At 37.6% G+C, this 72,089-nt stretch overlaps 1 protein-coding gene across 2 annotated transcripts; it reads left to right on the top strand.

The window, feature by feature from the left end:
- Window positions 1–31,729: 31,729 nt before the first annotated feature.
- Window positions 31,730–59,633, top strand: RGS13 (regulator of G protein signaling 13). 2 transcript variants are annotated; one of them, XM_029933177.1, is made up of 7 exons: window positions 31,730–31,865; window positions 33,144–33,214; window positions 38,607–38,675; window positions 42,064–42,125; window positions 55,244–55,410; window positions 56,571–56,785; window positions 59,472–59,633. In XM_029933177.1, the coding sequence occupies exons 3-6, from the start codon at window positions 38,611–38,613 to the stop codon at window positions 56,754–56,756; spliced, it is 480 nt and encodes a 159-aa protein (XP_029789037.1). In that variant the 5' UTR covers window positions 31,730–31,865; window positions 33,144–33,214; window positions 38,607–38,610; the 3' UTR covers window positions 56,757–56,785; window positions 59,472–59,633. The 2 variants fall into 2 exon arrangements, with proteins under 2 accessions (XP_029789037.1, XP_029789036.1); XM_029933176.1 differs by lacking the exon at window positions 59,472–59,633 and having other exon boundaries at window positions 56,571–56,799.
- Window positions 59,634–72,089: the final 12,456 nt, after the last annotated feature.

Below are 72,089 nucleotides of genomic sequence, written 5' to 3'. Positions count from 1 at the left end.
AAATAAAAAAAATTTTTTAATTAAAAAAAATAAAAATTTCCTCCCAATTCTAAAACTAACAAACAAACAAAAAAGAGGCATAAGCTTTCAGTAGATATACAAATGCCAATGGCAAATATTAGGTATTTAACAGATCTCTTCTCCAAAACTAACAACCCCAAATCCTGTGGCAACTTCTGGCCTCATAGGTCCATTGGAGGCATTGTCTCCAGAATGTGCCTCAGTTAGTCAAAATCTCCTAAAAAGTGTTACAAAAGTTGAAAGTAGAGGACGCCAGCAGTTTACAATGAATCTATGATCTCCCTTGAGCCCACCTCGCCTCCGTCAATGCTGTGTTTGTATCCCTTTCTTAATTAATCACATAACTTTTTTTGGACTATATTGCATTAAAATCCTATTTATTTTCACATGAATTTATTTGAAGAAAGCTCTCTATATTGTTTGAAACTAAATACAAGATTTGAGTGTATTCCTAACTTTTTCAGCTCGGAGTCTTTTTATTAAGAATATTGTTTGTCCTTGATTATCTCATTCAGTTTTGAGACACCCCTACCATACTCCCAACTACCCATAATGTTGGTATCGTACCCACCCTGAAAAGGACTAGAATTACAGAAGTGATCGTGCTGATGATATGGAAGTCGAATTTTTTAGATTTATGGTAATTTTGGAAAAAACGGCCCTAACTATGTCCAACATGGATGTGAGCACACTCCCATGGATAAGACCCCCCCCCGCCCCCGCCCAGGTAATACGGATAGACATCAAGTGCCATTCTTTACCCCTGCAAAAGCTCATCCTTCCACTCAGAATGCTCCTCCCTGCTCTAAATAAATAAACTCATAAATGAATAATACAAAGATACCATTTGATTGTCAAAAATTTGAAGATTTTTACATGTAAGAGCCAATTAGAGATTTTTCAAATCTAAGCTAATTATTTTTTCTATAAATCTCCATTACTCTTTAATACCTACTTTTATTCCAGGTATCCCCATTAGAATTCTAAATTAAAGTCAACACTTATCTTTGACCAGTTCCTATCCTCATTGCCTTTATGAAAGAGAGAGAGAGAGAGAGAGAGAGAGAGGGAGAGAGAGAGAATGAGCGCGTGCACACAAGTGGGGTAGGGGCAGAGAAAGAGGGAAACACAGAATCTGAAGCAGGCTCCAAGCTCTGAGCTGTCAGCAACCCAACGCAGGGCTCATATCCACTTTTCAGATAACCTTGATTCCATATTCTAGACTCATGAGCTTAGACTTGAGCCCATGAACTCTAACCAGAAGTTTCTCAGTCTGGCTCATCCCATAAATTGACAAGCTAAGCCTTTTCACTGTAGTGTCCACTATAGTATTTATTCCACACTCATTTTTTCCCCAGAATTTATTGAGGTATAGTTGAAAAATAAAAATTGCATGCATTTAAGTGTACAATGTGATGCTTTGATATATGTATTGTGCAATCATTATCACAATCAAGCTAATTAATGTAACTATCATCACATTATATTTGTTGTTATTGGTTTTGATGAGAACAATTATAATCCACTCTCTTGGCAAATTTCAAGTATATCATATAATATTATTAACTATAGTCACCATGTTGTACATTAGCTCTCTAGATCTTATTCATTCTGTGTAACTGGAACTTTGAAGCCTTTCACCAACATCTCCCCCTTCTCCCCACCTCCGAGCCCCAGGTAGCCACCATTCTACTCTCTGCTTTCATGAGTCCTGTATAATTTTTTTTGATGTTCTTTATTTTTATAATGCTATATCTCTCTTCTGCAAAGCCAAATCTATCATTCAAAGCCCACTTCAAGTCCTACTTCAACAAGAAATTTGAGTATAACATCTCGGAATGTTATTATAGTTATAATCTGTATTATAAATAATATCTTACCTTTCTCTACAAAGTATACAACATAATTGTTGCTAATAACTTTGCAGTTAGAGGTCATGTTGTATTTCAGCACAAAATTGTATTTCAGTAGTCAGAATATTTTTAAATAGGAATTTTTATAAAATAAATTACAAAGTGTTGAACTGTAAGTTTAACCCATATATAAATGGAAAGATAGGTCATTTACACAATATCAAAGCTGTAGGAGAATTTTAGCCTCAAGTTTTCAGTCATCTTCCAACATAAATTATATTCTGCTGTTGGTGTTTATCTAGAAAATGTTTATTAAATAGACTAAAGACAAACCAAGAAGAGTAGAATATAAACCCTATAATGTAAGCAGATTATGGATGAGCTGCTTTAGGCTATATTCTCTCTTAACAGATTATGATGATTGTTCCAATATATGGTATTATGATTTTCTTGTACATTAAAAAAAAAGTATTTAGTATCATATGGGCAAACTTGCTACATACTATGTTTATGCATTTTTTTACATCTGTGAATAGTTAAAATTTGGTTTTGATAGATTGACAGGAAGGAATTATCATTACAACACAATAAAATGAGATGGCCAACTTGGGTCTCTTGGACCCAAGCTTTACAATTGTAGGATTTTATGGAATATTAAATCATCTGCTACCAACAACTTCTTGAGATAAATTTTACCTCAGTAATATTGCAGACCATAAGCACAGAAATGGACCTGGATAATGTTTTCTGATGGTTTTTAATTTTATTCCATGACTACAGTCTTTGAAGATTCAATTGAGTCTGGGCTTCACCATTAAATAGTTATGTGTTCTAGGACAAGTTATGTCACTTCTCTGACTTCATTCCCTCACTTATAACATAGGAATAATATAAATAATCACCCTTTCTTTTTTAGGATAATAATATAAAAACATATGACATAACATATATTAAGGTGCTATGCAAATAACAAAGTTTTATATAAAATTTGATTATTATATTATAAATAACAACTACTTAAATGCATCAAGATTATATTCATTCAACTTGAAATAGCCAGCATTTTGCATTAGTATCAGACCACTTCTTCTTGCCTTGGTTACTGGTGAATGGCCAAGACTGTTGTTGTAAATGAATGGGCACTAGGCTCTTTCTAAAAAACACATGTGGCTCAAGATCAGACTTCTTCCGCTTTGTGGTCTCACATGTCTGACCACAACAACTATTTTTAATCATAGTCTATGCTTTTTAGTGACCTCTAACTCCATACGTCAGAGTCATCATCCTGAGCAAGATGTAAAGATGTATGACGTGTTTGATGTGCTTCTTTTTTGTTTTGTTTCTTTCCTTACCATTTTAACATGTGTTTCTACTTTGATAATTTTAAGAACATTTAGATCACCTCATGACACTGAGGCAGGCATTGACCACTAGTTCCTCATGTCTATAAAGTTCTGATATAAAAATGTGCTAACCAACTGTTCTTGACCAAACTTAACTAATAAAAATGTTATTAAAGAAAGTTTATAAAATGACAAAGAATTGCCATTATTTTTAACTCCAGCTGAATTTTTTTTAATATTAAATGCTGAACAATATTATTTTAATAAGTACTTGGAATTCCAACTTAGGCTATATCTCTCTATGCTAATGCATAATGTAGCATGCTTTTGGCCATTTTACCTTAGTGTTGATAGAGAAAAAGGGAAAGATTCATGAATTTGTGGTTCAGTTGGATTAGCTGAAACATCATTAACATTATATAGTGTCATCTGTCTCTCTCTCCCTCCCAGAACACAGTAAGGCTATGAGAAGAGAAGTTAGCATCCTAAAATAAGTATACTCCACAAACATTGAGAGGAAGGATGAGACAAGGAGCTATGGAGGTTAGCTGCCCATCCTCCAGTATAAGATTCAGCCTCCAAGGCCATTTCAACCTCAAAGATGGAACAGGTTGGGGTTGGGGAGAGGGGTTTATCAGCAGAAAAAGTCTGCCATGGATTCTATTTCTTCAATACCACACTCCCAACCACTCTGACTTATTAATACAATTCTTTCAAAGAAATATGGTACAGCTCAAAAGAATTGCAGTAAATAAAAGTATTTTTTTACCATAAGTTTGTTCACTCTAAAGAGAATGAATGCATCTCCTTTGAAGATTAAATAAAACATTTAAAAAGTTTATTACAAAGAAAATCCTCAATAAATTCCAAAAGAGGAAGTTACACAGACCACAATTCAATAAATATTTGATATTAAAAATACACATTTAAACAAAAACAGTTTATGATTATAATATTCTAAAGAGAACCTCTTAAGTCAAAAAAATAAAAGGACAATTTGTAAAATAAAACATCTGACTCTTTCAACAACAAACAAAAATACTATATATAAAATTGGAAGCTCATTGCCTACTTTAAAAAAGGAAAATAAGTGTATTAAATATTTACATCACAAAAAGAATAAAGAAACAACCACAAGAGAAAGCAGTGTTTCAACAAACAATAAAATTATTGAATGAAGAAAATATTAGATAAAAAAATTGAAATTAATAAAGTATACATTGATGAACCTTGTAAGAAGATAAATAGGAAAACCTCTATTAATTCTAATGAAATATTAAAAAGTAATTATATCAGGGCACCTGGGTGGCTTAGTTGGTTAATCATCCAACTTCAGGTCAGGTAATGATCTTGCAGTTTATGAGTTCAAGCCCCACATTGGGCTCTCTGCTATCAGCACAGAGCCCGCCTCAGATCCTCTGTCCTCCTCTCTCTCTGCCCTTCCCCTGCTCTCTCTCTCAAAAAGAAATTTAAAAAATTTAAAAGTAATTATATCTTAAAGAAAATATATTAACAAGAAGATGATTCATTATCCATTCTTTCATTTGTTTGTTCAAAAAGTCTGTGAAGCATGAAGTGTTAAATTCTATGTACTAGGGATATAGTAGAGAGTGATCAGGAAAAGTTTGAACTTTAATGAGTTAATATTCTTTTGGGAAGAGACAAATTAATAATAATAATAATAATAATAATAATAATAATAAGAGAGAGAGAGAAATAGGGAGGGAAGAAAGAAAAGACAGAAAGTAGAAAAAAGAGAAGTCAATTGACAGTAAGTGTGAAATTAAAAAGTAATGGGATTAAAGTCATAGAGAATATGGGGATGGAAAAGTTTACATGATGTGTTTAGGGAAAGTGCTTGGATAAGACAATACTGGAACTGAAGGACATGAACAGATGAGCTTTGTATATTTATAGGAAGAACATTTTAGAGATAATGAACAGCAAGTACAAAGTACCCAACCAACCAAATGAAGTTAATGGAAAGGGAGAAATATTACAAAATCTCCATCTGGTTCCTGGGAATCCAGGTGCTGAGGGAATGGGCCAGGTAGAGTCTGAGAAAGAAACGTGTCTGACAGAGTTCCCCAAACCCAGCATGATGCAAGAGCAGTAGAGGAAAAATAGCTGTTTGGGGTCCCTACGCAGGTGGGTTCAGGAAACTTTAGAATGCCCCTCTCCTTGCGTCATGGAGGAACATAGAAATAGCTGGAGAGTTGGACTCAAAAGGGTTTCTAGCCAGAGATGAGAAGAATTTAGCAGTTACTCTGAACTAACCACTAAGGACTAAGCGGGACCAGGGATGACTGCACCATCAGTGTGGTTTGACCACCAAGAACCAGAGGGAAGTGTGGAAGAACACCAAGATGGACAGAGGATGACAACTTATGACCCGATGGGCTTTTCTGTTAGAAATAAGACAGAGGCACCTGGATGGCTCAACTGGTTTCTCAGGGTTGAGGGATGGAGCCCCATGTCAGCCTCTGTGCTGAGCATGGAGCTTGCTTAGGATTCTCTCTCTCTCTCTCTCTCTCTCTCTCTCTCTCTCTCTCTCTCTCCCTCCCTCCCTCTCTCCCTCCCTCTCTCTCTCTCTCTCCTTCTGCCCCTCTCCCCTGCTCATATTCTCTCTCTCTCTCTTTCTCTCTCAGAAAGAAAGAAAAAGAAAGACAGACAGACAGACAGAAAGAAAGAATGAAAGAAAGAAAGAAAAAGAAAAAGAAAAATGAAGGGAGGGAGGAAGGAAGGAAGGAAGGAAGGAAGGAAGGAAGGAAGGAAGGAAGGAAGGAAGGAAGGAAGAAGGCAATAAACTGAAAATAGAATCACGTAGGCTAAGCCCTGTCACCAAATCAAGACACAGTTTCAGGGGTGCCTGGGTGGCTCAGTCGGTTGAGCATCCGGCTTCGGCTCAGGTCATAATATCACGGTTCGTGGGTTTGAGCCCCGCGGCAGGCTCTGTGTTGACAGCTCAGAGCCTGGAGCCTGCTTTGGATTCTGTGTCTCCTTCTCTCTCTGACCCTCCCCTGTTCAAGCTATCTCTCTCTGTCTCTCAAAAATAAAATAAAATGTTAAAAAAAATTTTTTTAAAGACACAGTTTCAGACCGCCCCCCCAGAAATGGAATCTTAAACCAGTCAATCAGGAATCACCTGATCAACATTAGTCAGACAATCTGGCTGATGGACCCGTTCCATCCCTGAAAGGAAAGTAATCTTGCAACAACTAACCCAATTTTTGCCTCTCGTTCCCACTCTTTTCTGCCTATAGAAGTCTTTCATTTTGTACAGCTCCTTCGAGCGCCTATGTGTTAGATTAGGCACTGCCTGATTCAAATCAAATTTTACTCAAATAAACTCTTAAAAATTTTAATATGTCTCAGTTTATCTTTTAACACTCCCTACTCTGATACGATTTTATGGAAACTCCAGAACTAACAGAAATTTTGAAATGAAGTGAGAGGAGAAATTTTAATTTCTTGAATAAATGAGTCCATAGATTAAAGTACATATTCACTCCCCTGTTGAGACCAATAAGAATGCAAATATGTATATTCCAACATAAATATAAAATATACATTTGGCATGAAGCATAGACCAAGACATGTTTTTTTGTTTGTTTGGTACTATATCTTTGGGATTAAGGTTATCTAAACTCTGGATATGTCATCCATCTAGTACAGACCAGATCCTGGACATGCTAGGTAAATCTACTGTAACTAAGAAAATAAACTCCAGCTACAAAACCGTTATGAAGAAGGACAGACTGCTGTGGGGGGCAAGCAGGGAAGTTGGAGCGAGGCCCGAAGATCCGGTAAAGCTCCTCTAAGCAAGCAGCGTTTTTACCCAGTTACCCGCATGTGGGAGCCTCACCCCAAGTCTGTCCACCCAGTGGGTTTTCTCACACCTGTTTTATAGGTGAGGGAAAGTGTAATGATGTTTGCCTGGGGGACAGGACAGGCACTGAGACACTGGAGAGATGTCAAAGAATTTTATTGAGCCTTATTCTTTAAAAAAAAAAAACCCACTTATTTATTTTGAGGTGGGGAAGGGGATGGACAGAGAGAGAGAGGGGGAGAGAGAGAAGCCCAAGCAGGCTCCTTGCTGTCAGTGCAGAGCCCAACATGGGCCTGGATCCCATGAACCATGAGATCATGACCTGAGCTGAAATCAAGAGTCAGATACTCAAACAACAAAACCACCCAGGTGCCCTTATTTCTAACTGTTTACCTTCCATAAAAAGAATAATTTTGTGTACTACTTACAATTAAAATCCATTGTGCATAAGTAACCCATGCTGGAGATCACCTAACAAATAATTGCCAATGCTAAGATTTCAACTCAGGTCTCTCAGACCCCAATGCTCATAACCAGTATGTTCTGGAAAACACCTAAGCTTCCCATAAGGCAATGGATATGTAAATCATAGCAAAGTAGCTAATTTGGAGTATAAGGTTCAGGTTACTTTTGATAAATAGAATAGGTCTACCACAGATCTACTAGCTTTTGGGACTTGTATCCTGCTCCAAGGGCAGTATACGATGCCTTTCCTCCTCCATATTTATTCTCTCCACTTTTCTGCATAAAAACTGTAGCATCCACCTGGCTACAGGTACCATAACTTACATGTGATGTCCTGAAAGATGAAGAAAAGATACAGAACTTAAACAAACAAATACCAAGGGCAGGGCCTGGATCATTAGCCCCTAAAGGAGGCAATCTCTCCCTGTTGCCTCACACACACACACACACACACACACACACACACACACACACACCCCTCTACATACACCACTACTGCCACCACCATTTTATCCCCCTCATTGTTGGCAGCAGAGAGGACATCTATGATAATCGGGTAAGGAAAAGTGTTAAAGTCTTATTTTATCACAACACAGGCATCAATGTTTTTTGCCTTGGAAACTGGAAGTACGTAAGTCAGAATTCTTTGTTGTAAGCAAAAATCGTTCAAAACAAAAACCTAATTAATCATAAAAGGAATTTATATATTAGAAGACTATTGGCTGGCTCATAAAATAGCTAGCAGGCCCAGAGGTTGGAAACTGCATCCCAAATCCTGGTGCAAAACTGTCTCACAGACTGGGCCTCACTGCCCCTCCACCCCTGGGCACCAGCATGGTACTTGCGGTGCCCACACTCCACCAAGTCTGCCATGGACACCACAGCACTTCTGTCTCTGGGAGCAGACCGTGGCTGCCATGCTCACCATTCTCACTGAAAGGATCCTGCCATTCCCCCTGCCATGGGACTCACTTCTGATTCATAAATGGCACAGCACATCTGTTTGGCAGGTGCTGCGACACGCCCCCATGTCCTAGCTACAAGGGAGTCTGGAACATTTTTAGTTTTCCTCCACAAAGTGGGAGATGGGCTCTATCTTATAAGGCAAGGGATTCTTTAAGGGGTTCAGACGCTGAGAACTCCACAGAACGACAAATATCAACCACAGAGCGCGATGGGAGAGATGAAGAGAACCCAAAATGTCTTTCTCTATTTTTCTGAAATAAGGGACTTAAAAAAGCAAAGAAGACAATGGTGGATGTGACAGACCTATTCTGAAAATGCCTTAACATCTTCATTTTCAGCCATGAGTAAATGAATATTTTACCTGAAGCAAACAAATATCCACACAAGTTCAAGTGCAGTATTGCAAGTGGTGCAGGAGAAACCAGAGGCCAGGCTGACCTCCAGTCATCCAGGCCCAATAATACACCCTTCAGGCACCAGTCACATGTCCTTCAGAGCCATCCAGGTGACCTTCCTCCTCCTCCTGCTCCCCTTCTGCCCCTGCTCCCTCCACCCTGCACAGACGGCCAGGGCAGATCTTGGGTCTTCCCCCAATTCCTCTCTCCTCAATGGCACGGAGTGAAACCCCAGGACGTGATGAATGTTGTCATTATTTACTATTGATAAAACGCATGGTTTTGGTCCCTAAATCCTCAGTCTTACAATTATTCCTAGTTCATGGACTATGAAAATGACTATGTGAGGTCTATTCCTAATTAATCTTTCCACCTAGAGTTTAGATATAGAATCCCAGAGTGCAAATCAATAGAGCTAAGTGTCAAACTCTCTAAATTGCCACTTTATGCTTAAGCAAAAATGTTATTGACTTTTCCTATAAAATGATCATACTGGCTTTTAATTATAGTGGGTTATGGTGACACCTAGTGGCCAATGGGCATATTTTGAAATACCCAATTTGATTAGCTTAATCAATTTTCTTTCTTTTTTCTTAAACACAGTCATAATGTCCATTTATGGATTCTGGAACATTTAAAGAAGAAAGAAAATATATAAAATTTTCCTTTCCCACAAAAAGATAAAAATTCTCAGATGAACAATCTATAATTTAAAAAGTTCACCTTTTAAAAAGTCTACTTAAATAAATTTTTTAAAGACAGAAAATAAAATAATGTACGGTCAGAATTAATGCATGCTTTGTAATCAGTTAACCTCCTAAAAGTTTGGTAATGTGAGGCATAATTGCTTAAACTAAAATTACTGGGATAGAAGTCACAGTTTCACAGTCCTGATTGTGCTGCTAATTAGCTATTGTGAACTTGAACAAACTGTGTACCTTCGCTGCCCCACAATTCCATAACTGGTAACATGAGATTAGAGTTTAGATGGATTCTCAGGGACTCCCGGCAAGAGACTCTACGAATTGCCCGTCTCATGTCTCATCACCTAGCCCTCTGGTCTAACACCACAGCATATCTAAGCGCTCAGCGCGCATTCAGGATGAAGAGTTTACTATATATTAGCATTTCTGGCACATGAATTTTATTTTAGGTCCTAAATTCATAATATGTCCCTAACATTTAATTCATTTATAGTCTCAACCTTGAATAGATGTTTCACAATTTCAGTAGCTGTTGAGTCAAGTGGTACTAGTTTTGAATGCTTCCTCAACGTGCTTCACTAAAACGTCAGAAGGAACCCCTAGCATCTTTCTTTACTTTGTATTTAATAAAGAGATCTTTTTTTCACTGAATGCATTTAATTTGTAATTTTGGGGAACTCTATCAAATCTTCTCAATGTCTTCCACTTGTGACATCTAAAAGCCCTAGTGCTTGAAGTCATTTAATGGTTACCCCTCTTGCACACAACTACACCCACTTTCCGATCCTCACTTTCTCTCTCGTTATTTTACTTTTCATTTTGTTCTCCAAAAAATGTTTTTATCATTAAGTCTCCTGAGACTTAATTGATAATTGAGACCCTGTATACCGATCTCTATTCTATCACTATCAATGCAGATAATCACTATCTAGATTTAGGGTTTATAATCTACCTGCATATCTTTATATTTCATTACATATAGCCATAAATCATTGTGTATTAGTTTGCATGTTTTTAAACATTATATAAATTTTATATATAAGTATATATCTTTATCCATTCTGCACAGAAGTTATTAAATTTAACAAGAATATTTACCAATCTTTTCTGTTAAGGTTTATACTTCTTTTTTTTTTTTTAGTGTTTTATTATATTTTTGATACAGAAGAGACAGAGCATGAGAGGGGGAGGGTCAGAGAGAGAGGGAGACACAGAATCTGAAACAGGCTCCAGGCTCTGAGCTAGCTGTCAGCACAGAGCCTGACGCGGGGCTCGAACCCACGAATGTGAGATCTGACCTGAGCCGAAGTCAGAGGCTTAACCGACTGAGCCACCCAGGCACCCCAGGTTTATACTTTCTTTAAAGATCTTTTTTTAGCTCAAGGTCATAAAAATATTCTCTGTTAGTTTTTTTGGCCACTAACATTTATGCCTTTGACCAATATTTTTGTAGGTAATGTGAGATTGGTGTCTAAATTTATGAGGGGCTTTTTTCATGTGGATAATCAACATCCCCACACTATTCATGGAATAATCTATATTTTCTGCTGACTCTCACCTCTGTTATTTTACTTTTCCATATGAGTAGGAAGTCTGTCCTAGTACGTCTTTCCATTTGTCTTTCTTGGCCCAGATAGTCCACCTTCATAATTTCTATTACTTTGAGTAAATCTAGATATCTGTTCTTTCTACCTGTTTGGAAAGTGCATTCACTATTTTTTATCCTTCCTTTTACAATGAATTATATCAAGAACTTATCAAATTCAAGGGGGAAACTCTAGTGAACTTTGTCTGCAATTATATGGAATGTATAGGCTAGTAAGGGCAGAGTTAATATGTTTGCAATGTTCTTCTCCATGGATATAACATAGTTCTCCATTTATTTTGCAAAACAAAATATTACATTTTCTCTAGAAATTCTTTTATATCCCTTGTTACGTTTATTCCTAAGCACTATAAAATTTTTGTCCCTATTATAAGTATTAGTTGCTTTTAAGTTGTATTTTCCTCAATGTTTATGCAGTGTAGGAGGCAGTATATTTTTACATACTAAACTTGTATTTCAAAAACTTTACTGAACTTCGTTTGAATGTCAGATAATTTCCTGAAGTAGATTTTCTAAGTGAATAATCCTACCATACCATAGTAATACTACTTTTGTCTTCTCTTGTCTAGAGTTATACTTATTTTTAATATCTGCACTAGGCAGGACCTCTAGTAAAATGCTGACTAGAAGAAAGCAATAGTAACTTCCTACGCTAATACTTCCAGTGTTTTACTCTTCCTATGACATTTGCTGTAAATTTTTGGTAGAAATTCTACATAGCATTAAGGAAATTTTCCTCTATTTCTTGTTTTCCAGGAGTTTTTGTTACAAATGGGTATTGCATATTTTTATCAAATGCTTTTTCTAAATTTATTGAGGTAATCATGGGGCTTTTATCTAATAATGGGATGAGATATGCTAATAGTTTCATTAGAGTAAAACTTCCTTGTATTTGGAAACAAACCCAATTTAATCTTAATGTATTTGTTTACACAATACTAGACTGGGGTTGCTAATACCCTGGGTATTTTGCTTGTAAATTCATAAGATGAACCTACAATTTTCCTTTGTTGTGTTGTCTTTCTTTAGTCTTAGCATACAAGTTTTACTGTCTCAAAAAATGTGTTTATGAGGGTACTGATTCTCTACTCTCTGAAAAAGCTGATGTTGTGTTGAGATTATCTGTTGCTGATATATTTGGCAAAATCTACCTGTAAAATTATCTGGGACTGGATATTTATGTATGTGAGTAAGAGAAAGTGACGGTTGGCTTGGGGCGGGGGGACGTGCTCAAGATTTTCAACTCTTCACGCAATTGCCTGAATAAAGACTTATTCAAAAATTTTATTCACTTTTCAGTAAGCTCACATAAATTACATTTTTGTGGAAATCTGACCATATTTTTCCTGAAATCATAGCACTCTCCTATGATTGTACTTAATATCTACTGGATCTGTAGATCTGTAACCATGAGTTTTTCTATCCCTAAGATTGTTATACGACATCTTTCCTTCTTCTGCCATAACTTCTGCCAGACAGACTTTCCCATTAACTTCAAAAAGAAATAGACAAATATATTTTTAAGTCTGTTCCCTTTCTCTTAATTTAAAACAAAACTTTTAAATTTATTTTTGAGGAAGAGACAGAGCGTGTGCAGGGGAGAGGCAGAGAGAGAGGGAGGCACAGAATCTGAATCAGTCTCCAGGCTCTGAGCTGTCAGCACAGAGCCCCACACAGGGCTCATACCCGTGAACCGTGAGAACATGACCTGAGCCGAAGTCGGCCGCTTAACTGCTGAGCCATGCATGCACCCCCTGTATGTTCCTTTTTCTTAAATTAGAATTATAATTGCTTATTTTATTAACTTTTTTTTAGCTTGTACTATTCCTTTCCTTTGATTTTAGTGGGTTTTCCCTACTGTTATTTTCCTGACTTTTTGTGTTGGTCATGTAGCTCATTACTTTTATAGTTTTTTTATTAAGTCAGCATTTAGTGTTATAAAAATATTTTAAGAATCACTTTAGCTTTATCTCACAGGTTTTGATACATAACATTTTTATCTTTCATTCACATTTTCCAGTTCCCATTTTGATTCCTGTGTATTTTTTATTTGTTTCAGTTTCCAAATGTATGAGCAATTTTCAAATATCTTTTAAAAACTGAATTCCAATTTATTTTTAATTTTCATTTGTATTTTATTTGTGGAAAAACACTTGACATGAGAGTTATCTGGTTAACAGATTTTGTTTAAATATTTATTTTACTTTTGAGAGAGAGAGAGAGAGAACAGGGGAGGGGCAGAGAGAGAGAGGGAGACAGAATCTAAAGCAAGCTCTAGGCTCTGAGCTGTCAATACACAGCCCAAAATGGGATTCCAACTCACAAACCGCAAGATCATGACCTGAGCTGAAGTCAGACCCTTAACCGACTGAACCACCCAGGAGTCCCCCATTTAGTAGATTTTTAAGCATACAATAAAGAATTAATATAGACACAATGTTGTACAGAAGATTTCTAGAATTTATTGACCTCACATAACTAAAACTTTATACCCGTTGATTAGCAACTAATATTTTCCCTCCCCCAAACCCTTGGAAACCACCATTTTCCTCTCTACTTCTACAAGATTTACTGTTTTAGAAACCTTATATACATGAAATCATTCAGTATTTGTCCTTCTGTGACTGCCTTATTTCACTTAGCATAATGTCCTCAAGTGTCCATGTTGCAGGATTTTCTTCATCTTTGAAGGTGAACAGTATTCTATTGTACATATGCAACATATTTTCTTTAGTCGATTACCCATCAGTGGACATTTAGGTTGTTTCCACATTTTAACTATTGTGAATAATACTGCAATGAACATGGGAATGCAGATATCACTTTCAAGATGCTGATTTCAGCCTATGCTACTTTTTACATTTATTTCTTATTTGGAAATTCCAGGAGCTCAATAGTAAGCTAGATTTAAATCTCTCTCCCATGGTTACAAATTCTCATCAAAGACTTTATTTTTCTATCTCCAGCCCAGACTGACAGTTGAGCTTCCTTGTCATCTTCTGTGCCCATGGACAGATGTTTTCTAGTTCAGCCATTTCCAATGTTTATTCTTTTAAAGAATTCAGCGTTACGGGGGGAGAAGGGTGAGAGTCTCAATACCAATTCCTTCCATGAACTGGCCCAAAGCCTTGTCTTCTGTTCAGCATTAGTATCATAAACAAGATCCTAGTTTCTTATGCTGACAATGCCTTTTTTTTCCCTGAACCTCTATTCTCTACCAGAAAGAACTACAGTATCAATTTTCCTTCTTATCACTGGGGTCTCTGATTCCTTCTCTATTTAAAAGCATTTTTAACTATGTTAACTAGCATATCTCTTTGTTTTGTTTTGTTTAAGTTTCTATTTGAATTCCAGTTAGTTAACATACAGTGTAATATTCGTTTCAGATATAAAATTTATTGATTCAACACTAACGTTCAACACCCAGTGCTTTTGGATGGGAAGAGCAGGTTACTCGGTTCAAAAAATTGCTGGAAATAAATTAGTCATTTTCTTTTTCAATTTAATTATAATTATATAGATAGCTGAAAAGAACCCTGTACATGATAAGCCAAATATAAGTGTGAATAGAATGTTGTTTTCTATTATAAGTGAAAATACTCTTTTCAAATAGTGGCCATGATCATTAACCATTTTATTTTTTATTATTTACTTATTTATTTCTTAATTTTTATGTCTTTATTTTGAGAGATAGAGAGTGAGCGGGGGAGTGGCAGAGAGAGAGGGAGACACAGAATCTGAAGCAGGCTCCAGGCTCTGAACTGTCAGCACAGAGCTTGATGTGGGACTCGAACCCCCAAACCGTGAGATCATGACCTGAGCCAAAGTTGGACACCCAACCAACTGAGCCATCCAGGTGCCCCTATTTTTTTTATTTTTTAAAAAACATTTTTAAGTTTTGTTTATTTTTGAGAGAGAGGCAGAGAGCAAGTGGAGGAGGATTGGAGAGAGAGGGAGACACAAAATCTCAAGCAGGCTTCCAGACTCTGAACTGTCAGCACAAAGCTCAACATGGGGCTTGAACCTGCGAACCATGAGATCATGACCCAAGTGGAAGTCGGACACTTAACCAACTAAGCCATCAAGATGCCCTGATCATTAGCCATTTTAAAGTTTATATTCATTATTATGTAAAAATAATAACAAAATTAAAATAAATATTAATAAAGTTTACCAATCATTAAGCACTTAGGATGTGTCAATGTCATTTATTACCAATCCTTGTAATAATTCTCAATTTCCTTCAGGAAACTAGCACTTGTTTAAGTTGCTTATAATCATGCAGCCATTTGATGACTCAGCTAGGAATAACTAGGAATAAGGATCCACCAATTTTTGACACTACATTAGGGACTTCCATATGTCATTCATGGATCTTAATTCCTAAAGCACTATTATCTACTTTGGATGTTTATTTGTGAGTGCTTTAACTCAGGCTTGCTAGAGCAAAACCTAAGTACTTATCTCTCTATACACTATATTCACCTCCACCAGGCTGTATATCTAGAGCTTATTTTTTATATGTAAACTTGTTGTTAAGTTGTTACAAATGGAGATTAAAGTCATAAAAAATATACAAAATGCAACTAAGTATAGAAACTGTCTTATTTATCTATATAATCCCACTTCCTCACTGAAAATATTTTATCTAAGTACTTCATAATTACCTTATAGTTCATAAATTAAATATATTATAAATATGGTTCTTCTTAGAAATTAATAAAAACCCAGACCTGGTTTGTGGCTCGAACCCACAAACTGTGATATCATGACCAGAGCTGAAGTTGTACGCCAACCTACTGAGCCACCCAGGCACCCTGAAAACTATTTTTCTGAAGTAAATGTATTGTTTATATCAGTAAGTTTAGACTTAACTATGATATAAACCAATGAATCTTATTAACTCAACAGAACTTAGACCATGTGGTCCAGAACTATCTTGCTCTATTCTATGACACTAACTGAAATATAGGACATATTTTTATCATCCTGTTAACTCTTTCCAAGATTGGCCCTGGGCACAAAGGCACAGCTTCTGGCCAATAACTGACTCTCATCTCTCTCTTCAGAACAGATGGTTCTCACTGTTACTCAGACTTTTCTTTCCTTCTGTAGTAGAATCTTTATTTAATCCAGAGACATAGGTAGTAGACTTTCTATTGCCCTCAAAGTCTATATTTAATATTCTGATTTAAGTGTATATACTTCAAAAGCCAATAGTAGTAATTTTTTGTTGTTGCTTTTTTTCTGTGTGTTGCATAACATTCTTCCCTGAAGCAAAGAAAGCCACCAGCCTGACTTCCCGAATGTTTGGGATGAGTTGTGGTGGACAGGAAGAGTAAAGGTATTTCCAAAGAAATGAGGTGATTTGCCTGCTTTATCAACAAAGAAATAAGTTGTTGAAGCCAACAAAAGTTGACTTTAAACATGAGTAGAGATATTAGCTTGAATCATATAAAATTATTAGTTTGCCACAATTTTCACCTTATAAAAAGACTACTACCTATGATTTAACCTAATATTGGTATACACATGTTATAATGAGTTTAACATAATCTCTTTTTAACAGGGAAATCAAGTACCATTCTGAATCGATATAATCTATATTATTCTGTAGAAGAGGGATGTAATCCCTTTCATAATGCTATTGTAAGAGAAAAGGGTCATATATTCTCCATCTATGAATTTTTATAATGTAAGAACCATTTGGACAGATTTCAAATACCAAGACAGTGGCACTGTGCACTTTGCTGTATAAGAGTAGGTACATTGGAGCCAGTTGGCCTAGGTTCTGACCCAAGATCCACACTTGCTAGCTGAATGAACTTTCTGTGCCTCGTTTCTTTTCTAATCAATAAAGAGGAAAGAATAGTTGTACTTATCTCATGGGGTACATGCTTATCAGAACAATGCTAAGTACATTGTGTTATGTGCATATTTGGTATCATTATTAGATGTTATGGGTTGAACTGTGCCCCCAAAGATTCATATCCTAAAGCCCTCACCTCCACTATCTCAGAATGTGATCTTATTTGGAAATAGGATTGTTACGGTTGCAGTTAAGATAAAATAGTACTGCAGTAGGGTAGGACAGAGAGAATAAATGTGGACACAGCGACACACGTGTACTCAGGAAGAACACTTTGTGAGGATGAAGGCAGAGATGTGGCGAAGCATTTACAAGGCAAAGTGTGGCAAGAATAGCCTGCAAACCACCAGAAGCAGAGAGAAGAAGCATGGAACAGATTCTCCCCCACCCCCTCAGAAGGAGCCACGTGTGCTGACAACTTGATCTTGGACTTCTAGCCTCCAGAATGTGAGACAATCTATTTCTCTTGTGTAAGCCAACCAGTGGTATTTTGTTTTAACAGCCCTAACTTTTTAATACATTAGATAAAACACAGTTGTCTCAAAATACAACCAAGAAGTCTGAAAATAAATCTACTTTCTCTTTTAAAAGACACTCTCTTTCCTTAAACACTACTGTTTGACAGAAAGCAGCCTCCCCAAGTACTGACCACAGCAAAGGAGAACACTGGCCTTGAACTTCATGGACAACATACTTGTAGAGTGTAACATGACACTGGGGACCTATGGGCTCTCAGTCTTGCTATGCAGGCTTTCTGCACTCACACATATGGCCAGGAAAGGTGATGTGTGTTATGTGACCTTCCAACTCGGAAAATGTCTGGGCCCCCATGTCCGATATTCAAATTCAAGATCAACCACAATTTAGGATTGACATTAAATTATCCAAATATATATTTCTTTCTTCATTGAATAAAGAAGTGGAAGGATTATCACATTATTCAATCAAACATTTTTATCCAAATGAATAAGACATTTTGGCTAAAATGCCTCCATCTCTAATTTGTTTGTTTCATTTCTTACTCTCTCTACATGTATAGCTCTTGCTCCTTTTTAGTTCTGTGTTTGTGACCCCAATATAGAATAAACAAATTTATCATTCACGTCTGGAAGTATGATGTTAACCTCACCTTTTCTAGTTGTTTGTCAGGTTTTCTTTAAAAACAGAAAACATACTTTACTTAAAAAAAAGAAATCCTCCCCAGAGTCACCAAGTCGTAGAAATTGCTCAGGAACACATTACGGTGAAATGTCTAGAAAAGACAAATCTATAGAGATATGAAGTAGACCACTGTCAGGGGCTGGGGAGAGATGGCAAGTGGTCACAAGAGATCTTGTGATGGAGTGATGGAAGTGTTCTAAAATCATATTGTAGTGATGGCTCTACAACTGTGCCTATTTAGTAAAATCATTGAATTTTACAATCAAAATGAGTGAATTTGATGGCATGTAAATTATTCCTTAGCAAAGCTATTAAAAATAAGCTGTTGATCATTTTGAATAAAATGTTTCTCCATGCTAGTTGTATATTCACTGCCAGCAACATGGAGCTGTACACATGGGAGATGGATAGAGATGCTGAATGTATAGAAAAAGCCGTTGCCACAGTGCAGTTAATTAACATCTTTAATATCCATCCCATTTTCCTTCTATTAGTAAAGAATCTCTGTCCATCCTTGCCAAGGAGGCAGTTGTAGTGTTTGATTATGTGTGTTGCCTTATTATGTTTTACAATCTTTAAGGAAAACCTAGTTGATCCCAAAAGGAAACGGATTGCCTAATATTTAGGCAGCATCCACTCTATTTTACATTCTAGTTATTTCCATTTGAGAAAAATTATTTACCATGACAAATCTTAAATGGGAAATGAAACAAGATTTAACGAGAAAAACGTTTCTGTGCCAGAGTCATATGTTCATTGCAAGAGGGAAAAACAAACTTCCCTTTAAAGTGGTTTTAATTATCCAGTCTTTGACGTGATTTCAGTGTAATCCAACCCAAATGCTCCCTGACTTGTCTTTGCCAATTCGGATGAGTAGTACAATAACATACTCCACTGTTTAAAGAAGAACCCTTTCCCTTTCCAGACCTTGTGGAATCCATACTCAGAGCCTTCTGACTTCCCAAGAAAACTGAGTCACTGAACTGGAGCTTACGTTAATTGAGTTTTGAATGGGTCTCTAAAGGGCCCCCTTTCAATCCATTTTTAAAACAAACTTTCAAGAGACAGATCAACATAACCTAAACTCTCAGGTTCCCGGACGGCCGGCTACCCTTATCGGAAGTCTCAACTATTCTCCTAGAAGCACACAGTCCCACATTATTTTTTCAGTGTTTTCTTGCATAATTATTTAATTGCATTCGCTGGTCCACTCTTTTCTGACCCACTGATACTCACCACTCATTTCTTCCAAGGAGTTTGGGTTGCTATTAAAGGCAGAGGCCATGTTCTTATTCATCTTCAAATGCCCAACACGTAAAGCTGTTCAATCCCACCCATTTTTTAAAAGCCATCCCAAATGCTTTCTTCCATAACATATTTCTATCACCAGCCTGACAGAATTACCTAACTCCTTTTATACCCTCTCTGTTAGTACCACTTTTTACAACATGTATTATGTTCTCTGTCTCTCTATCTCTCTTTTTTAATGAGAGAGAGCACGAGAGAGAGAGAGATATAGCAAGTGCACAACTAGGGGAGAGGGAGAGAAAGAGAATCTCAGGCAGGCTCCACACTCAATGCAGAGCCTGATGCAGGGCTCAATCCCATAATCCTGGGATCAAAACCTGAGCTGAGGTCAAGAGTCAGACGCTCACCTGACTGAACCAGCCACGCACTCCTGTTCTCTTTCATTGAATAGTAATTTGATTATCCCTCTTACTGCCCGTCATACTGTATGCTTATGAAAATAAAAGGTGTTTTTACTAACTTGTGTTTTCCCTTCTTCACCCAACCCCCAATCTTACCCAGGGTCATTCTCAGAATTAGAAAGTGCTCAATAATACCAATTAAATCAAATAGTATTGGTATGCATCCTCATTTATAATTATAATATCTATGAATATCAATTCAAATGACAGAACCAATGAATAAAAATGCTTTATCTATGTATTTGTCTAAGAAACAAGAAATATTTGTATTTAATGAAAAGAATTTTTCTGTGAAAATTTTGAGTGAGATGCATCTCTAAAAATGTCCTTTTGCCAGAGTATCTTACAAAACTCTGCATCTCTCATTTTTTGCAAGTTCCCATCAGCAGCTGAGGTGATTTTTATATCACTCAACCTTCTGGTACAGAGCAGTGTGGTGTAGTAGATAAGGTGTGTTCTTTGCAGTCACACAGACCCAGTTCCAAACTAGGTAGCTCAGCTGGACTGTGAGCTCAGCTCCGTGTAGGTCAGTACCTGCTTACTCTAAATTTCTGATTCCTTGTCTGTAATATAAAAGCCAAAATAATGTCCTCCTGTGGTTATTGTGAGGATTAATGGGAAAATGTGTTTACGGCACTCTTTACCATGCCTGGCATATTAAAGGTACTAAAAAATATTGAATTAAGGTACCAATTCAATTGAACAAATACGTATTGAATGCCTGCTGAGGACTATGCATTAATTTTGTTCTGAGAACCCAATAACGAATAAGACTGGCAGAAGCCCTACTCTTGCAGAGTTTGAGTCCAGTGAAGGAGAAAGACACTTGAACATGCAAATGGAGTGCATGTGACAACCCAGTAAAGCAGAAGCAAGTCCCGAGTAGTTTTAGGGCCCAAATGAAGGACGCCTATAGAATCATAACAGACATTTTTTAATCTTCTGTTACCTTCAAATCTCAGTGGAAACTCAGAACCTACAAAGTATGGTCATTATTAACAATAAAATCTACTTGATAGTCCAATGCTGGAGCTCAGTGTAAGGTTTCAAGGACCATAGAACCATATCAAAGAATCATCATGCATTTAGGGCATGCTGCCTTCTAGGATCCACAAGCACCCTCATGGAGAAACAGGAATCAAATCCATCCTTTTAGATTTGTAGAAAAGCCTCAAGACAAAAGCATAATCAATACACATGTCTTCTATTTGCATATTTTCCCATCTTGGGTAATAACTTAAAACTCAATGTGAAGAGACAAGGACTCTGCAAAGCAGATGACTTTGCTATGCTTCTGAAACCTGCTTTCTTTATTTTCTAAAATAGCATGCTAATTTTAAAAGGCAAAGTAATAAAAGACATACAAGGTGGTGAATGGAAATGTGCAGAGCTCACTAGACCCATTTCTCCTTGTAAGTGGTCCCCGGGGAGTGATGAGAAACTTGCACTTCACTTGTCAAACAGGAACCTGGGTGGCTATTTTACACTTCATTGTTCTTACAGCAATCCTACCTGACCAAGAATGTTCTGAGGAAGAAACAACACGAGTTTAGGTAAATGAAGTCTAGTGGCTTTGCAGTTGAACACAAATGACAGCTGTGACGGAAGGGCCTTGAGTTCATTTCCAAAGGCCATGTCTACTGCCTCTGAACAGGGTTGGCCAAAGGCTGCAGGAGGGAGAGTGCACCATGCCTACAACTCCTTCCCAAGGCTGGCATCTACCACACTCTTCTTAACTCTGCCCATTCTTCTCTGCACCCAGCAGAGGGGCCAATGTACACATTCTGACCTGTAGCCTAATTCTAAATGTCTTGAGCAAGCACAGCCTGGAAAAGCCTTTTACGTCCCTTAGTCTTTTTTGATTTCAAATATTGTTATTTCTTATAACCAAAATGCTTTGCTTGACTATGTTTTCCAGAGGGTTGACAAATACATACAAGTCCCCATTATATTTCCATAAAGTGGCATGCTCAGAGCTTTTGTTCACCCCCAATTCTCTTGCCTGGATTCTTTGTAAAAGTGAGGATGCTCTCCAACCAGGAGATTGGATCAGGAAGAGTAAACTAAGCTTCTACATTATCGACTGGAAAAAAAAAAAAACAGTGAAATGAAATGTAACAAAAGACTCAGTACTGTGAGATAAACAAGCATCCTTGTAATCAGTGCTCTGGTTCTTGCTCACCAGTGAAGAATAGAATAAAGGTCTCCTGTTAACTGCACTGGAGTCTCCTTAGAGACAAATATTGCTAAAAACTGCTAGAAGATTGATGAAGTCCTAAAATTGATATAATTAAGAGCCATGAGATACTAAGTCTTAACTTCCTCTTTTGATAAATGAAGATAGTAAGATCTATCGCCTAAGGTTGTTAAAAGAATCGAGTGAAGTCCCTAGCTCACCACGCCCATTGCAGGGCCTCTATAAATGGTGGTAGGAATAGTAGTATTATCCAAATTAATAAAAACTCCATAATAACCTTGGAACATCCGTAAACACAGAATGTAACAGAACTCCTCAAATATACTGATAAAGAGCTTGACTGACTATAAGACATATGTGGTATAAGGGAAGGGCCCTGATCCAGGAGCTACTAGATCTAATCACAAGAGATGTCTCTACACACTTAGCTGTGAGACCTGAGCCATTCATATATCCTTTGTCTCAAATTTGCCATCTGGAAATTCAATGAGTTGACCTAAATTGTTTGTAATGCCCCTCAGAGCTCATAGACTATCATTTTAATGGATCTTCTAGATTAAGTAAGGTCTGTCTACAATATCTGAGAGGCATGATGTCTTACGTCTGAGCCCATACTTAGCTTTATGAGGAAATATAAAGTATTTCTTAAAGTATAGGAAGTGGAGGTTTTTGTGGAGAGGAATTTGACTATTACTTATGAGACATCTCCCTAGAGAACTCCTAACTAGAACACTTGGACTGCCAAATTTTTTTAAATCCTCCTAGTCAACTCTACTAAACCCCCAATTTATTAATTTCTGTTAAAAGGAACAGCTGTTGTGCTGATTGATAAAGAACCTATCTCTTAGGAGCTTGAAGCACTTGACAGATACTATCACATTTAAACTGTTAGTTGTTGGAGGGCAGCTAATATAAAAAAATCATCCTACTGATAAGGAATCTGAAACAGAAAGTCAAGTGACTTTCTCTTGAGCACCAAGTGAGTCAAGGCAATGAAACTCTCCAAATTCTATGGACTCATCTGGTCTCCTAATTGGTCAACTGCAACTGCCTGGGCTACTGTGATGTCCCCTGTCAGCCACTTGCTGTGCTTCTCCCCCTGAGCCCTGAGCCCTGGCTCTGCCCCTCCCCAACCTCACCACCAGGAGCACATACACTATGGGCTCCACTATCATTGCCTCTCCATTCTCAGCAACTCCATGGTCACATGACCTCCTGATGCTGATCCAGTCATAGTGTTAGGAGGATTATCTAAATGCCTTCCCTCCAAACCTCATTATAGAGAATGGAGCTGTCCACAGCCTAAATTGAAATTTACACAAAATCTGTCTTTGGTATCTCTTGGCCATCAATGGGCCCTTATAGCAAGACCAGCTAAATAATTTCTGGGTCTCAGTGAAAAGTGAAAATGAAAGACACTGTTAAAAAAATTATTAAGAATTAACACCAGAGCATTTAAGCAAACCCCGGGCCCTGGGTAACTGTGGGCCATATCACATGCACGTGGAGCTGGACCTGCCTCCCAGTGTCTCCCCTTGAGTTCAAAACCTCTCTAACAGATGGACAGCCTGGTATCTTCATCAACCCTGAACTATTTTCCCTCTCCTCACAGCAACCTCAGGCGATTTGCTTACCATTCCCTTGGCTCCATGGGTTTATCTTATGCACCATTGACATTTGCTGTGCTCCTGTCAAGGAGGTTGTCAGCTAGTTAATCCATTGGATCAATAGTGTTATCCGGAATATCATCCTCACACCCCATTTCAAATATGGCCTCCAAAATCCTGGCTGCATTTTTATTGGCTAATCTTTCACTAACTGGAACAGAGAAACCCTGTGTGTGGACAGTGTGAATCTCCATATCTGTCATGGAGCCTGGCATGTAGTCCACCTAGGAACAGGGCTTGGCCCTGAAGAAAGTTTCCTCAGCAGAGTCATGGTGTCTTTTCTCCAGGATGACAGACAAAACATTTAGTTTCTCATTATCTAAAGCCAATAAAACATCTGTAGGCTCAAAGCAGCTCTGCCAATTAGCAGAGGCCACAGCCTGAATCAATAAACTGTAGCCTAAAAATAAAGCTGCAAGGTCCCTTTGGAATGCCACTTGACTTAAAACAGACCTAAGTGGAATATTCCTTAATTACCAGTGTTTCATAATACTTTTTTTGACTCTTTTTTCTCAGGCATGTTTGATTCTCTAGGGTATTTCCAGGCATTGCAAGTTAGCAATTTAAATCTGTTTCTAATCTGCAGATAGGATCAGTCTTCTTACCAAACAACCATGGGCCTTGGCAGAAAGCAAAAATAAAATAATAAGGAATATATTATCCAGTATATTAACATTTGCATTACAGATATGACTAGCATCTTGAACTGCTAGAATTATTTAGAAAATTTTGGGTGTTTTTCATTTGTCATCAAAATTCAAGTACACATTTCTTCCTGTTTTGTTATTGAAACGCTGGGCATCAACTAAATTTCAGAAATTCAAACAAGAGGAATTCACTAAAGGAATACATATAGAATTCTTTTGTAAAATAAGTCACTTTTCTCAATATGAATAATCATTTCTCTATCTGTGTTTTTCTTCAGATATGCTGTCATATTTTGGTGACAGGCAGTATGCACTCTGCCTCTTTGGAGAATGACGCCCAGACGGCCACATTTGAGACAGATGAGTTAGATTTAGTCAACTCAATAGAAAGCATGTTAGTAACAACCAAGTGGCGAGACCAGCTCCTCACTATGAAATGAATTAATCACAATGAACATCAAGTAGAGAGAATAGGGCAGAGTCGAATATAGTGTCTATGTCACATGTCTTTCCAATAGAGGAAAACGGCACAGATACAAAGACACGTGAGCCGAAAAACTCTTGGCTGTTCCATAATTTGAAATGAAACTATCAGATATATATCATTCCTTGGGTTTCACCCGGATATAAATCAGAAAGGGAATCAGAGACCTCACTGTAAAAAGAGTGCAAAATTTCCGCGCCGCGGTTTTAGCCTCGGCTGGGGCCATGCACAAGAGGCGAGCGTTTCTGTGAATAAAATGAAAATTTTCAACGAGATTATCTCTCGACTTCCTTTAAACTTTAAATTTCTCTGCTAGGACTTTTATTTAAAATGGGGTTGGAGAAATAGGTCTCATACAAGCTTTTCAACTTCCTACAGAGACAACCAAGATTTAAATAGAGAAATACTTCCCTTATTGTAAAAGTCTCTTTCACAAAGCTGTTCAACCAGGTTGTTAACAAAAACAACTAGCTGATATAAATTTTACACTTCTTTTGTCTTCTGCCCACTCACTTAGAAAAACAGCAAGACGGGATAAATGTCAACCAACCTGGAAAAAAAAACCCCTCAAAATGCCATTTTTCCCTAAATTACTGTACTTGAAATTTTTCACTAGAGTTCAACAAGTTTCATGGTTTATTAAATATTATTTTCCATAGCGTTTGAAATGTGTTGGGGGGAAAATGAGTGTGATTACAGTCCAGAAATTTTTCTTTTTCAAAATAAAGTCATACTTCTTGTGTCTCGACCTCCCCTGTCTGCGTCCCATTCTGCCCCTTTGCTTGGTTTCATCCATAAAAACCACAAGGTAATTTCTATTGGCCTGATGTCCAGTCTTCAGGATGCTTCACATGATTCTCGACCCCCAAATTCTACCTCTCAAAATGGCAATTACTTTCATTTTCTTTTATAATTTTCTTTGAGCTAAATTACTTTTCCTTTATGTAAAAAATGTCGTAAAGCTACATTTTCTACATCTGGAAAAAAAATATGTGATGGACTAGTTTGACAGTTGTGAAGGCAACCCCCAGATATTCAAACTTGTGGGGAGAAACGTATTTTTTTACTGGTGGAACGCATGCTTAGAAAATTGTAGATTTCTAAAGCTCTGGGATAGCATTTTTAAAAAGATTCTTCACCTTTCCTAAAATTTAACGTGTTTTAACTAGTCTTGTTGGCATATCATGTTCTTCCCAAAGGTTCTAAGGTATAGTTTTATTATGCTATTCTTAGATCCTAAAAACAAATGTTTGCTTTGTTTTATTCTAGTTCCTTATTTGATAGAAACACAAGGACTCCATTGTTCAAATTTGCATGTTGCACAAAAATACGTATTTGAGCAAATTATACTTACAAAGCGTGGCATTTCCAGATGTACCTCATTAACTACTATACTAATTGTAGGTTCTAAACAGGTTACATAAGAGACACGGGACTATCCCTAAGGAAGATCTGCAATGTGAGATAATTTATACAATAAACTTCCCAACACCCCTCCACAATTTTTGTATTAATGAAAATTAAAGGAAAACTAAGGGAAGTTTTTATTTTGGATGAATCTTATTAGAAAGGGGATATATTCATTAGTGGTTTAAATATTTCTTGAGCACCTACTGTACCAGTCACAGCGATATGTCCACAAAAGCAGTTGAAGCAGGGATGAGAAAAATGGGCAGTTCCTCTACTAAAGGAGGGAGAGACCATGCAGGCCAGTCCTGAGTTCTCCACATTTTTTGTGCCACTGGGCAGCTAATGGAAAGAGCTATTCTTCTTAAACTGCCTTGCCCCTGAGCCATTACTTAACCATCTTCTTCCCTGAGTCCCTGGACATCATGTAGACCTCCATAAATGGGTCACATGGAGACAGATTTGTTTCAAGATTGTCAACAAGTTTTAAGTAGAAATCTGCATCGGCGCCATTTCAACCTCTATAAGTTAAAAAAAAATTGCCATGACACAGGTATGTTTGTCTGCCCTTCCACAGCAGGAAAGTCAGATGCTTGCAGAAAGTAACAGGCTCATATTAAAGAATAAGGGCGATGAGCTACATACGGAATAACAAACCAGACGGGGCGCCTGGGCAGTTCCCTCGGTTGAGTGTCCGACTTCGGTTCAGGTCATGATATCACAGCTTGTGAGTTCTTCTGTGCTGACAGCTCAGAGCCTGGAGCCTACTTCAGATTCTGTCTCGCCCTCTCTTTCTCTCTCTCTCTCTCTTCCTCTCTCTCTCTCTCTCTCTCTCTCTCTCTCTCTCTCTCATTTCCTGGCTTTCTATCAAAAATAAGTATTTAAAAAATTAAAAAAAAAAAAAAGAAAGAAACCACACAGACCCCAGCTTTGCAACCACATACCGATAGGCTCAGTATGTTTAACGCATGTATGTTGACTTAAAGAAGCAAATCGTGGTGATTTCCATCTGTGATAACAGAGAAATACAAAGAGACCTGAACTACAAAGATAACAAAGATAACAAAGAAAAGTTTCAGTTTCCTTGATACTTCATTACATTTGGTCTTATTAAAAATGAATATATCATTATTTCATATAAAAGAAAATATGGATAATGGTAGCTAAGACATATCTTGAAATATCTCCTCACTATCAGACACCTAGAACTTTTAGAAAAAATATATATAATAAAATACCTCTCCCCTCCCATTTAAATGTATATTTAAGCTTACAAAAAGGGGGGGAGGGGAAATCCCCACAAGAAAACAGAGGAAAACTCAGTTACCTGCAAAGATTAAGGACAAGGAAACCTGGATTCAGCATAATACCAGGGTATTATGTGCTCTCCTGGATTTGTAATTTAAATTTACCCTATGTGTGTGGTCTAGGAACCCCCTCCTTCCCCATGCCAACAAGCCAAGAAGATAAGAAGGCTGTCCTATGTTAGAAGTCTCTGGGCTGCCTGACAAAGCCAATGCACGTGTCTTCAGGGAATGTGTCCTCAACCTTGTTCTCAGCGGGTTCCACAGATAAACATCATGAATGTACAATAAAGCTAAAGAACAAAACCCAGTCCAAATTAAACAACTGTAAGCTGTCTCCCTTTTTCCAGGAAAAGAACACTGCTTTTCTAGTTGTGAATGCCGCCTTAAATAGACTGGAGGGTGAGGGTGGGGAGGAACACTGAGATTCTCACTGTTCCTCAGTAATAGTGTTGAAGACACAAAAAGACCAACCACCAAGTGCTCAGGAGAAAATGGAAACCTAGTAGGGCTGCTGTTCCTTTTCAGTCACAAACTAGAGATCAAACACTTGAAAGCATTACTGATTTCCTGGGAAAGTCAAAGGAATGGACCGAGAGCCACCATCAAATGGAAGCGATAATGATTGGGAATTAATGCCTGGACTTTATAGACTGACAGCCCTACAATTGTAATTAAGGCATCTTTAGAGTAAGTCGTTTGAATAAATGCAGACAAACTGATAGCTAGTTTTAACTGCTATTTAAGTGCACTTTTTGTGCTAGCAATAGTGTGGGGTTCAGTAATCTGTTTTTAATTTACGTTTTCACCATGTTTCTGGTTTACACAAGGCAGAAGCCAAAGTTAGATTGTTTTTAGTTGGCAGCAAGCCAGAGAAGACAAGAGGACCGGCCGAGTCAAGTCTGGGTTGCAGAAGGTCCCACTATGCTCTGGGACATGGACGTCGAATCTGTTATGACAGAGGTTGTTCTGCAGAGATACAAGATGGGAAGGAATTGCAGGCTGAAGGGACAGAGTGGAAGGACTAAGGGAATCAGGTCCAGAGTTCAAGAAAAGCAGGAGCAGACCCCCACCATCCTCACACAAAGGGCGATCATGGAACCCAGGAAATCCACAGAGACGGATCCCTCAGGGTCTGGAAAAGGCAGCCGGGCCCTCACAGAGCACTGATGGTGCAGATCCGCCCACTCTAGGAGAAGGGCTATATCTCTTGGTGATAAAATGAAGATCCTGGTTTTTAAAAAAAAAAATTAGTACGTTGAGAGGCCTCTTAAGCAAGGTGCTGTCTACAAAGCACACAGAACTCACATGTTTCTAAGCTTTTTAGTAAAAATTATAACGTTGTAAATAAAAACTTGAATACAGTATTTTTAAAAACTCTTTAAGGAATGTAGAGCCAAATAATTACATTGTTAAAAACCTTCTGTTAAAGACTAAGGTGGCAATATCTGACATATTCGTATCACATATTTTCTTCCACGGATTGTTTCAGTACCTTTTTTTTCATTTTCTCTACTTAAATTAGTAAGCAGGAACAAGCATTTCCACACAGGACTTAAGTGGTAAGTGCCATAGTACCTGTTTTCATACTTTGTTATATAACTAATTTTCGGTTTATTTAAAGTACCAAAAAACATATTCTAAATTTGTTCACTTAGGCATCAGAGGTACATAGCCAGAAATAGCTGCTGAATATCATTACAAAATCTAGTTTGAAAAGAAATACACTTTTGCAAGTGGGTAGAAAATAAAACTATGAAGTTTGTGTTTCCATCTAAATAGAAAATTCTCCATTCCAGTTAAGGTAGTAAGTACTCCACATGGTCTCAATGCAAGTGATCATATTTCCAGACACATCACAAAACTCTCCTTCGTGAGAATGAAAACATCGCCCAGAACTGCTGCCAACTGTATCCATTTCACTGAAGAACTTCCCGGTACCTACTAGCGAATTCACCAGTGGTTTATCTTGCTACTAGAATATATTTAAAAGCATTATGTGTTAACTATATATATATATATTAACTATATCATATTATTACGTTAAAGTGTTATATCTTAATTATATATTTTAAATACCATATGTTAAAATATATAGAACATATTTACTGTGAACAAATGGTAACAATCATACAAAATACTGGCATGCACTGTAAATAGCTCATTTCTTAAACTACCACCACCACCACCAGTTACCAATGTCTCACATTTCATTATTCTCTTCATGTAGAGGAGTTCATTTTGAATTGTATCCATACAAAAACAGTAAATATTCTGTAACGATGCACACTTGAACTTGTGTTACTTCGGTCTTAGCTGGGCTAAAATAGAATTGGAGTTAAAGTGCTCAGGAGAAATAGATCACAATTAATCAAAGAAAGCCCTTTAACGAAAAGAGCTTTCACAAACTGCACTGATGACAAGCTCAGTGATCCTGTCATCTGGCCCTACCTGACATCTCTCAACCTGTTGGGTCCACCTATATACCAAGGATTACATTGCTCTGACACCATTAATTCCTAACCTACTTTTTTCCAGAAAAACTAAAAATGTTTAGGTACCTGCCAAAATATCTACACTTTGTTCTGGAATTTTTCTGGGACCGCCTTCTATATAGCCTTCATTCCATTTTGCTCTTCATTCCATCCATCCACCTTCTATGTAGCCTTCATTCTTCTGTGGCTCTTCATTCCATGGCTTTCTTTGCTTCTTCGCCCTGTGGAAACCCAATTCTCACTCCATAAGGAGATGTTCATGCTGTGTTCTGTTCAGCAAGCTTTCCCTGGCACTCTTCCGGGTGCTGCTCTCGGAACTGTATGCTCCTTGCACCCAAACCAGGAGGAAGAGAAACCCCAGGCACAGCATCCAGAGAGACTCCCAGATGTCCCGAAGTAGGGAAGGAGTTGGAGAACTAGAAACCAATGAAAATGAGTGCTATCAGCAAACAACCTGGATCCTTCACAACTGATCCGAACCCCATGCTGGATTCTAACCTTCAAGTCTGTCTGCCTTTCCTAGTCCCAAACTAATCCTCTATGTTTGACAGATTCAATTTCGCTGGGTTTGTACCTCAAAATTAATAAATAATCTTCTACCTTGTTAGGCTCCTACATACATTTTTTAAGTTTATTTATTTATTTTGAGAGAAAGAGAGCATGTGCACAGGGGAAGGGCAGGAAGAGAGAGGCAGAGAGTCCCAGACAAGCTCCGTGTGCTCTCAGTGGAGAGCTTGATGCTGGACTCGAATTCATGAATAGTGAGATCATGACTTCAGCCGAAACCAAGAGTCAGAGGCCTAACTGGTTGAGCCACACAGGCACCCCTAGGCTCCTAAATACTTGAATACTCCATCAATCATATTCTGATCTCTTTTCAGAAAGATCTATTTTGTTTTAGAATTCCTCGAATCCCACCATTGTTTCTTTTTTTCTGTCTCTGTCTCTGTCTCTGTCTCTGTCTCTCTCTCTCTCTCTCTCTCTCACACACACACACACACACACACAGAGTTAGATTAGACATAGAATAAGGGTATTAACAATCTCACCATACTATGCATTCATTAATCCTCTGTGTTCAGTTCAAATTTTAAGAGGTATACTAACTGGAGAATAATGGTGAGTCCAGAAATGACCTTATGAAGACCAGCAGAAGGAACTAGAAAGGCTTCACTAGAAAGGAGACCTCTTTAGACCCTTCAGTTATTACAAGTCCTTAGTAATTTGACTATTCTAAACAGATGGATTTTAATAGTTTCAATAATTTCATAGCAAGTATTTGCAGGCTCAGCCTATTTATTGGTACGCAGTTCTCTGTTTTTTAAAGGAAGGGATTACTTTAAGGTAAACTAGAAAACATTTTCTAAAACTAGAAAAATTGATTATTTTGGAAAAAAAAAAGGTTTATGAATATTACATTGAAGATTTCATAAAGCTACTGTTTCCAATCATCTGATCGCTTCCGATGGGCTGATAACGTTAGATACAACCTCTTTATCAGCAGTGCACTAGAGTCCCACAGCACTACTTTCCATATTCACCAAACCTCTCTTTGCATAGATACATGTGTAAAAACAGAACATTCATAGAGAGGGCAGAGTGCCATCAAAGACAGTAAAGTTAGTTTATGACCGGAAAAATATAATGCTGGCTTTCTCATGGAGCTTCAGAACCCGATTTCAAAAGGATCATACAGATAGGAAATAAAATTTAGCATGGTGGACTGCTCTACAGGATATACATGTAAGTATAAGATTCCATAAAATAGTTGATGACTACAATAACGTTGTCTCGATGAAATGACTAGTGGATGTTTACTTTCACGGCAGGACTGCTGGACGTTTTAGGTTTCTTCTGAGGAAAACAAACTGCTAAACATATGTTAGCCTGGCCGAGGGTTTCTATAATTAAAAAATACTTAGAGTCACACATGTATAAATGAAGCTTCTAAATACTTAGAGTCACACATGTATAAATGAAGCTTCTAATTGTGTGTGTAAAGGAAATATTACAGGTTAGAGTAGGCGATACTCTCATTTTGTGTTTGTTGTGTGAACATGGATGTCTATGTTTAGGTAAAGATATGTAACAAAATCAGATATCTCAGACTTGTTCTCTTCAAACATCATACGTTATCAAATAATTAGTTCCATCATTGGATTAGCTGTGCTGATTCCATGTATGGATTGTTGTAAAATTTACATGAAGTATCGTTAAGTTTGATTCTATAGAATTTCTTCATTCCTTAATGTTATGCCTAACCACAATTATGCACCAATTACTTGCTTTTTAAAAGGCAAGAATTCTATGTACTGTGGCAAACAAAACCTCACTAAAATGTAAATTGCTCTAAGTTTTTCTAAATTCTGTGGGACATTCTATATCATAAAATAAAGAAGCATGTTTAAATGCAGATATTATATTGAACAGAATGAATTTATAAACTGTCAGGATAATAAAAACATTTAAATATGTGAAAATTCACTTATTTTCAGATTGCTTTGAGAAAGATTGGATTGTTCTGGCATAATATATATCCAACTCAGTTCATCACTAAAGCATTTATAACCACTCTAAAAATTAGATTATATAGATTAAATGTATGCTTTCTTTAAAATAATCAAGAGAAAACATTGGAGGCAAAATCATTTTGAAGACCTAACTAAATACTATGCTTAAAGTGTAAAAGTGCATACTAGTCTTATCAAGAGGATATTGAAAAATTTTAAAGATAAGCAAATTAATGCATAATGTAAACATAAGATAAAAAATGTTTAAAGACTAGCCAATGGAAAATATAAATAAAAAGTATAGGAATTTTTACAATATCAGTGTATGAAAGTAATAAAGTTCTAGATGAGGGCTTAAATCAAAAGTAAGAATAACCTAGCATTTCCAAAGTGAAAAAAATTATTTACTTAAAATATAAAGTGAGGTATTTATAGAAATATTTTGCCAAATATGCATTCTCCAGGGAGCACAGAATAATCTTTTTGCTTTTGTTATTTATCTTATTCTTAGGTCAATGGAATTTTTGCACATGTCGTACTACTAACATGAGAAAAAAATGATTATTGTTGATTTGAAGCTTGGTGAGTTTCTACAATTTAAATAAATTCTATATCATATTCACCTAGGTCATTCTTTCCCAGAGGACTCTGTTTTTGCCAAAATAGAATTTTAGTTCTTTGGAATATTTGAGGTTAATTTTTATTCTTACCAGTAAGTGACCAAGTATGCTCTAATTCCAAGTAAGTATATTAATTTACTTTTTTTGGAATTACCAAAATTATTTCTTCAAAGTTCTCAGTTACAAATGTGAAAGGTTTCACCCTGCCACTCTAAATTTTGGTTTTAACAAGTTGTAGATGCGGATCTATTACTGTTGAAAGCAGGATTGCAGATATTTCTTTTTAAACCACTAGTTGTTTTTGGAAATTCTTTGTCTTCAGACTGAATTTTATTTTCTTCATTTTGTCAGACAAAATTCTTTTCTAACTTTAGAGGTATGAGAATTTTAATTTCTATTCATCTACTTCCCATCTTCCAAAATTAGTGTAAAAGTTTTCATTGTGTTTTTTGGTCTCCTTGTTTAATCTTTTTTTTTTTCCTTCATGGTAAGTTAAAATTAACTATAATATTAGCAGTGTTTTGGCTAAAAGAGGTAATAAGCCCAAGATGGCCAATCTGTTCTATTATCAAAAGCTGGTTTACATGTTTGTGAATTTATCTCTTGGTTTCAATGTAGAAGACATTATGAGGACATAGGGAATGTTCTGCGGTGTTTTAGCAAAGGAGTTGCGCACAGTGATAGCAAATCCAGTAGGAATCGAAAGAGGGAGGTGCAATGGACATTCAGTTTCTGAGTTCTTAGAAGGTGAGCAGTAAGGCTCAAGCAGGTGAGCAAGGACATGATGAGCAGGGCTCCAGCACAGGGACAGCCCCCAGCAAACTCCAGTTCTTAATGGACCAGAAAACCAAAGAACTTTGTAAAACAAAGTTTTGTGATCTATTTATTTTATGCATAATACATCTTTTACATAATTCTGTCACCAAATATTTTATTTACTTGCAAATGTTTTTATATCATTATATTCTACTGGTATTCTACAAGTTAATCAATTTGTGAATGACCTAGAATATGAAATAGCATATAAACAACCCTTACACATGATTATCAAATAGCATTCGAACATACCACTTCAGCGAATTTATAGTCTATTAGGAGTAGAGAAGTCAGAAATATAAATAACATTATTTTCATATATTTATATTACACTCTTTTTTCAAAGGTCACTCAACTAATGAGCCACTTGGGCCAGAGAACTTCTGTCTGAATCAGTCACGTAGCTGACCCCAGGGCTGCCGCTGGTCTATTCAGAGCCTTTGTTGGAATTTTAAAAGGTAGCCTTTCCACCACATGGATGAAGTCCCACAGGAGGCCCATAGCTTGTCCTCTGCTCAGCTCCAGACCAGGTGTCTCCACAAAGGAGACAGTCTGCTAATTACGAGGGTTAGCTCTGCTGGTCTGTCCCCTCCGAGCTCCTCTGGCCAAACAAACCCTTCCTGGCAGCCCCGTCGCTTCAATAGGACACACGTGCCCCAGTGTCTGCCCTGCTGCAGCAGATCCAGCTAGTTCTAAAGCTGGAAATGAAAAGGAGGAAGATTTGCAGGAAGTATGCTAACACACAGAAGAATGGATAAGGTTAATTGGAAAACTTACAAGGTCTGAGTCGAAATTTAAAAAGGGGAAGGAATGCAGTCTGATAGATGTGTGTTTCCTGTGCATTACAAAAGAGCTTAGGAAATATTTCCGGAGCAACAGAGTGCAAGAAGCTGAAAGAAGATCAGATTAACTGGAACAGAAAGTTTTTGCATACAAGCATTTTTCTAATCTTTACAATTCCATTTTAGAGAAAAGGAAATTAAGAATCTAAAAGTTTACTTACTGTGCCCAAGGTTATGCAGCTAATAATACCCTGAACTCATATACATGTTTTGTTTGCCTTCAGAACCTAGAATTATTTTAATATACCCAGTCACCTGTCAAGAGCTGTGGGAACCCCCTAAACTCTAGTGCATCTGGAAATTACTTTACCTTTGCCATACTTCTGATCCCAGTGGGTGTTACATACCAAGACTGTTCTATCTTTACCAAACAATTCCATTAAAAGTTCTTTAAAAATACATACTAACTTGTAATAGACATGAATTTTATATTTTTAAATTTGTTTAAGCTTATTTATTTATTTTGAGTGACAAAGAGTGCACACAAGCAGGGTAGTGCACATGAGACAGAGAGAGAGAGAGAGAGAGAGAGAGAGAGAGAGAGAGAGAGAGAGAGAATCCCAAGTAGGCTCCACACCATCAGCACAGAGTCCGATGTGCAGGGCTTGAACTCACCAATCAAGAGTCAGACGCCTAACCGACTGTGTCACTCAGGCACCCCAGACATGAATTTAGTTACAGAAATCACTAATGTGCACAAAGAGCTCTAATACATCAAGTTAAGAGACAAAGAGATATAAAAAAAATATTGTTAAATGTAGTAGGCAGGAAGAGGTCAAGGCCCAGCAGAAGACAGGGATGACTAATTAAACTGACACAGGATGGAAAGAACTTCTTTACCATCTTCCTACTTAGAAGAAGAGAAGCAGAGAGCCACTGGGTAACCTACATCATAGAGGTGATTACAGAGATAAAGAATTTTAAATTTTAATTCAGACTCCAATTATGAACAGGATCAGTTATTAACAGCCAATGTAAGAGATTTGTTAACCTGAATTATTTCAGTATTAATCATCTTCAGTCAGATTTATCTTTCTATAAAAAAAATTCTTCTTTTAACACAATTATTACTTAAAGATCTCAGTGAATTATTACTACAACAGAATAGAGCCCAACATTTAAGGCCACTCAGAATCTAACTACACACACAGATTTGTCTTTATACTCTCTTTTTTGCTTAAGCTAGTTTGAATCTATATTTGTAATCACAAGAGTCCTAACTTTGTGGGGGTGTTTTCTATAGATCTACTTAGCTACCTTGTCCCTTGCTCCTTCTTATGGTAGAGACCCATACAGAAAATTAAGACCATCAGATCACAACACCCATAAATTCTTAACCCCCAAACTGCAAATATACTTAGATCTATACTCACTCCAATTATTTAAAAAAACAGTAGTTTCTTCCTCTGCTTCTACTTTTTTAATGTCCAGTCCCTCACAATCTGAGTTCTGGTTCCTTTTTTTTTTTTTTCCTTTTTCAGAAACCTGAAAACCTATTGATTTTCCTCCTTTCTCCTATGTCTGCAAATTTTTTCCAAGGACACCATTTGCCCATCTCAGAGCATGTCACCCACATTGGAGACTTTATAAACCATTTTCCTGGAGATGTGCAGGCCAGAGTGGCCAAATAGCATAGTACTGCTTTTCTGTCTCTGTTATACTACTTGATTGATGGCTTTCATCAGAATGAAAGAAAGAAAGGGAGAGAAGAAGGGAAAAAGCAAGGGGTGGAGGGAAGGAGGAGAAAAATGGATTATAAGTAGTCCTGTATTTGTCCAGGTCTCCATTTCCTCTTGCTTTGTCTCCCTTTTTGCTTCTGCGCTCCCTGTTCTGTCAAAACTCCTATCCTCAACGTTTCTTGATAACCTTCTTGTTAGCAAATCTGATGGATAGTTTTCAGTCCTTTGTTCTCTTAATCTCTTCTCAGCTCTTAACACTCAATTGGCCAGTCTTTGCTTTTTGATAATTCATTCCTTGGTGTCTTGATACCACATTTCTCTGATTGTCCTCCTATAGGCTCCACTTTCTCAGTCTGTATCTAAGTCGTCTGTCTTGGGAAATCTGTTTTTCTCAGTTCATATTCTCTTCCTAGGTCATCTTATCTTTTCATGTGGCTTCTCCTACATGTTTTATAAAAACTAGCACCTCTACCTTGAAGTCAAATCTTTCACCTGAACTTGTTTCCTTTCTTTCCTCCCACTTTCTATATCCAGTACATCAAGTTCTGATAGTTCCTCCTCCACCCCATCTAAAATCTATCCCCTTCCCTCCATCTCCCCTGCCCCCTTCCTAATCTAAGCCTATAATACCCTCACCAGCACTCCTGCAGGCACCCCCTAACTAGTCTTCCGGGTCCTGTTCTTTCACATTATAATCAATTCTACTAGCAGAACCAATCTTAAATGTTAACTTGTCTGTTCCATGTTTTAAAACCTTCAATGATTTTTTCCAGTGTCTTAGTATGAAACTGATGGTGTGTATGACCTAACACACCCCGCTTCTGCCTATCTTTTAACTTTATCTCTCATCACTTTCTTGCTGCAACAAGCATTTTGGAACATGACTATTGGTCCAATCTTAACTCTCTAGCCTTTTCCCTCAAACTTCTTCCTACCGTGTTCTATATTCATGTGATGACTACATTCATTTCCTCAATTAGGACATGACCCATTGCCCAGGCTGGCCCGTCCCCTTCACTCAGCACATTCCTGCACATCCTGTAGTCCAGCTCAGCTACTACTTTACTGGGATGCTGTCTCTAACCACCCCCAAGGCTGGTTAGCTTCTCCTCCTGTGTGTACTCATGGGCCCCTGGACTTCCTGTCTCAAATCAAAGTCCTCATCACATGGATTTTAACTGCTGGTTAGCGAGGACAGGAAGAGGAAAAGACAAGATCTACGTAGATCACTGGCAGCCAGAACTTGACACATAACAAATGTTCAGCAGATGTTTCAAATGAATCAATAAAGATTGATATAAGAACTCACTGTTATCCTTAATAATTCATTGTATGTAAGTGTGCATATATGTTTAGCAAAATATATTCAGCTTTCATTATAAATTGTAGATTTAATTATTCTTAAGTTTTTTCAAAGTCCTTAGTTTTAAACCTTCTATGACATACATTGTTATATAAAGCTTGGGTTGAGTAACCTGTACCTGAATCTTAAAGCCAAGGTCATACTGCCAAGAGTGAGGAAAGCCAGGTGAGCAATCCTCTTCTTAGAATTCACCCCTAAGGAGGCTTATTTTTTATTTAGCCTTTTACAGTATTTTATGTGGCTGAAGATGAAGAAGCAAATTCTTATCCAATAGATTGAGAGCTCTTTTTAAAACTAAGAATTATCCAAAAAAGGGAAGACTTAGGAGTTGACTTTGCTATTGGTGGGCCCTAAATGGGAAGATCTTTCTCAGTGCGCTGTATTTTTTTAAACACCATTATGACAAATAAGTGGCCCAGATGGTTCTAAAGTCACAACTCTAAACACCTACGTTTCTAAAAAATACTTATGAGATGAGTTTTTTTATTCCCCTCCCTCCTCCCCACCCCTACCAGTGACTGTATTCCATTAATTTCAAAAACCCATGCTTATTTTTTCATGATTTACAACATTGGATGTTCCTGAGACGTTGACTCTAGCATATAATTATTTTAAATGACTAAATTATACTAAGTATATTCTGTATTGCTTTAGAAAAATGAGCAGGCAGAGTTGTTGGATTTGCAAGATGTGCAAAGATGAATCTAAGAGGCTCCCATCAAAGTAAGTAGCATTTAAATTCTATGGCCATCAGAATGCATATTTACCACATGATAAAGAGGTGCACAATTTATTCAACTGCTAATTTAATATTTTTTGTTCAGAATGTAAAGTTTGCATTTACACATGAGTAAGTCCACCTGAAGAGCAATCGTGTATTACACTACGGTTTCATTTTCATTATGTATGGTTTACACTTGAGAATTAAGCAAGTTTAATGTTTCTACAGTGTCTAGTATGAATAAATACTCTGACACTTTTTTTAATATTTTATATTGTTAATGTTAAAATGAGATTCTTTATCCAAACTATTTTCTCATTATTCAAACCCTCCATCTACAAAGTGTCAGAAACCTCATACCCAGTTGCAAGAATAAGACTGGTGAGGTAGCCAAATGCTTACCAAGGTCCCGAGTCTCTTGGACATTTCACCAAATGAAGAATGTAGCCATTTAGATGGGAACAGTGACTGTTGAAATAGAAAGCAGAATGCCTAAGGAGGGTAACAAATCAATTTGAATCGATTTTCCACCTTAGGGATTCCCATGAGTTTAATCAGAGTGCCTAACTTTAGTCCATGTGGGGATACTCCATTGTGGCCACATCTCCCTTGCTAGGTCAGAGCTCATGGCATGCATGCTCCCACTCCAAAGTACCTAAATGTCCCAAAACGCTTAAAAACACTTGTGTGATGTGAGGAGGAGGTCACAGAGCTAGGTGGAAGAGACAATAAGACCCAAAGCTCCGCATTTTAAACAATCAGGTGAAGCTGCTATACTGAACAGGCACATGCAAAGAGGAGGATTTGGGAATAGCTTCCTTCTCTTCTGCTGATGACTCCCATAGAGTATCACCATTCAGGTTCACGTGTCTTTCTACTTGCCTTGCAGATTCCCTCCTCCACCCACCCCCCATCAGGGAAGGGAGAGGCCAAGGAAAGAGAATTCATGGCAAGCTGATAGATAACAGTCATTTGCTAGTGCTTTACTTTAATGAACTACTTTAATTTTCAAGATAGCTTTGAGAGATAGATATTATCCCCATCTTATAGATAATAAAATGGGGGCTCAAAGATTTTATGTAAAACAAAAAGTTATTAAATGCAGCACTGGAATTAGAACTGAGGACTGTCAGATTCCAACACTCTTAATTCCTGTTCCCACAATGACATGAGGTCTCGGAATGCTCCTCTGTTTTACACCCACTGCTTTTTATTAGGAAATCCAGGTGGGTGAAGGGACAGAGGTATTTAGACTTATTAGCATACAGACACCTGAATAACCATGGAACAGCATGAAATTTGTGAGATACTGAGAAAACACTACAAGCTAAATGGGATTAAGCCAAAACCAAATTTCATTTTCACAATTTTTTACGTTTATTTATTTATTTTGAGAGAGAGAGAGAGAGAGAGAGAGAGAGAGAGAGAGAGAGACTTCCCAGCAGGCTCCACACTATGACTGTGGATCCTGATGCACGTAGGCATGAACTCATGAACTATGACATCATGACCTGAACCAAAATCAAGAGTCGGTCACTTAACCGAGCCACCCAGGCACTCCTCATTTCACAAATTTAATACCAATCATAATCACTCCAGTCATGGTCTATCTCCATAAATCTCATGAATCTTAGAAGCAGAAGAATTCTCTCACCAACAAAGTACCAACACTATTTTAAGCTAAGACCAGACAATGGTGGCATCTTCACTCATGTTGTAGGTTTCATTTTTTCCTATACAGTGAGAATGGGTGCGACAGAGAGGTGTGCCACACACCTGACCTAGCACTTACCATTTCATTGGAAAGCCATTGGAAAAGGTTACTTGAAGTTACTGTGTTTTAAAGCTCTTAATAAGAGAAAAGAACAGTGAGTCAGACACCATTTCATGGAAATGTTTTTTGTTTTAAGCAATCTTTACAACAATATACTGTTAAGCCTCAGTGCTGATACACACAGTCCATCTAAAACTGGCAAGGGCCGTCTGAATTTGTAGAAAACAAAAGATATCTGACCTTTTTAAGATCTTGATATTTTTCCGTGTTCTGGGTCAGTTTTTAACCTCTTTAACTAATCTTCCTTCATTGTGTTAAGTACCTACTAATGCTGATGGCTGTTCCCTCAAAACCGATTATTGAGTGAACTGTACCAAACTGGCCACTGGACAGGGCTTGTTGGTATCTAGAGCTATCTGATTATATGACGTTACTGAAAACAGGAAAATTAAGAGTGACCCATTGGAAACTTAAACAATCATAAACTGAGTATTTTAAAGGAGAGAAAATAGAATGGTTTATAATTAAGAATACATAATCCCTTGCCAATACATGTCACAAAGCCCAGAAAAATGAACAGAAATGAAGCTTCAGACTCAGTATCTTTCACAGATATTTTTGAAATTGTAAATGGTTTCTAATACTGTTTATTTACATATTATTCACAGTAATAAAAATTCAAACCTTCAACATGTAAAAAAAATATATAGCAAATAATAGAGAAAATACCTACGTAAAATAGAGATAGGGTTACTAACTTTATTATATGGATGCATGCAAATAAGCTTTGTGGATAAACTCTAAGATGTTAATAGTTTAAATGGCAAATGCATTGCTGGTGACGGCAGCACACAATGCAAACCCAAATGCAAGTTGGCAATTGATACCAAGAACCTTAAAAATGTGCATTTTTGACACACTTTAACTCTACTTCTGTGAACCCTCTAAACAATCACCCTATTTGAGCATAGGGAGCCTTAATCACAACAAGTTTTTATGCTAAAAAACGAGAAATAATCAAAATGCTCATTGAGAATAATTATGTAAACTATAGAAAGCCCACTTGTGGAATACTCAGTACTCCTCAGTGACTATCAATGATTATAAACCTATAATTATAAGTTATAACTTAATAAATGGCTATTAAGACAATTATGATGACATATAAAAAGCTTATAAAAAGTGAATAATTACATAGGTGTATACACACTCACAAAATATGCACACACACAAATATACATGCAGAGTATGGCTGCTTCTCAGTTAAAACACACAAACATACACATAACAGACACAAAAAATAAATTAAAAATATTAACAATAGTAATTTCGGAATAGGGAAATTACAGGACCATGGGTGCTACAGATCATTATCTTGTAAAAATGTATCATATTTTCAAATTTACATTACTTTCATAATTTTTTTATTTTAACAGTTTAGAAAGTAAAATTAAAATGTAAAAGATCACAGAAAGATAAATTTCCATTTAAAATCACATACAGATAGAGCATAGCTATATTGTGGCATTATTTTTTAAGACCATATATTTCTATTTAATTAAGCAAAATTTTGAGACTATTTTGGTGCAATGAGCACCTTTTGTTTCTTTTCAAAGCATTACTTTGGAGGAAGTGTTACAGTGGGCCCAGTCTTTTGAAAAGCTGATGGCTACAAAATGTGAGTATGATGTATATTCCATCTTTGAATAACCAGTCAATTTCATTCCTAAGAGAAAAAAGTGGCCCTAGGTGATGAATGTACGTGGCTCTTTTCACAGCCTTCAGAATGGTAACTGTCCCAGTTATAAAAAGAAAATCTGAAAATAGTTTGTGGTGTCACTATTATTTTCTTCGGTGTTAATTAAAATAAGATTAGTCACTGCGAATAGTTAGTTTTCACAAGTGTATGTGTAAAATCCCTTGGAAAATATGCCTAAATTGTAACACATACTGAAATACACTTCCTTACCATAGCTTTCTAAAGTTAGAATTTTAGAAAACTCAAAAATTTGCTGCTCTTTGTGCCTTCAAAAGTAAGACGAAATTTTGAGTCTTGATGTTTTAAAACTCCTCAGAGTTAGTTTTCAAGTTTATCAGTGTCTGACTTGAGTGGGACTTTATATAAGTCTATATATAGTTGTATATAAGTATCAACATTCAGATGGTATAAATGAAAGTTAACAACAATGGATATTAGGGAGACTGAGTCATAGGCTTAATACAAGGAATGAGGAAGTATGTTCATTCATGGGAGCAGTCAACTGTGTTTGGGTAGAACACTGGGAAGTTGTAGAAAATGATAACTATCAGAAGACAGGTACAGAAAAAATATAGTAAGAACTCAAAGAAAATTCTCTTTTTTGCTGAATTTGATATTTTTAATGGAGTTTGTTTCCATCAAATGGTTGTTAATTTTTGTCTATAGATTTTTTTTCTTATTTGAGATTCCCTATTAGTCTCTAAGTGAATATTTCATCTGTTTATACCTATTGACTATGGAAGGGGAGTTAGCTATGCTACTTGACAGTTTAATTGATGGGATGTGTAGGCGGTAATTCTGGATAAAGTACTTCCTGTTACTCCTGGGGGAGGCCATGCTTCTGGGGCACTTCCTTCTCCCTCTGGCACAAGGGTCCCTCTTGATATGGAGACAGCCGTCACTGTCTGACCCGGAGGGCAATTGCGGGAGGTGTAGACCCCTGGCTCCTCCTATAAGAACACCTTCATCAGATATTCTGGCATTTACTTCATGGTCCCTCCTTAGTTCCTCCAGACTTGGGTCACTACCTGAACTCCCACCTATCATAACAGGCCTTTCCAATAAGCATTTGAGGCCATGATTACTTGTGAACCCAGCCTTTTACTTTTCAAGTATTCCTCATAGTTTGTGATCCAAGTTGCCAGCATGTGAATTTTTAAGAATATATTTTTTGTGGGGCACCTAGGTGGCTCAGTAGGTTAGGCTTTGGACTTTGGGTCAGGTCATGATCGCATGACTTGTGAATTTGAGCTTGGCATTGGGTTCTGTCCTGACACCTCAGAGCCTGGAGCCTGCTTCATATTCTGTGTCTCCCTCTCTCTTTGCCCCTCCCCTGCATGCTCTCTCTCTCTCTCTCTCTCTCTCCCTCTCTCTCTCTCTCTCAAAAATAAATATTATATATATGTCTATTTTAGGACAATGGGATGAGAGGAAGAGACAAAGCGTGTATTCAGTAAGCTATATTAATTGATCCTCTGCTAAATAATTTGAATTTCAGTCTCAACCCCAGTAATTCCTGTTTTGCCACATTGCAGATTAATCTCTTGCAGTAACAAATTCTCCATCTGTAACATGCAAATAACATCACCCATGCTTTCAGCGTTATTGTTCAGGTTAGACATAAAATACCTAGCTTAATGGCTGAGCAGATTAGGCACACAACGATTGGTAGTTCTTTAATAAGGTGCATGTCTCTGAAAACCATTACTTTTTCTCTACTGCTAATGAAGAAGTTCAAAATCTCTAACTTGGCATTCAAGACTCTCTACAGCCAAACTCAGTGCACTTTTTTTATGATTTAGCTGCAAACATAACACACTCTTCATTCAGCCAGGATGACTATTGCTACACCGCAGTGCACCTGCTCCAGGCTTCTGCTGCAAAGTCCTGTGTCCACTCTGTTACCTGCCTATCTTGGGTAGAGCAAAAGTCAACTTCCACCTTTTCCGTGAAACCTTTTACAAATACTTGCCTTCTCTCTCCCATTAGTATCATTATTTATTCTGCTTCTTACGACAGTGACTTAGCGTATTGGGTTTTTTCTGCAGACACTTTCTCAGTAGATCTTAAATTCCCTAAAAGCACAGATCAAGGTACATTCACCTTTCATCTCCATCCCAGAGACTAAAAATAATGTGTTTTGTATCTAATGGGCACGCAATAAATGTTCAATGAATAAAGACAAAAACAAATAAGAAAATATCAAAATGTATCTAGCCACATTATGTAAAAGTTTTTGTGCCAGTTCCGGAGGCCTCATACACAAGATGAATAAAGTTACTTGTTTGGTAATGACCTCAACAGAGAGCCTAGCTAGAACTGGCTATTTAGACATCTAGTGTCATGAGAATAAGTGAATTTACAGAAAAGATGAGGACGGGGAAATAGCATACTACTTTCTATAAAAATCAGCAAAAGCAGGACAAGAATCTTATGAGCAATCTACTCACTATGAAATTCATGTAAAACTTTAATAGTCACATAATAAAAAAGATGATAAAACAATTCATTCTATGGACAAAACTAAAAAACAAACATTAAATGCCAGAAAGTCAAGTGTGTTTACATTAACCAAGGACACTGGTAAAATGCATCCTCTAGTTAATATATGTAGATGCCTTTTTCTACATAGATTAAAAGACTGTTTCTAAGAACATGTAGTTCAGAAACCCACTTAGGAAGGAAAGGTATTAAGCGTAGTCTCCATAGATGAATGAGGATTGGTTGAAGACATGTTTGCTGGACAGCCATTAAGTAAGTCATCACAACACAATTAAATGCAGCTTCTTCATGGGAGAGGGGATCTAAGAAAATCATCAATTTAGGAACAGAACCCTGGCAAAATTAAGACCTTAGTTAGAAATTAAGAACTCCAGTAATCTAGATGTTTTCTAACGACACATTGACAAACAAGTCAATTTTTAAAAAACAGTATGTATGATCAATGTCCATTTAGTAAATCTTAAGCACTTAGGTGCCGGGAAATGTGCCTGAAAAAGCAAAACTCTGTGTGCCCATGTACTACATGAAATAACACAGAAAAAAGGGTAGATTTTTTTTTTTATCAAACACCGAAAATCTCCCAGAGGAGAACAAGGAAGGCTGATCTTGACAGCACATTGGGGTGAAGTAGAAAACAGCGATTGAAGCAACTTCTAGGACCAGCCCGAATGGCATTTCAATGGCAAGGCAAATACACACTTTGTAAAAATAATAGCCTTTGGCAAAATTTTCACCAAAGGCTGATTGGCAGGGTTTTGTTTGGTTTGGTTTGGTTTGATTCGGTTTTTGATTTTTGCTTCCAGAGTAAAGATGGTTTATGAAGCTATATCTTTCCCTTGAAGAGTCTATTGTTACATTCAACAAGCAGAAGGAAGCTCTAGATCCAGAAAAAAAAACATACACACATTTCTTTGACATAAATTACTTGCGAGGTCCAGTTAAGACAGCCTTTTAGAAGACCAGTGTCTAAAATATGTATGGCTTGCGATAGTAAAACGTGTGCTTATGAAGTGCCCTATGTAAAAGGCTGAAAATCTTGAGGGCTCCAGGAACTGCTAAGAACAAACTGCTTTGAGTTTTCGCATACATTATGGAGTATGATCTCTGAGTAATGGAGTGTGTATTGAGTTCTCACTACATATGACAGAAGGACAGTGGAAGTGCTTCTTTTTTTAATTATTTAAAAATTTTTAATGTTCATTTATTGAGAGAGAGAGAGAGAGCGCACACGCACGAGTGGGGGAGGGTGAGGAAGATGGGGAGGCAGAATCTGAAGCAAGCTCCAGGCTCTGAGCTATCAGCACAGAGTCCCATGGAGGGCTCGAACCCAGAAGCTGTGAGATCCTGATCTATGCCAAAGTTAGACGCTTAACAGACTGAGCTACCCAGGCGCCGCCGGAAGTGCTTTCTTGAAGGCATAGATAAGGATAGGGAAAAATATATGTGCACCACGTATTTGTGGACAACTGTAATGAAGGGAGACTAGAAATAACAAGTCACCTAGCACAAACCTACTATGTATGGGTTAAAAGGTGGAGATAGATGAAGAGGTCTTTGGGGAAAGCTTCTCACAAGAGGCAAATTTGAGCTGGAGCTTGATTCAGACTGTTGTAAAATGATGAGGGGGTGTGACTGGCAGTATTTTAAAGATAGTCAACTATTTTGGAAGTAAGTCCTAAGTCCAATAGAGATAAAAGCTAATTTGAAGGAAGAGATATAGTATGTAGGATTCCTCAGGATTTAGTGTAAAAAAAATTGTCACATTAAAAAAAAAAAATCTCCATAATGAATTAAGCAGAAATTACCTGAGAAATTTCCAATTCTACAGATGAAAGTCCTCCAAGTTTCCAAACACCCAAATTTTTAGGAAAGAGTTACATTATTTATAAATGGACATAAAAGTGGTAATACGTTATTTAATGGATCAGTAAAAAATTTGTCAGAACTGTTAGTTAAAACTACCTGAGAATCACAAAAATCTTTTCCTTCAATTATATGGACCTCCAATATGACACTGTGCCTCAAAATATCATCAGAGTTGGGGGGCCTACGTGGCTCAGTCTGTTAAGCATCTAACTTCAGTTCAGGTCATGATATTGTGGTTTGTGAGTTCAAGTCCAGCATTGGGCTCTGTGCTGACAGCTCAGAGCCTGGAGCCTGTTTCATATTCTATGTCTCCCTCTCTTTCTGCCCCTCCTCCCTCTTAAAAATAAATTAAAACATTTAAATATATATATATATGTCATCAGAATGCTGGGCACCACCAAGATGAAAAGTAGAAAGAAAATCCTGTGAATATATCGGCTAGCTAAACCTAGTGGAAATCTATAGTTCTGATGGCTAAATCTGGTAGAAATAGAAAAAATACAGAAAATATGCTTTTGAAATGACAAGGGGATTAACAATCACCTAAAACTCGATGGCTCTACAAACTGGAAAGGTCAAGAGTGAAAAATAATCAAATCAAAATTTTGACTCATCAGTTTTACTTTTAATTTTAATTAGAATGACAGAAAATGTGCCAGAAAAAGAAAGCATATATATATGCTAAATCTCAAAAGATGAGGGTAGAGGTTGCTCATTGATATTGAGTAAACTATGTTTAATATAAATAAAAAGAAATTACTAAAACTGCAGCTAACTTCCTTGGATGATTCATTCTATCCTTCCGAGTGTCTGGCAATCCTGCCAAGCACGGAGACAGAGGTGAAAGAGATCTATAAGGTCACTGTGCTCAGCTCATGTGCTCCCTCTAGAGGGAAGAGATAGACAAACAAGCAAATAAAGTAATGAATACATTAATTCCAGAAAGCATTAAACGCTTTCAACAAAATAAAAACCAAATGATATGACAAAGAAAGGCAGGTATGAGAGGGTAGTTCATTTAGATAATTAGAGGAAAACTGTCAGAAGGCACAAAATGTGAGCTAAGAGCTGAATGATGAGAAGCATCATCAAGCTGATGAGCAGTCAGGCTGGAATCCGGGGAGCAGAGTGGCCCATGCAAAGGAAAGCCATGTTCAAATGGCCCTGAGATGTGACTGAGGTTAGTGTCTTCAAATAACAAAGAAGTTCAGTATGACAAGAGTACAGAGACTTATTGGCCACATGAACAACTTTAAACTGTGGAGGAACAAGAGTCAATGTACCATCTGGTTCTCTTTGGAAAAAAAGAAGCAGAGAGACCGGTTGGAAGGCTACTGCAGTAAACCACACAAGACTAGATGTCGGTGGGGACAATGAAACCAAGAGTACTTAGCATATATACTCTAATCAAAGCCATGGGACTGTTACTTACAGGGAGAGTTCAGGGAGAGGAGAGGAGAGATCCAGTGATGGAGCTTAGCTGGACACTAATATTTCTAAATCCAGAGAATAGGAGTCAGCAAAGGAAATGGAAAAAGATCATCAGGTGAGTTAAGGGTAATCAAAATAGTACCTCATCACGAAAGGCAAAAAGGAGCATGTTTCAGGAAGGGAGCCGTGAGCAATGTCAGTCAAAGGCTGCCGAGAAGTCAGGTAAAATGAGGCAAGAGTAGTGACCGTTGGATGTGGCAATATGGAGGTCAGTGGGACTTTGACAGGAGCAGTCGCAGAGGCCTGGGGATGGATAGGACAAGAGGAAGCAAGGCGGAGGATAGAGGGGATTATTTACATAAGGTTTGAGATGAAGGTCAACAGCGAAAAGAGTAGTAAGTAGAAAGAGGCATGAAGTCAATTTTGGGAATATAGAGTCAATAGACATTGTTGGTTTTATTTGGGAAATACAGCAGCATTGTTACGGACGATGGCAACCATTAGAGAGGAAGAAAGCCATGATGGAGAAGAGAGTGGAGACAATTCTAAGAGCAACAGAGAAATGCCAAGCCATGGAGAAAGAAAGCATAATTAGGTGGAAGACGAAGAACTGTTTGGACATTGTTTTCCTGTCAGGAGGAAAGCTAGAAAGGACATGTACCAGTGAGGTAGGTTGGTTGATTTGGTGGAGAAAACATGAGGGAACCTCTGCCTGATTAAATCAGTGTTCTCAGTGAAGACCAAGGCAAGGTCATCAGCAGAGCGCTGAGCAGAGATGTGTTGGGACCTTAAAAAGAAAGAAGATATGAAATAGTTTCTGGAGAGTTAAAGAGCCAATTTAAAAATTGCAGCCATATAAGTTGTGTCTTGCATGAGTTTATTCTATAGATGGAACAATCAAAATAGCTTTAATTAGTAGACATGCATAGTATTCAAAGCACAATCAATGGTATAGTATCATGAGCAATAGAAAGAGGCGTGTTCTTGAGAGATATTTTATCTATAAACCAAGATCTGATGGAAGTGATGACTGGCTAATGTTGAGCGCCCACTTAAAATTTGCAGAGATGATTTTAAGTGCGAAAGCCCAGTTACATGTTTTTCTATGGCCGCTTCGGTTTGCTCCAGAGCAGACATAGAGTTAAGCCACTCTAAATAAGGAGGTGTTCCGAATCACAGAGTTGGCACCACTATTAATTTTGGTCAAAATCATCCTTCAGTGTATGGTATACTTTCCTCTGTTTCTCAGTTATCACAACCACCTGCCAACAGCCTGGGCAATGCCAGGTTGGGTACTATAGGACTATCATACTGCTAATGGCAACAAAGACTGCTCCAATTCACGCTGGCTGGTGCATCCTCATCCTGGCACAAGGCAGGCATTAGAAGTTACTAATGGATGTCGCTGTTCCATCCCGTGCATCCTGTCCCCAAGGCAGAGCCCCTCCTCCAGCTCGCTTCCTCCGGGAGAGATTCTGTGCTGCTCACTGCTTATCGACAGCCTCCCTCGCTATCATTTATTCTGCCCTTCGCTAACCACTGCTGTGTGCATGGTGTTGCCATGGCTCCCTCCAGCAGCCCTCACATCCCCTGCACGGCAGGGCTGCAGCCGTTTCTCTCAGTACTGTCTGTCTTCTCTAACTTCTCGTGCGCTGTTCACCTTGCAGGAAGGAAAACAAAACAACAAAACCTGGCCTTTTATAGACATCACTGTTCAATTAGTGCATGTTTGTCTCACTGTCAAAAAAAGCAAAATGTAACAACATACCAGGTATAATCCTCTGGTCCTTGGTGCTTTCTGGATGCTAACAATTAGGGCACGTTTCTTCAGTTTTCAAAATGTATGGAGGATCCCTTGAAAACATAGAAGCATGAGGAATCCAAAATTTGGAACTGACAAACCTTTGTTTAGTCAGCACCTGCTGTATATCAGGTATGCATAGGCCCTGGGCGTAGGAAGGTGGAACCGGGGTCCTAATTCTGCAAGTGTTGGCCCGTGAGTAGGAGAGTAATCGGAGTACACACCAGGAGATAACAGGGGATAGGGTGAGAGGGAGCTACAATTAGAATAACTGTGGACTAGGTGCTGTTTGTCAACGGACGGGAAGCACTTACTTAGTTGAGGATGGTGGGGTCATTCCAGAGAAATACTTCCAGAAACTGAGGTGCTCAACCTGGGTCTTAGATCAGAGGACAAAGCCTATCACACAGGAGGAACTGCATAAACAACAGGGTAGGGGTCGCACGCTGCTTGGCCAAGAGCAAGGCTCGAACAAAGACTGTTTTCAGAAGTGACAAGGAGAGAGGTAGAGAGCACCATATCCTAATGGACCCTGTAGCCACTGCCAAGGTCTGCGTTTTTCTTTTAAATTAGAGCAATGGGAAAATGTTGAAAAGTTATAAATAAAGGGTTGTGGTCAGATTTTTGCTCTAGAGATTTTTCTCTGATAAAAGTGCACAAAAGAATGATAGCAGGTCAGATAGATGAACTGAGGCTTTTTCAGATTAGGCGGTTTACAAATACTTCTCAAAAATCATAAGCATAAAATAATCTGTAAAAAGAACAGAAGATAATATAATAAATATAACAGCTTCTTTAATATACAAAGAATTCTGAAAATTTTCAGAAAACACTAGCAATGCAAAAAATTGCCAAAAGATTTGAAATTCACAAAAAGAAAAGATATGGTAAGTGAAAAAGAAAAAATGTTTAGACATTAATGTCTTAAAAATGCAAACTAAACAGTTACAAGTCACTGGTTTTACCCCATTGGATTGGAAAGGACAGAGTGAGCAAACACTCTCACACTCCTGTTAATAATGAAAACTAATGAAATCTTTCTGAAAGTAATTTTACAATAGATATCAAAAGTCTCCAAAAACACTACATCCACTAATCTAGGAATTCCACTTCTTTAAATTAATTCTAAGAAAATTATTACAGATGCAAAGATTTATACACCAAATATTCAATGTAAAATAATTTATAACAAAAAATGGGAAACATTATAAATATTCAACAATAATAGCTAAATATAATATAGGGTAGTCTCGCAAAGGACTATAATGTGACCCTTGAAAATAAAGAGGAGAAAATGTTTCTGGGGCACATTTCACATGTCTGGGTGGCTCAGTTGGTTAAGCATCCAACTTCGGCTCAGGTCATGATCTTGTGGCTTGTGAGTTCAAGCCTTATGTCAGGCTCTGAGCTTGCTTCAGATTCCTAGTCCCTCCCTCCCACCTCTCCCCTGCTCGCTCTCTCTCAAAAATAAATAAACATTAAAAATTTTTTAAGAAACCAAGTATTTCTATATTTTAAGAATGAAAGAATGACACAGAATTGCTTTCACAGTATAAGGCTAGTAATTTGTATGTGTATCTGTGTTTGTGTAGATGAATGAATTCTAGTTAGAAAGTTAAACATTAGCAAAGGATTGAAAGAATAAAGGAAAATATGTCATCAACAATCATTATTATCTTTTTTAGAAGTTTTCTGTATTTAAAAATGACTTATAGTACTTTAAGTTACTTCCATAATAGAGGAAAATCATTAAGGATTAATATCACAGAAGCCAAACTAGAGAATCTCAATAAAGCAGATTCACTTCAAAACTTCAGGCTTTTTCAGAAGCTAGTGCAATTATGGAATTTATTTTCCCAAGTGGTACAGATTGAAAATAAAATAGATTTAAAATTATTTTAGGCACACTTCTGATGAAAGACTGCAACATAGCACGACTTTGGGATTTACTTCATGGCATAAGCTTTTTCCTCTTGCAGAGAACAGTATTGGAACAGATGGGCCACTGCTCTGACTCAGCCCAGAGGAATGCCACGCTTCCCTCTGCATCGAGATACTGACATGTGTCACCTGGTGTGTCATAGAAAATACTAATTTCCGTGACTGGCTTAAAAAAAAAAAAAACATGCTACAGAGTCCCAAAAGCATCACTCTCATTCTTAAGGAAAAGCACACACTATGCATGACAGAAACCTATTTTTTCCATCTTCTCAATTTAATGAGCAATTCTCTTGTTTATCCTTATTCATTCTGCTTCAACAGAGTCACAGCCTCTTTAACGCTCAGGAAGGAGAATCATTTACAACTTCAGAATGGGCTACTTTGGGGCTTCATTGCCTAATTTGGAAAAGGCTTTTCTACCTTTAAACTGACTTGTTGTATGAGTCATTAGAAATTCTAAACTGAGCAATTCAGCTCCAATTTAATGATTACTCAGATTCCTGGAGCACGGTTAAACCGATGCACGTTGAGCCGCTTGGTTAACTTACACAAATTCTGTAAAACATATCGGCCTTGTGAGTCTACTTATTCTCCACGCCAGAGTGTTACCTGAAATATCAGATACGTTCAAATGGTCCGGGTCCGCCTTCGGGTCCGAGTCAGGCTACGGAGCAGTAAAACACAACATTAAAATCCCCCTAATTTACAGAAAACGTTAATTTCTTGTTTGTGCCACACAGTGACTGAGTTCAGCTCCAGCTCTATTCTATGTCTTCATTCTGGCCTTCAGGCAAAAGAAGCAGCTCTTTTCCAGAATGTATCCTTTGCATGACTGGAAGCGCAACCACAGACCACCTGCTTGAACCTTCTGCTGAAAACCTTTTGCTTGCACCTGTGTATGGCAATTTGCATGTATCTCATTGGCTAAAACAAATCCAATGGGGCAAAGTTGATCTAAATATGACATGAAAATATAATCCTCCTATAAGGAAGGCAGGGAGTAACTAAGATCAATACTACAATCTACCATATCAAATATCTATATAAAAAATAAATTGCAAACCACGGGTGGCTCATTAGCAAAGGGCTTGAGTATATGGAGAATTGTTGAACCATTTGGCCAGCCCGGAAAAATCCTTCCTCCACTCAACCGGGAGAGAAGTTAGAGAGGGCCAATACAGATGCAGGCAGGTTCTGAAATGAGAGTCTCTAAACCTTTTACTATACAATTAAGCTAAACATAAACACAAACTTAGAATACTGTAACACAGACTCTAATATTGGTTTCCAAGTCATTTCCCGAGTCCACATTCACCCATGCACTCCCCCATCCAAGTATTCTGGCAGCTGGCTATCATTCCAGGGTCTGTAGATTTTATCTGGTTATCTCCTTTTTTTTTTTTTTTTTTCCTGTTCCATAGCTCATTTCTTTATTTTAGGACTCTTATTTTCTGTCCCCAATGAAATGCTCACTCAAAATTCTACTAAGTACAAAATATATCAAGTTTATCTACCTTTACTTGTTGAGCCAGAAATATCATTTTGTTTTGATTTGTTTTTTATTTCATCATCGTTGTTGTTACTTGGTTTGGTTTGTTTTTGGTTTGCCTTTCCATTCAGCTATTTCTCTAACAGGAGCTTCAACTGCCACAGGTATTGTCTCTGACCATAGGTTTCTGTGTCTGCGATGGGGCAAGGCACACCTTAAAGTTAGTTTGGTGTGAAAATAAACTTCTTGTTTGAAATCTGAGATAAAATATATCCCCCCATTGGGGAGAAATATCTAATTCATATTACTTCCTGTGTTACAGTTTTGTACATGCTCTTACCCCTATTTCATCTGTCTTCTCAACTCAAGTGATGTTCCTTTCAAACCTTTCCCACCCTATGCCATGGAGGCTTTATTTACATGATAATAATGAGACATGCTGTAAAATTCTGTGCATTCCTAAAATGGCACACCTCTTGTAGATTACCAGTTTTTCCCAACCCTAATCCTCCTTAGAAGGGATCTGCCTCTTTTTGAGTTTATCACTTGAGTAAAAATATCTTAATCGTTATTTTTATTTTTGTATCACTGCCGACAGAGCCAGTAGAAGCCAAGGAGTCAAGGCTTTCTAGTGCTAGAAAACTCAATCCAATCTCTTACATGAAGATTTAGGAAAATTTGATTTTACATTGCTATTCTATCTAATTACTATTATTTCTTATAACAGTTAATAATACTGAATAAAATATTTTTAATCAAAATCCTATGCTTGGACACATATTCAATATGCCTACACACACATTTCTATTACTGTCAATTAAAATTTAGCAATTCAGTTTCTCAGATAGGCCAAGAGACTTCCTAGTCATCAAAAGTTCTGAGAGTGTTTATCTTCAATACTGAGTGTATTTGGTCCCCCGCAAAGATTCGTATTAATGTATTAGATTTGTAGGAGCTTGCCTAACCCTCTTCTTCAAACACTAGCTCCTGCAAAATAGTGCCTCCATCAGAAAAGCTACTTCCACATGCATGTCCTTATCCACCCACTCCAGAAATACAGATTAAGACCAAAACTAAGAACAACCATCTCTGGCATCAAGTATCACTTGATGGTTGTGCCGCACATACCCACTATCCTGCTCTCAGTTTTGAGATAGTTTCCAACACCCCATCTGCATTCCATGATTTGCCTGGTCCTTCATTTCTAGTTTGAAACATAATGCATGAATACAAAGTTGAACTTTTCATTCATCTGTGTTCTCCTGCTCAGATTGGATTTTGAGAAACACCACAGGCTGTACAACTTGATAAATGTATTACTCCTACATGACTTGGGTATTTTTCTTTCAACCTTGACCTGCCTGTTGGGATGCTAAACCTTGCTCTGAGTCTCCAGTTTGGCTTGAGGGCTTATTTTTTTATGTCAGTTTCAGGATCAGAGCTCTGTCCACTGATCCAGCTTAAGTCCTGTTTCTGGATCCTTGTAACCTCTCGTACCCTAGACCTACCCACATCGGTAGACATTTTCCTGAGTGATTCAGAGTAACAGAATGAAAGGATAAGTACACCACTGACTGGCATTGTCAAAACATGCTTCATGGGGCGCCAGTTGGTTAAGCGTCCGACTTCGGCTCAGGTCATGATCTCATAGTTCATGGGTTTGAGCCCCATGTCGGGCTCTGTGCTGACAGCTAGCTCAGAGCCTGGAAGCCTGCTTCAGATTCTGTATCTCCCTCTCTCTCTGACCCTCCCCTGCTCATACTGTCTCTCTCTGTCTCTCAAAAGTAAATAAAAAAGCATATAAATTTTTTTTAAAAAAACATGCTTCAAATTTATAAATCTAAGGTGTGATGTGGGGTGTGTGTGTGTGTATCATTATAATACTCACTTGTTAAATAATTTGGGAGTTTTGATTTAAACTCTAGTTTTAACTCGCATTAAATATTGTTCAGATTTTTTTAAATGATTTTGGCCCTCAAAATAAACTAATTTCTCCATTACTTTTAGATGGTCCAGTAGTCTATGCAGCATACTTAAAAATGGAGCACAGTGACGAGAATATTAAATTCTGGATGGCATGTGAAACCTATAAGAAAATTGCCTCGCGGTGGAGCAGAATTTCTAGGGCAAAAAAGCTTTATAAGATTTACATCCAGCCACAGTCCCCTAGAGAGGTAACTACGAGACAATGATGGCGAATGGAAATCAGGACATCTGGGGAAGGGCGCTAATGTCTGTTGAGCACACACACGCACCGGGCACTTTCTCTCCAGTACCTCCTATTGTGCTACACAGTCAGTACTGTTAACCTTATTTTACAGATGAGAAGCCTGAGAATCTGAGAAGTTAATTAACTTGTTCAGTGTCACATATCAGTTAAGTGAAAGGTAGGATTCAGAGTGAGGCCTGTCTGGCTCCAGACCCTCTTGTCATTCAATTATCTTAATTCCCTGGAAAGTTTCTTTTAAAAAAAAGAAGTCCTTGTAAGAAGAATCGACTTTGCTAGAAAGAACTACAGATACCATGAATGGGCATGTTGACAACCCCAGCAGCGTTGGGAAGAGTCCGTGCCACTGCACCAAAGCTCACCACTCACCTCAGTTCCCAACCCGCAAATCAGCAAACATTGACACGGACACCGCTGCCAGTCACTTACAACTGCCTACAGAAACAACATCATGAGCAAATGACACACTGGGACCCTTCCTGGTAGAGAGAGAATAAGAACTGAAAATTCTTGTCAAGGAGATAAGGGTAGGCTATGATATATGAGATTCCTATCACACAGCCCATTCCTACATTATCGTCTTGTTCCTCAAAACTCTTGTCTGGAAAACACCTGGTTTATTGAAATAACCACTTCTCTCCTTTATTTCTCCACTTCTCTTCACTCTCTTCCCAAATCAGGGCATATTCAGTGATCGACATTCATGACTACTAAGATAAACTTTAAAATAGTACCAACTTCCCTTTTCCTTCAAAGAGATCTTCATCTCATAAACTTCCTTGTTTGTAGACTCCACTAACAAACCACTTGCATCTGCTTAAGTAAGCAATGGTTTATGAGATTTCCCCGGTCTTGGGCTGTGTGTTTTTTGTTTTGTCTTGTTTTTTTTTTTTTTAATCTGGGATATGGAGGTGGGTATTTAGTTTTAAAATAAAGCAAAGTTTGTCTCTTATGAGTCTTTTTAGATACCGATGAAACTTCAGACAAAATTACCTTATTCCACCAAAAAGAAAAAAAGGAGAGTGGGGAATAAATTAAAATTTTTCCGTTGCAGTTTCTATCTTCAATTATACCTACTTATGTTGTATGTGTAATTTCACTTTTCAGATTAACATTGACAGTTCAACAAGAGAGACTATCATCAGGAATATTCAAGAACCCACTGAAACGTGTTTTGAAGAGGCTCAAAAGATAGTGTATATGCACATGGAAAGGGACTCCTATCCCAGGTTTCTAAAGTCAGAAATGTACCAGAAACTTCTGAAGACTATTCAGCCCAACAACAATTCCTAACTACTGTTCAAAAGTTTAAATTGAAGAAGGTGTATTGAAAGTACTGGCTTTGTTGTTTTTTTTTTCAAATTTACATACACATAGACACACAATCAGAAGTAGAATAGGAATGAAATAGGAAAAAAAAAACCCAAACTATAAATTAATTTCTTCCAATTCTCAAAAAACCCACAGATCCCCAAAGGGATGGGGTCGAGAACAGTTATCATATGAATAACACAATTTGTGGCATGTGTATGTAGTTCAATTAACATATAAGGAGAAGAAAGGTCTTCATGACACCAATATTAGAAAGTTTTTACTGTAATAGTCAACTAATGGATATTTTCTTATTAATAAAATTTTGCTGGCATAATGCATAGATCAGTTCCTTAGAAATTGTAGCTATATGAGTTGTCTCTAGCATGAGTGTACTCTATAGATGGAGTGTTTGTAGTATTTAGTGGTAGTAAACTTGAACTACAAGTAGTACTTGTACTACTACTTTGTACTACAAAAAGTTTGTAGTAAAAAGTTGTAGACAAACTTGGTATTTGAAGTACAGTCAATGGTATAATATCATAAGCAATATAAAAAGCTGTTTCTTGAGAGACATTTGATTCATGAAATTTTTCTACTGTTATATTCATAGCTGAATATAATATCACAAATATCTTCTACATGTGAAAAATTCATGGTGATTCTAAACTATTAAGAATGTATAAAATTCTGGGGTGCCTGGGTGGCTCAGTCAGTTTAGCGTCCAACTTCAGCTCAGGTCATGATCTCATGGTTAGTGGGTTCAAGCCCTGCGTCGGGTTCTGTGCTGACAGCTAGGAGTCTAGAGCCTGCTTCAGATTCTGTGTCTCCCTCTCTCTCTGCTCCTCCCCGACTCATGCTCTGTTTCTCTCTGTCAATAATTAATAAACATTAAAAAATTTTTTTTAAGAATGTATAAAATTTTTATTTATTATTATATTAATTTAATGGTAGAAAATTTGATTCCTATATTTTAAGATTGTCCTCACAATGTGAGTTTATTGTGGTCCTGGTAATCAATAAATCATTTACAAGTTTTTAAATGAATGCCTTTTTTAAAGACTCAATGATGCTATTTTTCTGGCAAAAGACTGTTTTTTATCTTTCCTGTCATAGCAATAGCAACTTCTTAGAATTTGTCAGAATTTTCTAGCGGAAAAAACTCATATAAAGTTCACTTGTTTTGTTTAGCATATACCATAGCATATAAACTTTCCATACAGATGGATAAATATTCTATGTTTTTGATGAAGAATAAAATACATAAAATATTTAATATCACTTTTCCAAAGAGTTAACTATATAAAATTGTTGTTCAAGATTTTTAGTTTTACTTTGAAAAGTGTTTCTCAGGTCTCAAACTGAAATAGCATTAGTATTTTAAAGTGCCTATAAACCTATGCTGTATGACATAAAAATAAATACTAACTATAAATATTTTTAATAAGTAAGAGGTTATTATAACCCAATAAATATTTAGGGGTTATTTCTGAGAAATAAAGTGTTTTAAGAGAGATTTTCATGCAAAAGCATATCATTAATTAATATGGATTCTAGTTAAAGTAGAAAGTGTTACCACAGTAGTTTAATTTTACATAGTTTACTGAGTTTTATATTCTGTTAAAAATACCAGTATAAGAATACAGATTGACATCTGAGCTATCTGAAGTCGGTGATGATCTCTAGCCGTAAATATAAAAAGTTTCCACATGTTTTAAATAGTTTCATCTCACTCTGTCAGAAAGTTAATATATTTGTGGACGTATATTTAGGAAGTGTTACACATGCATGGTTATAATACACATAGTTTGAGCAGTTTCAAAAGACTTTGAGCCCTTATCATTCAAATTGTACCAAGTCAGCCACTGATAGAGCTGACAAATGGAATAGGAATGATCAGCCTTCTTTATTACTTATCTCTCCCCTCTAGTGGTTATTTATGCTCCAATACAGGATAAGTCTAGAATTTTCAGAATTGCTTATGCACTGAGTTTTCCTCCTAAACAGAGTCTCTGTTTAGCTATTCCAAGACCTTCATCTCAGGTTGGGTAAACAAGGTGCCACATGGTAACATGAAACAGAACGCTCTGGCCGGAGGTATAAAGTAATTGCATCGGTGCCCGTTCACTCCCCTGCTATTGTACAGTTAGTAGCAGGGGCTCTCATTTTTCTCACCTACCGAATAAAGGGAGGGACGGCTTGATTTGATTGGGCCACACACGGTGAGTGCTTTATGACATCCCACTACTAGTGTATTCATTCCTTTTCTCTGTAACAAGCTTGGACTGATTTTGAAAAGCAATTCTTCCAACGATCAATGTTTTCATGAGGAAGTAAGTAATAAACTATTTTGTGTCAACACTGGTTGAGGGAGTTCTGAAATTTTTTACTTAGGAACATGGAATTTAAACTGCTTTTCTTTCAGTATGTGTTTTATGTTAACAATAGTTAAAATATTTTTCAGATCATTTTAACCTAATAATGTACTAAATCTTGTTCGTTTTCCTTAGGATATTTATTAAAACAATTCAAAACTTGATGATGTTTGTCAAATGGCTATAAGGATATGCCCGATAAACATATTTTTTACATTGTATTTGTTTTATCATAAGTACTCGGAAATTAATAAGTTAAAAACGCATTGTTAGATTTCTGATATCAGAACCGTATATATTTATGATTTTCTTCTATTTCTAGATCTACATTTTCAAACTCTGGAGATATACAAGATAAGCCTTCATTGTATCTGCATAAAAATAAAACCTTATCTTCTCCAAAGAAGATAGTGACAGAGATTTGTACAATTCAGATTCAAACATCTTGGCAGAGATGAACACTTTCCTATTTATAATTCATCAGTCACACCATAGTTTCATCAACTGCTAAGGACTTTTTACCAATTTTGGAAGAACGATTATAGAAAAGAGATATGTAAAGCTTTCTCCAAAGACATAATAGGGTGTGATTTGAAGAAATCATAAGATATCACTGCCCAAAAATATCTTCCCCATATCTAGGACCTGAAATTCCATCACTGTTCATGGAAGATGAAAATGGGATAGAAATTCAAGCTGTAAGTGAAGAATGAAATACTAGTGTTGACATGTTACCTGTTGCCTAGCAGAAAGTCAAGTTTGGGAAAATAGAATGTAGGCCTATGGCATGGTAGGAAAATAGACTGAGAGAAGAAATATATCAGGGGCAGTAGAGGTCACCAGATACCAAATAAGAATGGAAATTGGGGACACAAATGGAAAGGGATTGCTTATTAAAATCCTCCTATGTTATTAGTAGAAAACCAAAGGGGAGCAGACTTAGTTTAAAAGGCAAGTATTTTAGGAACGCCTTGGTGGCTCAGTTGGCTGAGCTTCGGATTTCGGCTTGGTTTGGGATCCTGTGGTTTGTGAGTTCAAGCCCCACACTGGGCTCACTACTGTCAGCACAAAGTCTTCTTGGAATCCTCTGTCCCCTTTTTCTCTTTCTGCCCCTCCCCTGATTGTGTGCACGTGCGCTCTTTCTCTCTCTCTCTCAAAAATAAATATTTTTTTAAAAACACGTATTGTAAAATTCATACATTTTTGTAGAAAAAAATTAATAGCATTCCTATAGAAATAAAAGAACAAATATCAAATTCCTCATCAAACAGTATTTATAGAAGCATTCTCTAACAAACCTTTACCTAGCTCCTGCTGAGTACAGATATTGTACGTACAAACATTACTTAGGTGAGGCTTCTGCTCTCAAGGATGTGAGCTGATAAGTAAAGTACAAAATAATAATATAAAACAATAATGGCCAACGTTGACCTGTGTGTGGAGTGCTGTGGAGTCCCAACAGAACCATGTCCTTCTACCTCACAGAATCTAGGAGGAAATGCAGAGATGATGTTTAAGATGACTCTTGAAGAATAATTAAGAGATCACTCAGAGAAAAGGGGAAAACAGAGTGAATTGGAGCAAGGGCTGAAAAAGGGAAATCTTGTGGCAATTAGGAAGATTTAACAGATGGTAGGAGGCTCTTGAGTCAGATCAATTTAAGTCCAAGTCCTGGCTCTAACATGTAACAACTGTGAGAATTTAAGGAAACTGTTTAAGCTCTCTGAACCTTGTTTTTTCTTCATCTGTTAAGTGATAATAGCAATAACCTGAATAACAGCTACCTTACATGTGCATCTAAAGTCCTGAGAGTGTGCTTAGTAAAATTGAACCATTTTATTAGCTACCGTAAAAGTTCAAGTGAGAAACAATGATAGTCTAAGCTAAACAAATGAGGAAAAGCAAGGGAGAAATAGTGAACTGATTGGACACAGGGAATGATCAAGGTTGATCCAAAGTTTCTAATCTGAATATCTGGCTGGAAAAAAATAACAGCAGCTCAGAAGGATGAGCAGGATTGGGAAACAGGATGAGTCTGAGGTACCCACGTGCCATAAGTGGGATTCCAGAGCAGAGATGTAGAACTGGGAACTGTTAGCATGGCTGACTCAATGACCAGAAGAGATCCTATAGTGAAACCGTGCAGGACAGAGAGGAGAAACCCAAAGAAACCTTAAGGAACAAGATAACATATTAATAACTCTTAAATTCTCATGAAGGCTCATCACAACATTTATAGTAATAATAATGATTATTTATTGAGTTTTACTATGCAGTGGATCCTGTGCTAAGTATTTGCATATGGTTATTCACATATCCTATAGTTATTGAGCATATACTGTAAACCAATACAGTTGTCAGAGATAGGGAGTCACCAACAAACCAAGCAGAAAATGTGTCTGCCCTCAAGAGGCATTGTCTTTATGCAATAAAATAGTAATACTAGAAAATCATATCAGGATATGAGAAATGATAGGAAAAAACTCAAAATACTAGTATAGAGAGTAGTGAGGTGAGAGGGGTCAGGATGCTCTGGAGAAAGTAGTCAAGGGATCCTCCCTGCATAACTGATATGTTCCTCCCTCCTGACAATGTACTCAACAATGAGGAATCTGAGGTTTTGGGAAGTTAAATAATTTTTTCAGTACCTCTCACTAGAACCAAGATTTTTCTAACTCTAATGCCTTAATCATTATAAGCACAGCCTCTCACAAATAAGCCACATGGAAAGTGAGTATACAGTGACCTAATATATAAAAAATATGCATTCAAATTTAAAATGCCATTACCATACAGACCATTTCAATATGGGCGATCACTATTAAGACTATCTCTAGTTACTGCGAATAAACTCATGTGAATTGGTTTACAATAGCACTGATGCCTGGATCTCTGCTAGGAAGAAGAATTACCAGGGAGCTGGTATGGTGATGCTCAGATTCCAGTAATGGGATGGGACACCTTCTGTCTAGTTGGTGAATATGTTGCTTAAACCAGGGATTTAAACACGCCTATACATTTATGGACGTACACATTATGTGATCGTAGAGGAGCTATGAGCCTACCAAGAGGCTGGAGGTCACGGTCCTCACCATGCAGCAGGCCACAGCTGGCCCTGTTATTTTGGGTGAAAAACAATCAGGAGATCCAGGACCAGGGAGGGCCATGGCCATAGTCAGTCAGTGCTGACTGGCTGCATCTTCAGTTTGCGGTCCTGGGGGAAGAGATGTGGGCAAATAGTGGGAAATGTCATTGGAAGCCCCAAAGCCAAAGAAACAAGGTGCTAAAAGAATCTAGAGGGTATGGCTCAAAAATTTGGAGAAAGGAAAATATGAAATCATGAGAGCCTTTTATTTCATTTTAATAAGCAGCATCTTTCCCATCGGAGGTGGTTTTTATCTGCTAGCCATCCACCCAGCATTTGTCACTTTCTAAAGACACCATCCAACATCTAGGACCTGCCGTTGTCACCTGGCCCTACAGTGTTGCTTAAAATGAGGAACCAGTTCACTTGGGACTTAGGTCAATTATCCAAGAATAAACTAGTAGGTTTATAAAAATAATTTGATGAAGGGCTTTTTTTGAATTTTAGCAGTTTACAGGTCTTAGAAAGAATAGTTCATTTTCGCTATTTTCTTTGAGCCTCCAAACAGTCCTACCAGGATGCGTTTTCATCCTTAGTACGTAGAGGGGGAGAGTGACGGGCCCAAAAAGCAGGGTGTTTGCTGCTCCACAGGCCAGTGCTTGAGAGGCGAGATTCGGGCGTGCAAATAAACATCCGGAAGCAAAGCGCTGATGGAAACTTCCCCACTGGAGGGCTTCAGGAATAAGTGAGCCGATGGACCCAGAGGTGCAGACCACCGCACCTGACGGATTATTGTGATCCTTAAAAGACAGTTATGAAGAGAGGGATTGTGTCTTTAGAAAGTAATGTCTTTAGAGAATCAAAAAAGAAGAAAGAAGAGTTCACATGCGAGAGAAAAACAGAAGGCAGTATGTAAGAGGAAGCAGAGGGAGCAGGAGTGTGAACCGAGGAAGCAGCAGCCTTAGGTGGGAAACGCCGGAAGAGCGGAAGGGAAATGAAGAACTAATGCTACGACAGTAAATAAGCGGCTTTGGTAAAGATAAACACCCTTCCTTAGAGAGTTTCCATTCTTAATAAGGAAAGAAAACGTTTCAATGCAAGAAAGGAATATGCCAGATCTATAAACATGCTTAGCTTGAAACTTATGCTTTAAAAGGAATGGCACATGGAACGAGGTGGGAAAACCTACTGGGTAATTTGACTTCTAGACAGGACTACTGCTCTGCTCGTGCTAGTGCTTCTAATGAATAATGCATGTAGCTCTTTCAGACACTTTGATGGGTTTCTCTGACAGCTCTTGCAACGGAGTTCTTTCTCACAGGCCTCTACTAGCAAGAATAAAAGACAGTTAAGGTAAATACAGCCTGTTCCTCCGCCTAACACAATCTTACAGCACGCGGGACTCCCGGTGACTCATACGAAGTCACATCCCCAGCAACTAAATCTAAAATTGGAGTGGATGTGCTCTGCTCTCCCTGTTTTTATAGTTCATTTTGGCAGTTTGTTTCTAAGGTTGCCACAAAGGAATGTTATTATTAGCTTCAAGCTTTGGGGAAGAGTGCCATCAGTGTGTATTCTTTCAGAGGAAAAAAAACCCAAAAAGGATTCTGAGGTTCTGTTTTCAGGAATAAAACTTGGAAGCTACTCAGTGCCAGGCAATGTGATAGTCATTTTGCATTTCTTATCTCATCCACATGCTCACAATACATGTGCAGGAAGTTATTATTAACTACATTTTAACCTTGAAAAAACAGAGTCAGAGAGATTTAAAACTTGTCTTGGTTCACTCAAGGAATCAAGAAACCAAGCCAGCAGTAAAATTAAGCACTTTGTGATTCACATCCATGCTCTTCCCATTAATCAAATGAAGTTTTGCTTATTAAAGATCAAAATTGCAACTTTTTTGAATCATATGCTTGCAAATCAGCCTGACATCGAGGAGACTCTCACGTGACCACGTGATGATTGATCTTGACAGATCTCAAGTGAACTATTGCCTTCATGCCAATAATGATGGATGAAGGCATCATCCTAGAGAAATATAGGTTAGAGAATTCTTTCTATTAAGTCAGCAGCAGTCACTGCTATGTCTGCTCTTATGTGCACCCTAAGAAAAAAAATCATAAAGACCTAATTTTAAAAAAGATTACTGTCTTCTGTAATTGTCTTCCCAAAAGCAGGTAAATCATTCAAACTAAACTGAATAGTGGAGCATCTGAACTGAATAATCATTCAGATAACAGAAAGACGCTCAGAAATCACCAAGACCCTCCTGCTAAGCTAGATGTGTCCAGTCTCTCCTCTTGAAGCATCATCGATCTGGCATCACCTAGATCCCTTACTTGAACTCCAGACCTTATCTCTGCGATCCCACCACACTTTGGAGCCATTTGAGGTGCACCCTTTTATCATCACTCAACCTCAATAACTCTGAGGGGTGCGGGACCTGAATCCCATTTTTCAGATGAGGAAACTGTTACTTCCCTGAAATCACAAACCTAACAAGTGATGGAGCTGGGCCACAATTCAAGCCCAGGCCTTTCTGATTCAAGTTTCTTATTGATTCTTGTTTCTTCAGCCCTCACTGCCTCTCAGTATAACCCCCAATGCTCACTTCGGAGTTCCGGACCTCTCTCAATTTTGCATGTAGAATTGAATGCATAGTTTTCCCTTGTAATTCCCCTCTGCTTCCTTTCCTTCCTGTATTCTTTATCAGAACAAACTGCATCACTTATCACCTGTAATATACTTATTTGTGCACTTGCCTACCCTTCCACTAAACTCTCAGTTACCTTTCTGTGCCGAGAATCTGTCAGCCCAGCAAAGAGTTTAAAAACACTTAATATGTAAATATTTGCTAAATAAATGATGCTGTCCAGCCACCTTAGTCAGAACCCAGGGAGTCATCTGAGATCCCTTCCTCTCCTTTGGCCCCAAGGCCCAGTGTGTAACCAAGTTTTGTCTGCTCTGCTTTAAATGTCTCATGAGGCTATCTTCGTTTTTGCATTTAGTGGCTACCTCAGTGCTTATTCCCACCATTCTCGCACGGATTATGACAATTTTCTTCCAAAAGATGGGAACACTCTTCTCTCTGAGGTGCCTCCCAAACATTACCCTGTCCGACAGTATCCGTCCTGTGTCCACACTGGTTCATTACCATTGCATTCTCAACATTAGCCTGAGCTTGCATGCTTTCTTGTGCTGGCTCTCTTTGCCTGTCTGTCTGTCTCTGTCTGTCTGGCGGTCACCTCTCTGTCTCTCTCTCTCTCTCTCTCTCACACACACACACACACATACAGTGTGTGCTCTCGCTATTAAAAACTGCTCACAAGCCCCTCAAGCCCACGTGCCTTCTCTCCACTGTGTCATTTCCCGTAGATGAAATGCACTTTTCTCATTTACTTGTCTCATAAATTCCAAATTACCAAACCAAAGGTTAACCATTTGTCATCCCTTTAAAGTCACAGTCTTCTGATAATGTGGACTCCCACATAGAACTTCTAATCACCAAACTATGTATGTCTAACTTTATATGTGCAAAATATGGAAATTTATTGCGATCATTAACATATCACCAAGTATTTTATCTTATCTGTTATTGTGTTTATATTTCAGTCAATCTGACCCTCATTACTAGGTAGCATTTAGAGCAAGGAAGAAAATGTGAGATACTAACCAAAATGTTTTACTCGCATTTCTTTGGCCCTCCCCTGCTGTGTGAGCAGCAAGACATGGCTCAAGGGAGCACTTAGAAAGAGCACAGAGAGCAAATGGTCAGCCTTTGCTTTTCAATTCCCAAATAAAGATCTGAAATTACAGTAATAACAAAGATTTTTAAAGTTTTTTATTTGCAGGGTGCCTTGGGTGGCTCTGTCGGTAAAGCTATGACTTTGGCTCAGGTCATGATCCCCCAGTTCGTGAGATCAAGCCCTGCCTCAGGCTGTGTGCTGACAGTTCAAAGCCAGGAACCTGCTTCAGATTCTGTGTCTCCCTCTCTTTCTCTCTCTCTCTCTCTGTCTCTCTCCCACTTGGGCTCTCTCTCTTTCTCAAAAAGGCAAATAAATAAAACATTTTTTAAAGTTTTTTGTTTGCAAGCACAAACAGACTTTTCTCTACTTTCAAATGCTTGTCTTGAAAATGCAAGCATAATGGTTATGCCAAGAGAAAAATAAATTTTAAATTTTTGAATAAGGAGTGCTTAGAATCCCACTTTACTGAAGTTTTCTAAACGTTTTATCTTTAGTATGGAAATTTTTAATTCGCATTTCTTTCCTGTGAGTTCTATTCATTAATTTACCTTTCTCGTTTTCATATTTTTTATTATTTATTTTTTAAATATACATCCAAGTTAGTTAGCATATAGTGCAGTCATGACTTCAAGAGTAGAACCCAGTGATTCATCCCCTACATACAACACCAAGTGCTCATCTCAAGAAGTGTCCTCTGTAATGTCCCTTGGCCACTTAGCCCCTCCCCTCCCAGAGCCCCTCCAGCAACACTGTTCCCTATATTTAAGACTCTCTTATGTTTTGTCTCCATCCTTGTTTATATATTATTTTTGCTTCCCTTCCCTAATGTTCATCTGTTTTGTGTCCTAAATTCCACCTATGAGCATACTTTATTAAGCCAGTAGAACTTTAGAAAGATAACTCCTCAAAAAAGCCTGGTTTACTTTAATAGAAATCATTAGCACTCCAGCACCTGGGTGGCTCAGTAGGTTGAGTATCCAATTTTGGCTCAGGTCATGATCTCACGGTTTGTGAGTTCAAGCCCCACATTGAGCTCACTGCTGTCAGCACAAAGCCCACTTTGGATTCTCAATCCCCCCCCCTCTCTGACCCTCCCCTGCTCACACTCTTTCTCTCAAAAACAAATAAACACTATAAAAATTTTTTAAAGAAATCTTGGCACTCTTACAAATATTGTTTCTATAAACACACTACCTCTTCCTCATTTTGCCTTTCTCCCTGTTAAATTTCACCTGCCTGAGATATCTTTCTCTTGGCTTTAAACAACCCCTATTCCTCTTCAACATACAGTTTGAATTCCACTATATTTTCCCAAAGTCTTCCATGAGCACCTCAGTCTAGAAAGCCATCTCTCTTTCCAAATGCCCACAGCAACAATAATCAATGAAATTCGTGGGTCATAAAACTTGTGTTATTTTGTCATAATTTTTCTCTTGAACTACTTGAACTACCTTTCAATATTTTATTATTATGTTCTTTTCAAGAATAGTACTCTATTCCCCCAGATTATAAAATTTCAGAGAGAACAGACTCTGCTCTCCATCTTTGTATCCACCAAAAATCACATCAACACTTTGCAAGGAGTAAACTCAACAAAACCCATTTGATACGGTATTCTACCCTTTGGGATGATGATAATCATAATAATATTAATATAACTTATTAAGCATTCACTATGTGCCAGGTGCTATGCCAACCACTGCATGTAGCATATCTCCGTCAATTCTCACAACAAACTTATGAATTTGGTTCCACTGTTACCTTTATTGTATAGCAGGTAAACCTGAGACTGGAGGGGCATTAAGTAATTTATTCTAGCTACATAGTGAGAAGTGGAAAAACCAGAACTACTTTTACCCTTTATGCTAAATTTCTACTTGGAGAAATTCACCTCTAGTACCCGGTGGACAAAATGTTATTATATACTCTCTGATGTCACTGATTTAGGAAAACCATTCATTATCAATAACAAATCTCCATCAAGTATATGTAGCTAGCTCCCAAAAGCAGTGAGAAAGCACTCTGAAATGGGCTTCATTAGAACTGAATGATGTTAAAGTTGCTTCATGGCTTTAATGAAGTAATATAAAATATCAGGGAAAACTAAATCATATTAATAGAAAACATAATGAACCAGTCCTTTACAACAAATAATGATAAATAGCAGACAAGAATTTCTAAATATTTTATAAACAGTAGAGAAGGATTTCTAAGTATCAGAGCTAGGGATAATTCTGGAAAATAACTAGGCTGTTTAAAAGGACAACCTGGAGAATCACTGTCAACTAAACCACTGTGAGAGAGAAAAGTGGTTTTTACACAGTCTCATAGGCTCTGGAATTGGTAAAATCATTTCCATGTGAATCATAACTAAAGAAAATAAAGACAAAGAGATTATAAAGTACTTTGAGCACAGTACTGTCTGTTCTTGGTTTACTGCTTCTGACAAACAACTCTCACAAATAAAAGGAGCATGAGCTGTTTGAGGATCTGTATGTAAATAGTTTGGGTATCTAATAAGAACTTTCAAAACTCAAAATCTTGCTCTCCCTCCAATGTTTATTCCTTCTCAACTTTCCTCATTTCAGGAAACATCATTGCTTCTTCCAAGTACTGCATTTTTTTTGGTAAGGTTTATCTCTTTTTGAGAGAGAGAGAGAGAGAGAGAGCGAGCAGGGGAGGAGCAGAAAGAGGGCGACACAGAATTGGAAGCAAGCTGGCAGGCTCCAGGCTCTGAGCTGTCAGCACAGAGCCCAAAGCGGGGCTTGAACCCACAAACCACGAGATCATGACCTGAACTGAAGTTGGATGCTTAACAGACTGAGCCACCCAGGCACCCCAAGTTCTGTTCTTTTCCCTGTTACATTTCGCCAGCCTGGAATTTCTGTCCCCTTTCTTCTTAGTTTTAAACACATCCTGTTCGTCAATATCCAGTTTAAATCCCACCATGTTTTCCCAAAGTCCTCCGATCACCCGAGGTGAGAACATCCCCTCTCTCTCACTCCTGAATGTTCACAGCAACCGTTGGCAATCCAACACGTGAAACGAAGATTCAGTCCAAGCCCTAGAGTCCTTCTGAACTTGCTCTTTCTGTCACGTGCCACATGCAATGAACGCATCAGTCGATCCCATCATCTTTCCTTTGAAGTGTATCCTGACGTCTATCGCTGTTTATCATCTCCACTACCCTGACCTGCTCCAGGCCACTGCCGTATTATACCTGGACTATTGCAATAGGCTCCTAATTGGTCTTCCAGCGTCTACCTCTCCATTCTCACCACTTTCCACAGGACACACACATACCTGCCAAAGTGTCCACCTGAAAATGTGCAAGATTATATCACTCTTCAAAGTTCTCCAGTAATATCAATTGCACTCAAGGAAAAAATCCAATATCCTTGACACGGACTACAAGGCCCATCAGCACCTACCGGCTCACCTATCTAATCTTCCTCTAAATTTTGCTATGAACCTAAAATTGTCCCCAAAAATGGAGTCTTTTTTTTAAGTAGTATCAGTAGATAAAAGTTACTTCATAGAGTTGCTGTGAAGGTTATATTATTCTCCATAACACATGTAAAGTATCTAATAAACAGACCAGCCTATGATAGACCTTCAAGAAATGCTTATAAATAAGTTTTTTCTATTGCTAAATCTTTTTTACTTTATGCAAATGGGAAAATATAGCTACCTAGAATATGATAATTTAATATTACCATCTGAGAGGTATGAAACACAATAATTGTTAGTTTACAAACTGAAAGAGAGTCAAGTGTAGGTCTATTAGTTTGCATTGTTTATGTAGATGGTATCTATCTCAGTACGTCATATTTCCTGGAAATTAATTACTTACAAAGAAATGAGTAGATTGTATGTCAATAAGGTCAGGCTAGCATCTTTTGCCATTTCATGTTTTAAGAATATTTGAGCATTTTCTAACTAAAATCCAAATTAAATGCAAACAGTCAAGTAGCACACAGAGACCCCATTATCAAGTCTTTCTGCTAGCTGAGAGGATGAATAATTTAATGAGTCATGTTAATTATTTACTCTCCAGCAGCTGTGATTGATTAGTGTTGACTGGTACATCTTGCTAATGTGATAGAGTACAATAAATATTGGGCTTGTTATGTTTTCCAGGACAAGGAAACCATGGTCTCTAATGACTTACTTCATTTGGAGCTTTTTCTACAATCTGCTAAAGTGCTGGAATACCCAGGTTAATCCCTTTACCAATAAATTTCTGTGAATTTTGTATTACCAGACCCATTGTCAAGGTCAGGTGAGTCTGCTGTTTTCAGTGACCTTCGTCTTAGAAAAGTTGACATCTCTTTCTCCATCTCTCTCTCTCTCTCTCTCTCTCTCTCTCTCTCTCTCTCTCTCTCTCTCTCACACACACACACACACACACACACTGCAGTTTGTGACTTAACAACATATTTAACCAAGCCTATGAGGTACTAAGAAATCCCAGCTACCTTTCTACTTAAGAATATCTTTTTAAAACATGTGCAGGGTTTTTTTTAACAACCAAATGCCTTTTGTGGGTTCATGCATAATTACACCCAATCCAGTATTAAATCTAAAATCTTTGAACTGAATGTGAAGAGCTTTTTAATATATTAAAATTTTTATTTTTTAATAGTTTATTACCAAGTTGGTTTCCATATAACACCCAGTGGAATGTGAAGAGTTTTTAACCATGGTCATCTAGAAGAAACTGTCACTGAGTGCTTCTACACCTTTGTTTCATTGTCATCCCCCTAAGGAGACCTCCTTAGACATTTTTTTGTCCTAATTCCCCCTCCCCATGAAATTTTGATATGTTAGATACACATCTGGTATATCTGGTTATGTACTATAGCCCTTTATAAGTCTACACGCCATTGTAATAGATGAGACTTTTTGATCCTCAGAAACTAATTTTTACTCCTTGAGAGCAATCTCACCCCTGGTGAGAATGCATTCACTGGAGTCTTCAGTGTATTTCCTCTTCACCATATTCTCATATTCTATATTTCATATTCTCATTTGGACACTGGAACTCCTTTATATCCCTCTTAAAAATGTTTTAATGTTTATTTTTTGGAAGAGAAAGAGTATTTTATTTAGCAGGGGAGGGGCAGAGAGAGGGCAAGACACAGAATCCAAGGCAGGCCCCAGGTTCTGAGCTGTTAGCACAGAGCCTGATGTGGTGCTCGAACTCACCGTGACATCATGACCTGAACTGAACTCAGACACTTAACCAACTGAGCTACCCAGGAGCCCCTGAACTTCTCTGTATCATACATTGCCCATGCAAACTAGTAAAAGTCATACCCCCAAGTCTAGGTTCACCCCCTAAATGAGGTAGTCAATACAATGCACGCGGTACAAACATCCTTTATCCCCTTTCTCCATCCCCCACCCCTGCAAATTACACATGCATATCCAGGCTTAAGCAACCTTAGGGCAACTTCTTGAAAGAAGAAAGAAGTCTCAGAAGAGCCACATGCAAACTGTGCTTTGCAGAAAGACTGAATGAGCTTGACTCTAGTCTTCTATTTTAATGAAGTATTAATGTTCACCTCTATCCAGTAGTTATCTCTCTCCCATTCATTCATTTAACAAATATTTGTTAGGTTGGTCAAAAGCCCCTATAAAGAAAATCAAAATACCTATTGATCAAAAAGAGATAAATTTCCTGGGGCACCTGGGTGTCTCAGTCCATTGAGTGTCCAATTCTTGATTCTAGCTCAGATTATAAACCCAAGGTCATGTGATCAAGCCCTGCATTAGGCTCAGTGCTGAGTGTGGAGCCTTCTTGGGGTTCTCTCTCTCCCTCCCTCTCCCCAACGCATGTGCTCTCTCACTCTCTTTCTCTCTGAAATAAGAGAATTTCTTTATTAAAAAAAAAAAAAGAAGACAAGTTTCCTGAACTTACTGCACCAATCAAGAAAATCAGCTTTATGTCTTAAAATCTCCAAAATAGACAGTTAGGGAAGGGCAGGATATTTATAGGATTATGGGTTATATAGGTTACAGGATTATAAGATGATGCTGAATGATTTTAATGTAGCTTTCAGAAAGCAAAGAACCATTTGGAAACAGGCAGAGTTAATGACAT

Source organism: Suricata suricatta, chromosome 3 (genome assembly GCF_006229205.1).
Source record: "Suricata suricatta isolate VVHF042 chromosome 3, meerkat_22Aug2017_6uvM2_HiC, whole genome shotgun sequence".
Classification (NCBI taxonomy): domain Eukaryota; kingdom Metazoa; phylum Chordata; class Mammalia; order Carnivora; family Herpestidae; genus Suricata; species Suricata suricatta.
The sequence above is the reverse complement of the archived record's forward strand: the minus strand, read 5'-3'. Positions and strand labels throughout refer to the sequence as shown.

Coding starts and splice junctions, on each gene's coding strand:
- RGS13 (XM_029933177.1), top strand. CDS start 38,611: ATGAGCAGGCAGAGTTGTTGGATTTGCAAGATGTGCAAAGATGAATCT. Junction 38,676..42,063: donor TCTAAGAGGCTCCCATCAAA/GTAAGTAGCATT, acceptor TTCTTTTCAAAG/CATTACTTTGGAGGAAGTGT. Junction 42,126..55,243: donor AAAGCTGATGGCTACAAAAT/GTGAGTATGATG, acceptor CATTACTTTTAG/ATGGTCCAGTAGTCTATGCA.